At 36.9% G+C, this 53220-nt stretch overlaps 3 protein-coding genes across 6 annotated transcripts; 2 read left to right on the top strand and 1 right to left on the bottom strand.

Annotated features, from left to right (window-relative positions):
* Positions 1–242: 242 nt before the first annotated feature.
* LOC109029718 (uncharacterized) lies at positions 243–23283 on the top strand. 3 transcript variants are annotated; one of them, XM_019040306.2, is made up of 5 exons: positions 243–481; positions 8500–8577; positions 14120–14299; positions 19579–19693; positions 21903–23283. In XM_019040306.2, the coding sequence occupies exons 2-5, from the start codon at positions 8508–8510 to the stop codon at positions 22063–22065; spliced, it is 528 nt and encodes a 175-aa protein (XP_018895851.1). In that variant the 5' UTR covers positions 243–481; positions 8500–8507; the 3' UTR covers positions 22066–23283. The 3 variants fall into 3 exon arrangements, with proteins under 3 accessions (XP_018895851.1, XP_072153503.1, XP_018895852.1); XM_072297402.1 differs by lacking the exon at positions 243–481 and adding an exon at positions 1282–1384; XM_019040307.2 differs by lacking the exon at positions 243–481 and adding an exon at positions 2067–2220.
* A 690-nt stretch (positions 23284–23973) lies between these two features.
* LOC109029685 (uncharacterized) lies at positions 23974–34417 on the bottom strand. The gene is made up of 8 exons (XM_019040265.2): positions 34212–34417; positions 32864–32917; positions 31955–32162; positions 31252–31316; positions 30558–30799; positions 29545–29657; positions 28089–28273; positions 23974–27438 (listed from the first exon to the last, which is right to left on the bottom strand). Exons 1-8 carry the CDS (start codon positions 34296–34298, stop codon positions 27370–27372), a joined length of 1023 nt encoding a protein of 340 aa, XP_018895810.2. The 5' UTR covers positions 34299–34417; the 3' UTR covers positions 23974–27369.
* A 346-nt stretch (positions 34418–34763) lies between these two features.
* Positions 34764–52789, top strand: LOC109029650 (uncharacterized). Of its 2 annotated transcripts, none has more exons than XM_019040203.2 (12): positions 34764–34954; positions 35992–36154; positions 37341–37503; positions 38957–39074; positions 40343–40404; positions 41388–41512; positions 42193–42406; positions 43627–43758; positions 44948–45079; positions 45795–46132; positions 46835–46970; positions 48005–52789. In XM_019040203.2, the coding sequence occupies exons 2-12, from the start codon at positions 36003–36005 to the stop codon at positions 48056–48058; spliced, it is 1626 nt and encodes a 541-aa protein (XP_018895748.1). In that variant the 5' UTR covers positions 34764–34954; positions 35992–36002; the 3' UTR covers positions 48059–52789. The 2 variants fall into 2 exon arrangements, with proteins under 2 accessions (XP_018895748.1, XP_018895747.1); XM_019040202.2 differs by having other exon boundaries at positions 34779–35125.
* Positions 52790–53220: the final 431 nt, after the last annotated feature.

Below are 53220 nucleotides of genomic sequence, written 5' to 3'. Positions count from 1 at the left end.
CGAGAAAATGTGGAAAATTTTCATAACAGCTGGACGTTTTAATGTTCCTCACAAAAAATTAATATGATTGCAAAATTTTTAGACAGGGCAATGGAGATTGCTGGGTTTGGAACTAGAGGCCTCAAATATCTGAGAATTTCAAGGAATAATACACACAATTTTTCTCAAAAAAATATTTTGTTGGGGGACATGTGACAACAGCTAAATGACCATACGGCGTTTTTCCATAGAGCGGCGGTGTGGTGGCGGCGCGTGCGTGCCATCCGCAGCCGCGAGCTAAAAGTTTTCCGCGACTTGGTCTATTTTTGCTTTAGTCGCGGTATCCTTTCACTGGGCGCGCGGCGGTAACTCCTCACCCGCCTTAGAATCTCCACGCTTCATCATCGTAATCCAACTTTCAGTCCGTTCCTTTAGCTCCGAAGCCGCACTTTCATTCACACAACCCTCATTTCACCAGGATTTCTCATTTTTCCGTTTTGATGTAAGTGACAAATCCGCTCCCGTTTCATTTTCCTTTTCGCGCCATCTGTGTTTACGATGTTTGGGCCGAGTTTAACGAAGATGCACCGAGTCGCAACAAGTTTGGACAGAGAAAAAGAGGTTTGAAGTTTTATTCTCCATAAGAATCAATATTGAAGAAAAAGTTTAATAATTCATTCATAGTACTTAGCATTGACTGTCAAAAAAAAAAAAAAAAAACTCTTTACAAAAAAAATTGTCAAAATATCCGAGTTAGGAAACCTTTTTAATTTTGTTTACGTTAAAATGCCTCCCCGCCTTTATAACTTTCTTTTATCAATTTATTTAAGTCAATTTTTACAAGAATTCTCCATAAACTCTACATAAAATGTTGATTTATCTCTGGCATGTTTTCCGGTTCATCTTGTGTTTAATGTCAATATGAGTGCATTTTAGAATTCAACAAAATGTTGATGGCAATTATTTTTAATGAACTTTTTTCAGAAATTTCATAAAAAAATTGCGTACAAAAGAACAAAAAGGGTTTCCCAACTCGTACATTTGAATAATTGTTCACGTTTCTTTAAAGTCTAAATTTATGAGTCAATGATTTTAGGGATTTTAACGTTCGAAATAGTTTTTCTCGACTTAAAATGTTCGACCAAAGATAATTCACAATTAGTTGCATTCAAAACTACTCCCAACTTATTTTTTCCTTCAAAATGTGACTTGATGCATCCCTGTTGAACGCTGCCCGTTATCAAGGCTCATTTTCATGTTTCAACTTACTTTTTACCTTCTCCATCAATTAAACTTCTTCAGGACGGATTGACGGGCACCCTTTAATTTGTTTAGTGGCATGGCGACCATGTTAGCAAGGGAAGCACTGCTCCATCTATCTTCTTTCAATGAATATAATATAAAGGTAATTATTATCCTGGTGCTAAAATTTAAAAGATACACTGAAGAAAGAGTTGAGTCAATTAAACGCCTGGATGCAACTATTTGAGCTCCATGGACGTCCATGTTGCATACGCACCGAATTGAGGGCGTTTAGGTTCTCCAGGCATCCACCCCACACCACTTTGCTACTATCACGCTAACCTTTGTCACGGCAGCAGCGGGTTGTCGTGTGAAAATCCAAAATGACAGAGGCCTTCAATCCTTCGTTAATACTACATAGACATCCTTTACGCACGAACAGTTACAGAAACTCTGATTTAGACGACAGTATTTCCTTTATTTTTGGTCACGCCACGCCACTGAGTTTCTTGTGGGTAAAGGTGCGTTGCGGCTATGATATCATCAGATACTCGATAATTAATAATGGAAAAAACTAACAACGACTTCGTATAATAAATCGTATAGGTCATGATTATTTCACGCGTTAATCCCACTCAGTATTTAGAGCAAAAACGATGTATTTTCTGAGGATTTTTTTTAGGAAAAAAAAAAATTAATTGCAAGTATATGAAAATTACATCACAGAAACGGAAAGTCGCACACAGGATATGTACTGATTCCTGTAATTTAAAAGTTAAATCAGTGAAGTTCCGATTACTGTAAACAATCTGTATCTCATTCCACAAGACATTGACGTTCTTTAAACCAAAACCCATCAATATTTTTAAGCTGTGAACATAAAATGCCCATTTTCGAGTAAATATCAGTACCCTCAAGGCAGGAACAGAGTGCAAAAATGTATTTCGCGGTTTTCCTAGAAGTTGAAGCTTCGTGAAAGCTATTCCCGTTGGACAAGAGGTAAGTGATGAATAAATAACCATTTTGATCTTCGGTTCCATTGACTTTTTAGACAACGCGCATCAGCAGCAGGGCCGGCTTTACCATATCAACTGTAAATAAAAACGCCCATATCGATTGCTGTGTTTCAGAATTTACGCTCTTATTTTATTTTTTCAAAGAGAGCTGAGACAAATCCATGGCCTGAATTTTCACACAGAGAAGTAAAATCACTGGAGCTATCAAGAATTGACGTAGAGAAATCTACTTAGAAAACGAAGTAAAGAACTGTGAAGCGTTCAGGACTCGAAGTCACCAGGCAATCATGAAACTTTTTTGGAAAAAAAAATTATGTAAAATTGAACTTTCCAGCAGCGTTGACTCTCTTTCGGCTACCATAATAATTGGACGTAATAAAATTAATAAAATAAAATATCTTATATTAAGGAAGACGCCAGACGAGCGAGCGCCGCGACGCGGTACGAGCCGTCAGACGTTGCCAAGTTTCCTTCGATAAAAACCGACTTTACTGGGAAAATTGTGAATATTTTTTTCTAAAATTTTCAGACGATTTTGTACGCAATGCAATCTAAAACAAATGAAAATTTTAAGGAAAAATATGCATGAATGTCCTCGTAAATACGTGTTCTATCAAGGGAAATTTGGCAACTCTCGAATGTTCATGCGACGTTCTTCTTCAGCAAGGCGGAATGCCGTGCATTAGCCTTGTCATGCATGTGCTCTTTAGGGTTTCAGGGCTCAGGTCACAATGGAGATAGATCCTTTTAATTCAGGCATTTCCAATGAGACCAACAGCTATGCGCCCATAGTTAAAAATTAAACGCCACAGAACACGATTCCTCTTCAAAATTTAACGTGGGGCAGTGTAAACGAATTAAAAATTGACCATGTCAATCCACGAGAGAAAACTGTTATTTTCTCTTTTGGGCGTCGAGTTTAGAGGCTTTCAATATCGTCGCTTCTCTGATCAAAGGGCGTATCTGGGTTCCCGCATGAGACCCGGGGAGCATGGATTCATATGTCAAACAGGGCTCGTGTGGATGTTGCGATACGCCCTTACGTCAAAGGGGCGACAGGTGAAAATGTCTTCAACGTGTTCTACCTAAGTGAAAAATCTACGGTATTCTACCGTAAATGAGGAAATATTATTGGACTGGACTAAGCAGAAAGGCCTTAAGCTATACATCAGCAATTGCTAAATTTACTCGGGCAATTGAATAAATTTACATAAAATTTTCTAAATTTACATAAAAACAGGCGTGCGAATTTGTTTGCAAATTTCAGTGAATTTTCTGCATAGTACGTAGCAAATTCCTTGAAATTTTCAAAAAATCCTTACAAACGATGTTATAACGGTGTTCCCTCTCTCATTCCGTTTGTTCCTTACTGTACCCCTAATTCCTCGGTCCATTCCAGTTTTTAATATTTGCAATTGGTGACTACCCCAAATGTAATCTTTATTCCCGTTTGTGACACTAGGGAGGCATAAAATAAGGGAAACAATCAGGAATGGATTCGTATTGTCTTTACTCTCAGTATAAAGGGACTCTAACTGGACCCACCCTCAGCCAAGAAGTGACATTCATATTTGGTGTAGCTGAGTCGGATCCGAGCTGAATGCTTCCGAACCCGTAAAAATTGCATGAAAACGCAGGAGCCACGATATTTGCAAGCTGCAATTTCTGCATCATTTAATTCTCAAGAGATGGTTGAATCTCCCGCGCTGCCTCCTGCGGGCTTAGCAATGTGGAGGGACACGCGAAATCACCTGCCATCGCAATTTTAGGCACTAAATTTTTAAGCGTGCGTGATACCTTCCCGCCACCTTGGAGCTATCCACGTCAGCAGCCTTGCCAAGTGCGTCGTATTATTTGGGTATTCCGTGCTTATAGTTATAGGAAAACTCCATGATTTGCCGCTAATATAGCGACTCGATTCAAAGGACATAAGCTTCCGGTGTTCTTGAGTGCCTCTCGCGAAATATTTTAGTTTTCGTGTCTCGGCTGAGAATTTTCAGAGATTCCTTGCTCCATGACCAATGAGTGGACTTCATTTTGCCATGTAGAATTGATATTTTTAACTTATCCATAAAAGCACCCATTTGCATGAGGAGAGTGATAACACATACGTTATTCCTACATCCATCCGATAATAGTTATTCCTCATCGCAAAATGAAATGCACTCCAGAATACTGAGGAGAAAATGAAACAACCCCAGTGGCATTGACTGTTGAAATACTCGAAAGTTTCAAAAAGAAAAATCTTGGAAAACTGCTCGAATTAGGGAGCCATTTTTGTTCTTTATCACGTAAAAATGCCACCGTACACTTTTACAAGACATTTCACCCGGTTGGAAGTTTGTGTGCGGCGGCAGTTTCAGTTTTGAAAACGATCCAATCCTCAGAAAATTGTTCGATTTCTCAAACAATAAAATTAAGAAGAAAATCCTAATAAATTTTTAAAAAATGCAAATATTGGCCTTGCAATAAATGAAGATAAAAAAAAAAGAAAGAAAAAATTCCGAGCGATAAATATTCTGGTTAATCTTCCTACATGAGAGACTTGAGAGATCGTCACAAAGAAAATTGGCGAGGTCGTAAACCAATTATTCGCGGTTGTTTTACCTCTTTTTTTTCTTCCGAGCTCTGCATCGTAGACTTGTGAAACTAATCCGCAAATGACTTTTTTTGCAATTTGACGCGTACAATTCATTCATATTACCAAAGAAGGGTGCACCACTGGCCTTGAGAATAAATTCCTTGTATCCGAAACAATCTACATTAATGTTCTGTCATAAATAAGAACTAAGAAACTTTGTCAACATAAGAATATTCTTGCTGTCAAAAGGACAGCAATAAAATGAGAACTAAGAATTCCCGAGTTGTTTTCTAAAATTGCTTGAAATCATTTATATTTGCTAAAAATGTATTTCTTGAAAATTAAAATAAAAAGTTTTTAAAATAAACCTGTTTTTTGGTTTGGTACGAGGAACGGACAGCTAGGAGAGATCTGAATTTTCATTTATGAATATATTTACTAACAAGGTCAGGTTGGAGTTTTTATCTCATTTCTACAATGAAATTCCCAGTGGAGCTCGGAAGAAAGCCATTCGTCTTTTCAAGTGAGTGACAAAGCTCGATCAGGTTTCGCGTGATGCGGGTCGCCTGTTGACCATATCTGTTGAAATGCATTATGCACGAAAGTACGATTGCCAATCCTGCCAGAAATAAATAAGTGCAATACGTCGCAGGTTCTGCGGATTTATCACGTGATAAAAAATCTACCTGACAACGTGGACAGTGTTCGCAGTGCTTTGTTGATCAATAATTTTACCTCTGTGCACCCCATACCAGAGACACAATTATTTTTGAATAAGCTAGAATGGCGTGTTACAACGAGGCTATAAGCAAATACAAATTGCTGCATTTTACATGCATGTCCTACTATCGCAGATGCGGAAGATAACTTTTAGGTATTTCTCGCTCTGTGACAATGCGAATTTCCCATCATATTCAATCGGATACCAATTCATAATATCCATTAGTATGTTTTAATGACGTCTCAAGATTCTTACTCTGATTACATTAGCATGGCTCTTTACTTATTTATTAGTTTTTTCGTAAAAGAAGGGGAAATAAGAAAAGGAGTTGACTGTGAAGAATGGAACATTCTTAATTAGAACTTTGTCATCATTTTTTCTACATTGTATTTGTATTTTTCATTATTTATTTTCTTACTGGACATGATTTAAGCAGTGTGGTGTTTATTTTTTTTTTATTGTAAATTGTGCATCGTAAGTATTTTGGCACCTTAGCTGTCACCCCAGGGTTAATTTTGCTATTTTACCCCTAAAAAACCATTAAAATGCAATTATTTTTTGAGGAGCTCTGCTGATCTACTTTGCAATTTGCCGAAGACCTTTCGGGGGGGGGGGGGGGGAGGTATCCTACTACTCCAACGTGAATTTCTTATGTACATTCAAACTTCAAAGTGAGTCACTTCAGGTGCACTGTTCGCGGTTAATGGATTTGCCTTCAACGTAATTTGCTCGCTGGATGTGCTTACAACGAAATCTAAAGAGAGGCGACAAACCTGGCCCCGAAACCTGGAAATAATTTAATAGCTTCGTGAACTTAATAAAAATCTTGCGCTACCTTTCTCGTGTGGGGGCGATAAAAAAAAGTAATGATGTTGCGTGTTGTATTTCTCAAGACAGGCACGCAAAATATGAAGCAACGCGCCTTTGCGGCGTACCAAAGGTGAAAACGTAGTTTCTCAATGCGCGCTCTTTTTCTGATCTCTATCTCTGTTAATCATTTGTAATCATTCCGTTCATTTTTCCCCCAATTTTTTTTTATTTTTTAGAGTTTTCTAGATCATCGTTGAATGTATCTATAACATGTTTATTAATTGTCAATTCTGAGTCCTCGAAACAATTAGATTCCTCCTGCGAAATTACTTCGTCCGAAAATAGTAAAATTGTCACTTGGGCTCCCGCAATCTTAGGTGAATTTTTTTCGTTTTTCCGACAAGTTTTCGTCCCCTAGATACTATCCCCACGTACTATACTTCCTGTCAATTTACCAATTGAACTTCGACAACAGAATTGTAATATCTGCTGCCAGTGCATGGTGAAATGGACAGAAAAAAGTGTTTTTAATGGAAAGACGGCATGAATTAAATTTCCGCACCGATCATACAATGTGCAGTGAGTTAACATGTTTTCCAATGTAACATGTCTCCATGACTCAACATTTTTCTTATAACTTCAAATATAACATTTATGGTTCGTTATCCTCAGTGGCTATGAGAAAAAAATCAGTAAAAATGACAATGTATTTTTTCCTGCTTCAAAGCGTTGTGTTTATAAAAAATGTGAAGTCGGAATCTCAGGATTTACAGTAAGGAGCCACAGCCATATTTGATTCTAAAATACAAGTATTTGAAAGTTGTTTAGCCCAAATTTTGAGCCTTTGCTTTTGCTTTGAAAAATGCTATGTTGCAAATACGATTAGAACAGCGGGGAACTTACGCATCGGATCGGATCGTTCATTGTAAAAATTTCCCCATCGAAAGACTAAAAAACTATTATAATCATTTAGCATGATGTAACATAATTTTTCATTTTATGTGATTAAAAAAGTTATAAGATGTGCAGAAATTTTGACTGAAAGTATGTCAAACTCACTTAAACCAAGCATTTTGTGTTCCACGTCCCAAGACCAGTGAACCTTGAGCGAAGGAGGCGGATATAAAGCATGCACCCGTCTTCCATACTAAAATATTTAGATCTCCCGTGGAAATCACGGAAGATGAATGGAAGCGACTCAATAGGAGCGTGCGTTTTTAATAATCCAGGAATGTCGTAAACCAGCCGCGAAAATAAATTTTGCGATCTCCGGACCAGACATCTCGATTTTCTTCGATCGACTGAGCTGAAAATACCGGAAAGGAAGGAAGCCTTCAAGCTACCTGTTCTGCGATACATGCAATATACAGTATGGCTTAAATTTATCGTTGGATGTTGGAGTCACATTAAAAATTCTGCCAGCGTTTGTCAATATCCGCCGTTTTTCTCACTACGTAATTATGTTTTCTCTCCCCATCACTCGCCGACTTGCAACGACCTCTGACACTTTATCAAGTTTCGGAGAGTTATGATATTATTTCTCAAAAGCTCACTTTATTGTGAGCAATGAATTTTAGAGAGTTTTCACCTATCAATACGTTTTACCTCTTTTTTTAAAACGCTAATTGAGAGGAAGACATTTTCACCTAATTTCCGGTGGCAATTAAGGAATTAGCCATATTTTAACACCAGTCACATTTTATGTTGCAAGATATAATGCTTTTTCTAACAAAGTTGCATTCAGGGTAAGCCTTTAATACAAAAAGAGATTCAAAGTATATTTATTTCAAAAATCCTATTTATTTAAATTACACATTTCCCGTGTATGTAATGAAGGTCAAATTTCGCTTTACATGAACATTTTAATTAAAAAAGTCTACGTATGCATGCGTTGTCGAAGAAATGTAGTTTTTGTTCTTCTTTTCTTAGAATGTTCTGTTAGCAGGGAACTTGCAAACTCTGAACGTGGAACGAGCAACTATTCGAACACGTATGTATTGCGGGGCATCGAGCTATTTTGAAGGCGCCATGAGACAGAGGCCTCAATCCGCCGATATTGTGGTTAGAGCGCCTGCGCATGTCAAGCACATTATTTTTCAAAACCTAGACATGCCTTTAAATGCACTCACATTATTTTTTCTTGATTGCAGATGATGCGATGTTACTTTTGAGTGAAACGGTGGAGCTCTTAACTGCATTTGTGGCGTTTTTATCAGCTATCCATACGGGTATGCACGAAAAATACTTTATTTATATATTATTAATGGCTTAGTTCGGAAAAGATGTACCTCAGATTGATCCGCTCAAGCTGTACTTATGTAAAGAAAAACTGAACACCAGATTACGCCATTTGTTGTGAATTTTTCTAACTCATTCTAAAAAACACACACCCACAAAATTGCAAGGAAGAATTTGATTAGTTTTTCTAGAGAAATATCAAAAATAAAAGGAGAGTTTTAAACGTTGTAATTAAGATATTTATTTTCCGCATTTAGTTATTGTAATTTATCTCATTATCGAATCGAAATCAGTGTTTATCCTATTTTACAATAAACTGGGAAATTAGTTGCTGATCTTAATAGTAGCAGTTTAAGGCACTTTCCGCGTTGGTGAAAATAATTTCTGATCTTCCGTCCACCACTGCTGATGCTATCTTTCAATCATAACAATTTTAAAAGGGGGAAATTCTGGTGCAGAAATAATTATCAAAATTTTACAGGGTCGTTATTTAGTTCTGGTTCTGTTCGTGGCACAGCAAAGTTCCTCGCTTCTAAAAAGCGTGTCCATGGTTAGTTCTTTAACTGAATATTTTGACGAGACGAAGAGAAAGGCGCATGAGCGCCCTAGAGACGGCCCGAGGACTTTTTCCATGCTCTGTTTAATACCGTAATACTGTTGTGCCAAGGAAATACGCCGTATGAGCCTTCAGACGTTGCCATATTTCCTTCAATAAAAACCGAATTTACTGAAAAAATTGTGGATATTTTCCTTTATATTTTTCAGGCAATTTTGTTCCCATTTTACCCTAAAGTATCTAGAAATTTCATAGGAAAAAATGCATACCTTTCCTCTTAAATGCGTGTTTTATCCGCAGAAATTAGGCAACTTTCGAAATTCATGCGGCGTTTTTCCTTAGCAGGGCAGAATAATTGTTGCGTGTCCTGAGCTGTGGCTGAGAGCAGGGGTAACATCCTCGCAAGTCAATTGCTTCGTTGTTCACGTTGAGAGGGGTCTGTCACTGCACTACTGTTGCCGCTTTTGACCGACTCCAAAGCTGTGTGTATTGCCTATCGCGCACGGAGAAACAGACCTAGATAATTTAATAATGTTGAGTGCTATAACGAGTGCACTGATGCGGTGCATGGCGTCACCCACGATTCACATGAGTTTCGAACAAGTCAAAATTTCCCGTCTTCACACTTTCAACGTCAACGTGTTTTCGCCAAATCATTCTCATCGGACCAGAGAAACATCCATGAAAACGTTGGGTAGGAATCGAACTTTCAAATCACCGTTTCCGCTTAAGATATAATTACTACAGATTGGCTGATACTATTCTTCAATGGTAAACGGTAAATTTCGTATCCCACTAGAAGCAAATGTTATTTTAGGATGGTGGATTAGATCAGCCCCTGCCAGCTCCTAGTGGCTAGCCAGGGCGGAGATTGGAGCCACCCATACAACCAACGTACACGGGATAATAGACATGCTCGTTGTTCAGCGGGTCGATTGTTGAAATCAATAGACAAAGCTGAAGATAAAGCAGACAAAAAGGATATGGAGGGCTCCTACTGGTGGAAGCGGATGGTTGAAATGGGCTAAGGAGGTAGGTAATAGACTGACTAATGGCAACCCACGAGAAACCCTTTAGTTAGTCCATAATTTTCTCCTTTAGTCTACAGGAGCCGCAAATTTCAACCAATAGGATTGCTTCATACTCCCTATGTCTTCTTTTGTCTATGACTTTGTCTATGAATTTCAACAATCAGCCTGTAGCAGCGCACAAATAGGGTCTGCCCCGACGAGTGATCTCTGCAGCCCCTCTCCCCACTCTCCAGCCACAAGGACTGATGGTTCTCCTTGGGAGATCCCCCGGCGACGGAGGCCAACCGGACCGTTTCTCTCGCGGTCATGTAGAAGCGTCAATGAACAACCCACCCTAAAACTCCTGGCCGCCAGGAAAAAAGTGAAGGTGCTGGTAACAACACCGTGTTTCGTCTGAAAAGGTTGACGGCCTTTTTAAGCCCGTGAGGCTTCCTGGAAAGAATCCGTCCATATTCTCAAAATCTCGATACTCTATGTCTGGCTTGGCGGTGAAGGTGTTGATAGGTTCTGCTAATCTAATAGCAAGAGCCATCAAATTACTATGAGCTATTGAAATTGATAGACAAAGTGATAGACAAAGAAGACAAAGGGAAAATGAAGTGATCCCACTGGTGGAAGCGGGCGGTTGCAATGGACAAAGGAGGTAAGTAATAGACTATCTATCGGCAACCCACGAGAGACCCATCATTATTAGTCAATTGCTCCCGTTAGTCCATCGCCCCCGTTAGTCCATCATTATCTCCCTTAGTTTTAAAAAACCACCCGCTTCAACCAACAGGATCACTCCATTTCCCGGGAAAAAGGTATGGATAAATTCCCTAAAATAGTGGTACTACGCCATTCTAAATGTCGCCTAATTTATTGGGGCACCAGCACAATGTTTAATTCCCCATCCTAGTTGGGTCCTAACCCGTACCAGCGTACCTCTTTTTTCCGCGTTTTCCGTCATCTTTTGTATCTACGGCTTCGTCTACCGAAATCAATAATCAACCGAAGGTACCAGCTGAATACAAGGTACAGGCACCGGGACCTGCGGGCCGATTATTGAAATTGATAGACAAAGCTTTGGACATAGAAGACAAGGGGTACGGAAGGATCCTATCGGTAGAAGCGGTTAATGAACACAGGAGGTAGGTAATAGACTAACTGACGGCAACCCGCGAGAGACCCTGCGGTAAAGCTATCATTTCCTCCCTAGTCTATGAGAGCCACCCATTTCAACCAATAGGATCGCTCCATACTCCCGATGCCCTCTTTGTCTACCGCTCTGTCTATACATTTCAATAATCAGCACACTGAGGATGAATCTCGGACGAGGCGGTTCCCGGCTGCTCCATTTCTCATCGGTGTGGAGGTAAAAGAAGATAGCCGGGTGTCAATCTCTTGCATACGCTGACGAGGACGACCTCGGGCTCAAAGGTTGAGAAGCACGAAAGGTTGAGGAGGCCTCTAGGATCGCAATAGTCGCCATACTTCCTATGTCTCCTTGTCTATCCCTCTGTCTATAAATTTCAATAATCAGGACGCTGAGGATGAATCTCGGATGAGGCGGTTTCCCGGCAGCTCGATTTCTCAGCGGCGCGAAGATAAAAGAAGATATCCGGGTGTCAATCGCCTGCATAGGCTGACAACCCCGGGCTCAAAGGTTGAGAAGCACGAAAGGTTAAGAAGCACGAAAGGTCGAGGCGGCCTCTTGACTATGTCTTCTTTGTCTATCGCTATGTCTATAAATTTCAATAATCAGATTGACACCCGGATATCTTCTTTTATCTTCGAGCCGGTAAGAAATTGAGCTGCCGGGAACCCGCCTCGTCCGAGATTCATCCTCAGCGTGCTGATTATTGAAATTTATAGACATAGCGATAGACAAAGAAGACATAGTCAAGAGGCCGCCTCAACCTTTCGTGCTTCTCAACCTTTGAGCTGATGAATCTCGGACGAGGCGGTTTCCCGGCAGCTGGATTTCTCACCGGCGCGAGGATAAAAGAAGATATCCGGGTGTCAATCTCCTGCATAGGCTGACAACCCCGGGCTCAAAGGTTGAGATTCACGAAAGGTTGAGGAGGCCTCTAGAATCGTTCCAGACTCCCTATATCTTCTTTGTTTATCGCTCAGTCTATATATTTCAATAATCAGGACGCTGAGGATGAATCTCGGACGAGGCAGTTTCCCGGCAGCTGGATTTCTCACCGGCGCGAGGATAAAAGAAGATATCCGGGTGTCAATCTCCTGCATAGGCTGACAACCCCGGGCTCAAAGGTTGAGAAGCACGAAAGGTTGAGGCGGCCTCTCGACTCTACTCTCACGAGGCATCTTATCCTGAGCCGAGCTCCGACCCTGGCTTCGGCATCACGTCCTCGCGGCGCGGTCGAGGGCGCCGCTGCCACACTCACCCCCATCATCCCTTCGCGCCCCCTCCCGGTTCCACCCCATGTGACAAGCCTGTGAATCCGGATGATTCTCAACTCGCAAGAGGATACAGCAGACAGTCATTCAGTCCGAGCCGGAGCCCAACTTAACAAGATTCCCAGGCAAGAGACTTAGTCGCCACAAAGCTCTCTTCCCTCAGGTTCCCCACCGTGTCAGAACCGTGGCCGTATCCAGCTCGCTTTTATTATTTAAATCCGACGCGTGTTGTCGGACAGAGCACGCAATTCCAACCTCGAAAGAAAATTGCCTTCTTCGTCTCGGAAAAATTATTTTTGTCGGGAAATAGAATTTTTTCTTTGAGTGAGAAGGTAAGACTTCGACGATGCAAGTCGGCAATCACATAACTCGTTTGCGGTGTCTGAAAATCTCCGCCTCTATAATATTTTTTTGAAGGAGAACAAATGGACATCATTCCTTGAAGTTTCTGCAGAATTTTCTTCTTACAGAGAAGAAAAATTACGACAGTTTTAAAGAATTGTCGTTGAGTAGTTTTCCGTTCAAAAAAATAAAGTATGATAGGAAGTCTGCGACGTCACAAACCGAGTTACCTATGTGATTGCCGATTTACACCGTCGACTTGTTCTGCCACATGCCCCCTTCCTTTCGCAAAATCCAGTGGCTCAAACTCCGCCCCCCTCCCTCTCAAGTATTTTATGCCTTACTTGAACGACTTCTTTTTTCTTACGTTAGTATCTCACTTTAAGAATAAAATTTATTTTCCGACAGAAATAATTTTTTGGGGGTTTTCTCTGAAAGAGAGGGAGGGGCTCTAAAAATGCAGTGGAAAGCATGAAAAGTAAGCTTTTTTTTAAAAAAACATACAGACATCCCACTGTATGCTTTGTCTGACCAACGAAGATGCCTGTGCACGGAGGAAAAAACCTCGTGCATGGGACCCGAAGTTTAGGTCATATGGATCTCTGAAGTTTTCGGATTGAGCATCTGAACACTTTAGGTCTAGCAGTCGAGGTTCGAAACACACATCTGAAACTCCAGTTCTTACATCTGAAGTACTTCAGATGTGAGAACCGAAGTTTTTCGGATGTGAGAACCGAATTTGTTCGGATGTGGAAACCGAAGTACTTCAGATGTAAGAACTGAAGTTCCAGATGTGAGATCCAAACCTCAGCAGCTGGCCCTAAAGTGTTCAGATGCTCAATCCGAAAACTTCAGAGATCCATATGACCTAAACTTCGGGTCCCACGCACGAAGTTTTTTTCTCCGTGTGGGTAAATATTTTCCGTTGAAAGGTCGCCTTTAATTTCAGTGCATTGGCGACAAAATCTTCCCGTGAGCATAAATAAAGCAAATGAAACCTCTTATTTAAGTAGCTTTATAAGATTGATATAGATTCAATAGAGAGCCCATAAACCTGTGCGCCAGTTATCGTTCACTTAAGATTCCCCTTCAATTTCATCACATAGGCAACAAACATACCGCGGAGCTCGAATGGTTATCTGTCGCATGTTTATTTTATAAGATCGCCAAGAATCTGCGGAACATTTCATGTTGCAGGGGCGGCAAACATAGATTGTTTCAAGTGCGTCTCCGTTAACTGGGACAACCCGGCTTGCGACGATCCGTTTCACAACAACTACACTCTTGACATCTTGGAGTCGCCCTGCATGGGCGGAAGGAAAGGGCGCAATGGCGTATTCCCGGCCACGGCTTGTATTAAGATGACCGGATACTACGGTACGTTTTGTGGTTCGTTTGGTTCCTTGGTTAAAATTCACGCAATCCTCAAAATATTTCTTTAAAATATTTCCGAGAGGGATAAAATGTTTCGCGCAGATGTTTCTTAGAAACCGAGAAAAATCTAAAATATTTAAAAAACGAGTCTGAAATGTCTAAGAAGATGAGACACATTGACATAAATGCGCTTTTAATTTGTGTTAAAGTATTTTTTTATCATTTTAAAAACATTTTAATTTTACCATCTCACTTTTTTTACCAATTATTGGTAATTTTACCAAGACAGACTGGTAAGCTTACCTAAAAGCCGGTATTTTTACTGTTTTTTTCAGGTAAGAATACCACTTTTATTGGTAATCAATTCCCGATAACTTTGCCATTTTATCTCGGTAATTCTACCACAGTCGATAAAAGATATTGGCGTTTTTACCAAGGTCAAGTAAAATTACCGAGAAAGTTCAATAATTTTACCGAGATTTCTCAGTAAAATTACCAATTCTATAAATGGTAATTTTACCAAGAAAAAACTGGGATCAAATAGAACCATGAATTCTTGGTAATTTTACCATTTTCTTAGTAAATACACGGAGGTTTTTTTCAGGGTAGCAGAAGTTCTGAAGACTGAAAAGCCCTTACGTGTAATTGCTACGGCTTCGGTCATTTTATTTTAACTCTATTTTTCAAAAGTTGTACGCGAGGGTTACTCGATGTTGGAGCTCACGGACATTATTCATAGTCTGTAGAATATCCATTCGCGAGTCAGAGACAGTCGCACCGTCGGACACCCTCTAATGTTCCCCCGAAAAGCACGCCCTCTTCGGAAGGATATAAACGCTTACGCTTCGAGAAAATGACTTATGATGAGGCTAACAGTGATAATTTACCGCAGATAAGAGCTCAAGCCAAAGCTAAAAGCTTTCACCGAGGACGTCAGCGGAACGATTTGCTTTGAAGCTTTTTCAGAAAAGCAACGGGCCTAAAACGGTTCATCGTTCACATAAAAAATAATAAACGTCAGGGGATCCTAAAGTTTAATAAGAAAACCGCCAGATAAATAAATAAAAAAAAAAAGTTTCCAGCAAAGAGGAGTGTCAGGGCTGTGAAATTTTAATACGCTGTTTTACGAGTCTCGTCACCTCTGCATTACGGTTTAAAAACAAATTCCAGCCTTTTTTCGACCCTCCAACGTTCCTGTTTCTCTGTCAGTTAGTTAAATAAAGCAGATCCTCAAACAGTCATAAACCACGAATTTTCAATTATTTCTCAACTGAACCAATTTCTTCAATCGTAATAATCTTATTAGTATTTTTCCTTCAATTTTTCATGTAAATTTGATTGCAATTTCATCTACAGTTCCTGAAAATATCAAGGAGAAAAATTCGAATTTTTCCACAAAACTATACATTATATGGGAGGAAATTTGGCAACTCTCGAATATTCATACGGCGTTTTTCCTCGGCACGGCAGGATACCCCTCCTTTGTTCTTTCCATTGGCGGATTCAGCAATTTGGCGACACCGGATTTCCTCCATTTAAACCTATGGAAATGTATCGATTCTTGGAGGGGCCAGGTGCTCCGACAAGAATCGATTATTTAGCATAGGTTTAAATGGAGGAATCCGGTGTTGCCAAATTGCTGAATCCGCCTCTGGTTCTTTCATTTTTTTTTCGAGTTTGTTGATGTATGAAAATTATTTTTATCATTTAATTACATGTTTGTATACAGTAGCGCCAGAAAAATTCACCTACTGTGTACACGAAACCACATCATTATTGCTGTAGGAGTTATTGAAAATATTCCCTTGTTAACAATGATTCTCCGAGACTTATAGTTTTTATAAATGATATTTGCTATGTAGAATAGGCCTGCTGAGCATATTCCATGACCAATTATAATGTATATACTTCCTATTATACTCTTTACTTTGTTTAAAGTAATTGATGCAAATACTAATGTTATATGAACTACTGAAGAATAAGCAATTATTGTCTTTAAATCAGTTTGAATAAAGCAAATTATTCTTATTGTAAACGCTGTCCACATGCTGTAAGATATAATAACTCATTCTAAGTTTTTATTAAATTCTGAATTGATGGTTGTTGTCCGAATTAATCCGTATGATCCCAATTTTAGTAAAATTGACGCTAGAATTATTGATCCCTGAACTAGTGATTCTACATGTACTTTGGGGAGCCACATATGTAAAAATATCGTGGGCATTTTTATTATTAAACTAGCATTAATCTCACGTATTCTCATTTATTTACTTTTACTCTGAAGAGATATTTTAAATTCTGGCTTCTCACTCTGATGCGTTCACGAAAAAACTCCCGAGAGTTACTGATGGATCAGTTGAGGTTGAAGACTAAGGCCCGATGGCAACAGATCCATCAAGGAAGATGGCACTTGGCAAAATGTAGACACGCTGAGATGCCGTTTCCAATTTAAGTCACCCCGTGTCCCCCCCTCTTCTCTTATTAAATCTTTCGGGGGAGAAAGAAATGAAAAAATAATGAAGGGAAAAATGGAGCATAGAGGCGTCCTCCCGGCGCCTGATCATTTCATCACACATACTTGGTGTGCTCTGCCATGCTAAGGAAAAACGCCGTAAGAACATTCGTAGATTGCCAGATTTTTCGGGATAAAATACTTATTTTTGAAAAAATTTACGAACGTCTTCCCGAGTTGCACAGATTGCAATAAGTAGCAAATCGTCGTTTCCCGCACGAAGGAACGTAACTGCATTTCAATGTTGCCAAATTTCCTTGCGCAGATTGCATTTTTACCAAGAGAATTTTGGGAATTTCTGACTGAAAAATTCACTGATTTTTCCTCTGGTTTCATGCGAAAATCAGACCAATCTTCGACAAAAATTGCACGGGTCTACTCTTGTTAAATATTGAATTGTTTGAGTCAATTTAGCAACCTTGGAATGGAGTTACGTTCTTTCGTCCGGGAGACGACGAATTATATAGTAAAAAAAATATTGCAATTCCACTGAGTGTTGTGTAAGTTGCCTAGCACCTGTTCGAAGGGGCCCCATTTATTGAAACTTATTGCAATAAAATTGAAATAAGTTGCAATGTTCCATTGCACTATATATTGCCTATCTTTCTGATACGTGGTTATCATTTCGTTGAGTGTTTAAAATCGACCAAATGATATAAAAATATTGCAATTTAATGGTAAAAAAAAATAAATTTTTATTGACATCTAATTGCAAGTCAATTGCAATATTTTCGTTGCACTGTGCTACCTTGGCTTCCGTGAAATTTTCAGATACATTAGATTAAATTGCGACTAAAATCCTTTAAACAATGGGAAGAAAAATATTCACAAGTTTCGCTGAAATTTCGTATGTTCGGGAGAAATTAGGCAACGACTGGAGGCTCATACGGCGTTCTTTCTTAACACGGCCGTGGTGCTGTTCAACGGAGGTTTCATTTAAACTTACAGCACTCAGTTTGGGTGTTTAGAGTTACGAAAAAGCTATTTCAAGTTTAAGACATGGGCGAGCATTACACCCTCTTGAAGAGAGATAAGGGAGCACTCACATTGTCTCGCAACTTTACATTAATAATGAAACAGTGACATTCGTTGAGGAGTGATGAGTATCATGCACTTTTGCCGTTTGTTGCGAGAAATTTAGTGTCCCTCTACTAGCATATAACGTAAAATATACGATACAAAACACTGTAATAAAGACCTAAAAAAATAATTACTAGAAAATTAATTAGTAGTTAATTGGTAAAATAGACCAAAATGTATGTGCCTATGTAGTATTTTTTACAAAAAAACGTAACAATTATACGCCTCACCTCTTCTTACCTATTTGGTGACAAAATTTTGTACGTAAAATTCTTGATCCCGGACTATTGACGACCTCTTCATAAGTTTTTTTTAAATACAACTTGGCAAACTTGTAATTGCAGAAAAAGTACGTAAGAATTATTTATCACCTCTTCTCACCTATTTGGTGACCAAATTTGTTGTTGACGGAAAATTCTTGAACTCGGAGTATTTACGACTCCTTTACAAGTTTTATTTACGTACAACTTGCCAAACAGGTAATCAATAGCAGTTTTATCTTTTTCAGTTTTTTTTTTTTTTTTTTTTTTTTTTTTTTTTTTTTTTACATGTAACAACATGACGACTTGCTGTGAATTCCCTCCAAATTATCCAAAATGTACTTATTCACAAAATCTCAAGTTAGAATTCCTCCTAAAAGTATAGACATTGACAGGAAATCAGGCAGCATGTGATGTAGTTAGGCTGGTTCTGCAGAATCCAACCATATTTTACATAGGGTAGGTACTTTGAATAAAGTGGATTTAAAATGGATTTTCACCGGTCTCAACCATTCGTGTACTCCATCTCCATATCCAACTTCCAAAAGCCCGCGACAAGACTCTCAATGATGCCTGTGCATTACGTGATCATGGAGAAGTCACGTATTCAGTCGAATAATCTATGAAGAGGTGGGACTGAAAAAGAGGAGACTTACTTGAAGATGCTACGACTCCGAGCTAAAAATTACCCTTTTGACGTACTTGAAAAGTGGAAATTCAAAACCTAGTTTTGGATGTCTTTGAGGGTCTGCGGCCGTTTCTCTCATTGAACGAAAATCTAGTGGCCTAAAGTTGAACTTCCTTCACATGAAAATAAGACCAACTTTTAAAAAAAATCCAATAAAAAGGCAACGAATGGCAACGAATAAGGCTCTTTCGCAGTGAGACCGAAACATAATGTCAATCTTAGCAACACCTACCTGATACTATCCTACCCTACCCTACCCACCGGATTTGATCGGAAGCTTAAGGTGATTCGTCAAGCTCAATTGACGTGGTCGAACTGGCATGCGATGTATCGCATCGATCAGGTCAAAAATCTCGGCAGATTTAAAAATTGTAGCCAAAAAAAGGACGATAGCCCCTGCGCATGAGCATGAAGAATCATTCTAAACCCAAAAATTTGCAAAATTCAGAGAAATGAAAGCAGAATAGTGTTTAGGATAAAATCTCGCATTCGATTCAGCTATCGATTTCTGTATCGAATGCGAGGTTTTTTTCCAAACACTAATCTGCTTCAATTTCTCTGAACTTTGCCGATTTTTGGGCTTCAAATGATTCTTTAGGCTCTTGCACAGGGGCTATCGTCTCTTGCTTGGCTAAAAATTCAAAATCTGCCGAATCCCATCAACTGGCGCCTTTTTAGTATTGACGCTTGGCAGCAATTTAAAATTGATAAATCGATGTAATATTTGAATTTCTCATTCTAGATGACACCGGAGATCACATCACGGTCAGACACTGCGCCCTGGACAGTGGCACTTTAACTACAGACACGGAGCTCATTAGGATGTCACATTGTGGAGGTTTTTACTTCGATGACAGGTAAAAATTCTTGGCTGAAAGCAGGGCTGGGTTAAGGGGATGGCCACATGGGCCGCGGCCCGTGGCGGCAAAATTAGGGGACGGCAAATTTTGCAATTTTTCTAAATGCAGGTACAAAAAAATCGGATTCAGAAAAAAATTACAAACAAGAAAATGTGACAAAATCTCTCATTTTCTGAGAGTTCATTAATTTCTAATTTTGTCGTATTTCGGTGATACAAAAGACTGCGCACCTTTAATTAGTTGAGTTAAGAGAGAAACCAAACACGTAATTTGGCCTGGAGCGGCGCGGGGCAAAGAGAAATGATGACGAGGACTTGAGATGAAAAGGAGAAGCCCTCGACGCGGCGGTCGGCATGTAACACATATTAGCGCCTACGAGACTGCATGAATACTTCACGCATTGCGTCAAACACAGTACGGTCAACAGCGGTCGGCGCGGCGCGCGCGGCGTGAAACGCACAGTGCCTACGAGACTACATGAATACTTCACGCATTGCGCCAAACACAATGTGGTCAGCGCGGCACGGCGGCGGCGGAAGTTAAAATTATTAAATCCTATTTATGTTTGTTCTTTCATAATTTTTCGGTTCATTTCTTATAAATGGAGTACCTTGTCCACACAGAGATTACGACGATATGTTACGGAACTTAACTTTCGCGACGAAGTTCCGTGAAATTTTGCGAGCTTTTCGCAAAAATGTGTCCAACACTAGCAGTGAACGCGTCTTATGCACCCCTCTCCCTCCGGCACGTTCACTTGATGGTTTTTATTGATGTTTCAAAATGAATGAGAAGAGGGCGGCAAAATACAGGCGGCCCATGGGCGGCAAGTAGGTAAATCCGGCCACGGCTGAAAGAACTAAAGTGAAAAGTCTGATCTATTTTGTGATGAAAATTTTTCAGAGAGAGCTCACGGTGACTGATAGAAAAGTGGGACACATTTTTCGGTTTCACCTATCAAAATAATCACCCAATCACCTATTCTGTTTCAAATTTTGATATTAGAGTGATCCAATCCGAATTCCGGCCACCGTGTGCTGGTTGCGTCGAAGCATATAGCTTTGCCTCTTTTCCTCACCCCATAAACACGCCCAATGTCCGAGATCAATGTCTGCGCGTCTTTCAACGGCTTTGATTAATCTGTTTCTAATGGTTTTGTAAACAAGCAATTCTATGTAACGTCCGCATTTTCCCCGACGGCGCCTAAGTATCGACATGTGTTTGGATTGATCCCTTGTTGCCAGCGGAATAGTCAACGCCTTAATATTCAAAACATGAAATTAACCGATCCAGAAATTTATTCTTTCTTCAAACTTTGATTGCAATCTTGCCGAAGACTTGCTCCAGTCTCTCAAAATTTGTGTTACAATAAGTTTAAGGCCTAAGTTAACGCAGGTTGCAAAAAATTGCTATTACATGGTAAAATAATGTTTATTCTATTCATGTGTTGTGTGTGTTTTCCAGTCACTAATTGAAAGGATCCGCGTATGAAAATTTATCGCAATAAAATTGATATAAGATGCATTCTTCAATTTGCATTGCAATTTTCCAACCTTTTTCACAAATGGACCGCGTAAAGCAGAAAGGAACCAAGCCGCATCAGCTACCGCCAAATTTACCTAAGAAACTTAATTTTTCACATGAAAACGGTTGTGCACCTTGTGCGGATTTTTGTGCAAATTTCAGCGAATTTTTAGTAGTTAGGTATAGCACGAAGCAAATTCCATAAAATTTTTAAAAGAATCCAGTTAAATGTGGCAATAGCTGATGTGACTAGGTTTCTTTCTGCTAAACGCGGTCCAAATGAAACTTACTTTATCAATCGTTTAAAATGAGAAATTCTTTACCGAATGACGAAAAATTCTGCAATTTCATGGTAGGTATAAAAAAAAAATGCGATTTTATTTCATTGCACTCCAAAATTCTTTCAAGTATTTTCGTTCTGCTATGCTACTTAAGAAATTTGGATTGCAATCTCACCGCAAACATGCCCTAGTCTTTCATGAATGGTGGAACAATGAGTTTGCAGCAGGCTTGCTGCAAGATTGCATGCAGTCTTTCGCCGAGTCAAGATCAATTTTTGCAGCAAGCTTGCGTGCTCTTTGTACCCCCTTTACTTCTCATAAAATAAAATAATCATACAACAACCACTCCTTTTTCCCGCAAAATATCTTTACTACTTGACACAAAATTGATTTTTCTTTAGATACGTGCGGGGATGCCTGCAGAGCTGCATGGACACGGACGCGTGCAATTCTGGACCGGTTGACTTTGATGTTCCCACCGATTTACTTTTGATGGGATTAACAACTGCCACTCTTTATACTTCACTATTGCCTCATCGATCTTTTGTTAACTGCTGTTCATAGTTGGTCACCTCGTCCAACCCGCCAAAGGACCTGCCATCTCTGACGAATGAAACTGGAACAAGCTTTGAAAGGGACCATCTTAGTTTCATTACTATAGGAGCGGTAGCGACCCCGTCAAGCCTATAGAGATCTCCAACAACGAAAATGGGAGCCGCTACTGTATCTTACACGAACCCGTTCAACTTTTGCGTTATTTAGAAACTTACCATCATGCGTGAAGACCTACAACGGATCTACATTTTGCAATTAGGAATTACCAAGTACCTAGCAGGGATTTCAATAAATTGCAGCTACATGGTAAAATTATTGCAACCGCATTGGATTTTTGTGTGTGTTGCCTATCTACTGATTGAAGGCGTATTTATTTTTGAACTGTTGCATTGTAAACTGTCGATCTTCCGGACACATGAAACTCATCTCGTTGATGGTTTTAAAGTCGGCAATTATTGACCAAAATATTATGCAAGAATATTGCAATTTCGTCATTAAAAAATGGCATTTATTAATCGCAATTTTAATTCAATATTTTCATTGCACTATGGTACTTGGGCGTTGTCACATTATCCACTGTGCGGCCCTCCCCAGTTCCACCCATGACTTTCGAGCTCGTGTGTACTTTAGTTTTAAGTAACTTTCTCCGCGGTTCCCCAAGCGTATAAATCCATGTAGTAAACTGTGTGTTATTAAATTTCCAGCAATATTTACTGACAAAATGGCCTTTTTTTCATGTCTTTTGAAGGCCCGTAAATTCCTTTGATTTGTCATCTGATTTAACTTGGTGGTGCTTTATGGTTGCACGAAAAAAAATACATGCAAAACGAAACTAGAGGAGGCACATTCACCATTCATATCATTCCGGTCAGCGGACCTGACGGACGGCCAAAGTCGACGGCAACTCCTGCACAGTGATGCAATTTTTCGAGCTTATTGGCTGTCCGTATTGCATACATGCGTGAGAATGAAGGCGCATTGCTCTTGTGCCCTTATAACACATTACTTATACACCCCGCTGCAAATAACTTTTCCTTGACATGTTTACACAGCTCCCACCATATGAACAAATGGATGAGAATAATAAAATTTTCTGAATCTCAGCACGGGGGTATTAATATTGAACGTATTATCGTTTATAATCGTCATTTATTGATCAAATCATGTAAAACTATTGCGTTCTGAATAAATTCAAATTAATAAAAATATTGCAATTTTAAAATATTGCGATGTAAAAAAAAAATTAAACTTCCACAACAATAAAAATATTGCAATGTAAAAAAAATTGAAATTTTAATGTATCAAATCGCAACTAAGTGCTTGTTTCTGTGTTACTTGCGTGGACTGCAAGATTTTCACCCTTGCTTTGATTGAAATCTGACTGGTAAATTTTGGAAATATGCCTACACTGGCGAGAAAGATAGAAGAAGGTAATGTTGTTGAGTTAACTTCTGAGTTAACCAATCTTGCTTGGTTAACTCGGATTAACTCGATTTAAGATTGAGTCCAAAAAGTTGTTTTTGGACTCAATCTTCTTCCTGAGTATTTCTTCCTTTCTTTGCTCGATAATCACCACCACTGGTCCAAAAATCTTTTTCAACTGATTCATCGATTTTAATTTTCAAAAATTTGATAATTATTCAGGATAGGTAAGCTATTTTTTTATGAAGTATTTAATCTGAAGCTGCCAAAGCAAAAAAAAAAAAAACCCACATGGAGTATGTGCTTTGATCTTTGAGGCCCACCTTTGACTTCTCTGCCTTATACTAGCTCTGTATTTTATAATTTCATAACACTAAAAAAGCTCATTGCTTTTTCGGTAGATTTGAAATGCAAAATTGAATTCATGAACTGATTATCGGGATGGAGGGTCTATCATGTATGTAAGAGAATAGACCACATTGAAAACGCTAGTAATTACATTTTTGTCAAATGTTTATTAAGTACAAATATACTTTATTTGACTCACAGTTCATTGTTTTTATTGCCTGACATACAAAAATTGTAATGTATAACGAAAAAATTGGTATCAGAACGATTTGCTTTTCTCTTTTTTGTATACCTAGCTACAAAAACAGACAAATTCCATACAATTCATGTCATTTCGCAGTTTTTTATATGCATACTTTCACCACTTTAAATTTTATCAATTTTTTCTGTGACTCTTTACTTGCAAATTAGGTCTGGTTTTGTCACATCTTGCAGTACCTCCATTTTTTAGATTAATCTCAAGTTAGAGATCATTATTTAAAAACATTACAAAAATAATAATTATAATTGAATTATTTGGAAACAAACAGAAGGCAGTACAAATTATGCATGACGATTAGAAGGAGAACAATACAATGTAACTCATTTTGATAAATGAGAAGAAAAGTGATTGGAGTTAACTGTAGCTTGCACTTCTCTAATTTGATGTGACACATATCTACCTAACGGTGCAAACACTCTCAACTCCGGAAGTTCACCTTTTTTCAAGAGTCTGGAATGAAAGGTCAAAAAAACGTTGCTTGCAATTCCATTGTAAGTTACATATAAGAACCTTCCAGACCAAACAGCAAATGCCTGTGTCAATGTTGCCAAGATTAAGTAACTATCTCTTTTTTTGTACAAGCATCAAAAAGCTATCATACACTGCATTTCTTTGCTTAAATATTGGGAATAATAGAGATATGAGAATATTTACAAAACAGAGCATACAGTTCTTTACCAGCTATACAATTAAAGGTATGCTCAATCTTGGCGAAGTTGACATGGGTATATGCTGTTAGGTTGGAAACATCCTCATATATACGGTAGAAAAAAGTACAAAATCCAAAGAGAATGAAATTAAAAATAAAATTAAATAAAAAATATAGAATAGAATAGAATAGAATGATTGAATGGATAAAAAGAAATTGATTCGTGAGAGTATATCACAAAGACATGTACTGTGACAAAAATACAACAAATTAAACTGATTGAAAATAATACACACAAAATGTGCTACAATGAAAATGAAAATAAGACACATATAAATTGTATTCAAAATTTATTGTGAAGTACATACCTAGTACATCTAATCAAAAACGAGTGGGCTAAAAATGACTAGGTAAAAAATGTAATTAATACTACAGGGATGCATCAAAAAAGAAAAGAAAATTGATTCTTATTGTGGCCAAGAAATAAGTTTATATTACCCCACCACTTTATTTTTCCTGAAACAAGTCAAAATTGAGCAAAGTGAAAAGCTCTTCAGGCATTATTGATATGGAGCAAATACATGAGGAGGGTTGCTACCCTTTTTGGGGATTCCAAAAGTAAAAGAAGTGGTGATTTTCTAGCCTGCAACCATGGTAACCCTGCTGATGTATTGCAAACAATGTCAACTCAGCTCCCCCATATTGAGTAAAATATGGAGTTCTCCGTGCTTCAATTGGACTGCATTTGGAAATTTGGAACTATAAATTCTGGCTCTTCTGGAAAAATACTTATGTGCATTGGGAAACTAATGGCACATACGTTGTTTTTAAACCAAGCTAGAATTTATAGTTCCAAATTGCAAAATGTAGTCCAATTATGTTCCACATGAAATTTTGAGAGGGCATCATGAATTATTGCGATGATCAGTTTTTTGCCCTGTCTGGCTACTTTTGTGAAAGTTTAAGATGATCGGTACTCTTCAAAAGTGTGGAGAAAACAGATCCATACTCATACCGACAGACTGATTTATAATATAAATTGGACAGCTTAAAACAGAAAGAAACGATGTAACATCAGCCATTGTCAGATTTCATCCGCTGATTTATTTTTTTACCGGAAAATGGCAGCACAGATCCTCTTAAAAATTTCAGGGGGGATTTCTTCAGTGACATGAAGCATATTCTCTAAAATTTTCAAAAAAATTCGCACTGCCGTTCTCCAGTAGAAAAATTAACTGTGTGATGAAATTTGGCGATGGCTAATGTGACTTGGTTCGTTTCTGCCTAACGCAATCCAATTATCTGAGAAAAAAATTGTAAGTACAATAACAGGTAAGAAAAGAAACTTATTTCGAAAATAAATGTGACAAGTCCCACAAAATAACATCAAAGAGCTTTAAAATACATTTGTAAGTCATCAAGGAGTGTCAATAGTGGTCATTTACAGTAAAGCCTGAGGTCTGATGATTTACATTGGTTGATAATTGACAATTCAATAAAAGTTCCATATTACCATAAGGATACAAGAGGTCTTAAAAACACAATTACTCGCCCACAGAAAGCTTTTTCAGAAAAATCAAGATACAGACGAGTAGTAGTTTTGGTTCTTTTGTCTACTTAAGAATTCCCGATGAGTACTTTAATTGCAGGTGAGAGAAAAAGAACGATTTGAAAGGTTACATAAAATACTAAGCTTACTCACTGAACTTACTAACTTCCTAGCAATTGGCAAAATAATAGATAATGACTTGACTTATTGTATTTGAGTGTGCTTTCCTAAATTTTTCATCCTAAAGACTAAAATTTTTCATCATAACATTTTATTGATTTCGCATTAATAAGTGCACAGTACAGCGTTTAGAGTCAGCTCATTGTTTTAATACAACATTCAGAAAATAATTTTAAATGCAGAATTAGAGATGAGATGTGCGAAACCTCATACAGCAACAACATTTTAGAATTTATTGAGAGGATTTCATCATGTTTGTTCAACAATGACTATACATGTTCAGACTCTGGATTCATCAATGAGACCACTTGAAACAATACTGCTGCAACGCTGAGGTATGCAAATTTCAATTCAGTCGCAATTGAAAACATGCAATCTCATCCGTTGACAGGGTATTAAATGCTTTGTTCGTTGTCTTTTTATAAAAAAAAAATATATTTAAATGCATGAGAAGTCGAGAAAAATACATGTTGAATAATTAATTATCTGCCTGAAAATTTAATTTCAGGGAGTATAGACATAATATAGGCAATAGGTACTATTAATTTTTTAAAAAAAGTTAGGTACCATGATAAGGCATCTTGACCTTGGCCCAAGAAAGATTTCATATCGATCAAGTCAACATAAAAACTGTGAGAAACAGGTGGGCACAGGAAAAATTCAGATTAAAATAAATTCTACAAATTATGTACCATGAAAATGAGGATCATTCAGTCATGCAGAAGAACTGAGCAATTACATGTAAAAATTTAGAGGCTTAAATTAACTAAACATTTAACTTGAGCTACGTCTACTTGATCTTTCTTGGGTCCTAGCCACTGACAGAGTAGAGGTAGGTAATTACATACAAATATGAGGCCGCTGTAAGATGTCTGACAGCAGGAGGTGGCCAACTTTCAGAAACTATAGGGAGAATTTATTTTCAACTTTTTTCCCTGGCGACGCAGCATCACTCAGAATGTCTTCATCACCCTGTAATGGAATAAAAAACACAAACTTAGGATTTATTCTATAAAAAGAATCAAAAGAGTGTCATTTCAAAAAGTAAGGTTTGAGACAAGGAGCAGAGAGGAAGTGATCAAGAGCAAATCAAGAGCAGAAAGGATATTTGGATCGCATTCAACAGAGAGGAACCGAAGCGATTTAAAAAGTTTCCCAATTCTACTTTGCCCTTAAAAATACTAAATTTATGTACAGCAACACAATTTATCGATCTTTTTCTACAAAAATAAACTTTTTGGCATTTTTTTAATTGAAGATGCACGATTTTTACAACACCGTAAATGTGATAGTTCCCTTTTTGTAAGTTGTAATCTTCTTCCTTCCAGATTTGGGTTCATTAATTAATGATGCACACATTTGCACAGGTTGCTCAACTTATGACAAGCATGAAATCAAGATGATAGAAACAATAGTATGTACATCCGTAGTGGATGATGTCATGTGCAAAGTTTTTTTTAAAAGCGATATCTTCGTTAATATTAGAAGTCGAATGGAAACTAAGTATCTAAACGCAACTCATTAATTTTTGCTAATCTGTAAGTTTGAACCATCAAAACACGCTTCTATGACTAACACAACTGAGTAATCAAAGAAGCCAGAACAGCTGGACTATTACATACCAAGGATAAACTGTCATTAAACTGATCTCCTGAAGATATTTCTTCTTCAATCTCACTTCCACTGAATGTATGGGACTGCAGACTCGGAAGGTAATTATCATTGCTTTTATCTCTATTCAGCATGGATTCAGACTTTAAACTAGAGTTTGTTTTCAGTAAATCGCCTATATGTTCATCTTGAAAATCTGGAAGAAGACATCAAAATCTTAAAAACATAAGTAAAGAAAGAGAATCTCGTTTCGGAGCCTAAAAGAGCTAGAATCATCTTATATGTTTGAGAGAAAGAACCTTAAAGATGAAAGGATAAGAATGACATTTCTCACAGGCCTGAAGCTTATGATGTCGTATGAAAGGATGGCCCCTGGTTTCAACCACTATGAATCCTATGTGGCTGCTGTGCGATTCACATAACAAAAAAAAAATTATGTATACGGAAAAAAATTTCTATGGGTCTGTTGCACATACGAGATACAACCAACTGAATAGACTTCCCACAGGTAAATTCACTCGAAAATCACGTTGGGAACATAAAAAAAGTCTGAAATCCACTCCTTAGAGCGCAATCTGCATCGTTTGTAACTCGATTTTTCAAATTTACTGCGTATGTGCGCAGTTTTTCTTGGTGATTGGTAGGTAGCGAGGTTTGCCCGGAGAGAACCCTGACCTAGATAACCAAACAATCTCGTGAATTGTTATAAACTCTCTTTGCACAAGATTTCAATTGATTCAAAGCTTCTGTTTCTGCAAAATAAAGAAAGAAAAAGGAAACGAACGCTTGATAACAATTGAAATCATACAATAGAAAACATTGGCAAAATCGCTTGTTCACAAGTTAATTTTTTTACACATCTGCCTGTGCAAACCTGGTCCACAGTAACTGGGAAAAACTGCCTGCAGATGTGGGAAACTTGAAAAAGCGAGTTATAAACTACGCAGATTGCAGGCTAGGGAATGGATTTTAGACTTTTTTAACTTTCCCAAGAGGATTTTTGTGCAATTTTACCTGTTTAGAGTATATTTATTTGGCTGTATCTCTTGCATGCAACACACCCATTAAATTACGATTATACATGTGAATTAAATATGTGACTTCTACATGTGAAAATGAAAATTTTCTTGCAATAACATTGTGATATGTTTGTATTCCGTATAACTTGGGATAACGTCACTGATTGACTTTCTGATAGGGAAAAGTAAATTACCATCCAATTTTTTATTTGGTAATTTTTGATCTAAGATTACCTCCTATTTTTTAATTGCCTGCCATTGGAAAGGAAATCTTTTTTCTCAACAGAGAGAAGTCTGAGAAAAAAGGGAAAAGTCTCTTAGGTAGATTCTTAATTCAGATGAACTGAGTTTTCCTTCCAGAGACTACTTAAACACACATAAACATAAACATTTCACCCGGACAAGAACATTATACTGAGATGAAAGAAGGTAGTAACAATCAACGTACTATTGTCAATGTTGATAGTGAGCGATTTCATATTCTGAGTTATCACATTCTGATTCGAGTTGGTATTTTCCAAGGGCGGTAATGAAGATTGATTGGCTGAGTTGTAATTAGATCTGAAAGCAAAATAGTGGAACAAATTATGCATCTTATCAAATTGAATACATATAAATAGATTCTAACATACTACTTTCTACATTAACCCACTCTGCAAAGGTGCAGAAAGCTCTTTCCCTACGCATTTTTGAGGCAGCCTTCACACTTCTGTCCGCTTAAGACTGCGCGTTTCTTTCTCTTTTTCTGCAAAGAAGAGAGCGTTACTCAGTTTTCTTCTCAAAAAGTAATGTGCTTAATAGTTGCATTCTTAAAAAATAAATGCGTTTAATGGTTTTCTTGACTAAAAATAGCGCATGCATGCATGCAAAAGATCAATACTCGATAACTGAATGATAGCTTAAAAAAGAAATATCTCAAATGCCTTCTGCCTTCATATCATCCTTCCTTTTCTGGTGCCTTCATATTTCTCCTGCATTCTGCGAACAGCTGATTGAACACTTTCCGCACCCTCACTATTCTGTTTCTACTCTTGATTGGGCTGAAGTAAGATACATTTGACCGTGAATCATTGGCATTAATTTTTCTGTTAAAGTTATTTTCTGGAGATATAGGTTAAAAATAATTTTGCAAAACTATTGTGACCTTCAGTACATGGAAAAAAATTAGATCAAAAAGTCCAAAAGAGAGCAAAAAGAGTTCTCTATGCTGTGTATTTTGAAACGTTTTTGTAAATTTTATTACATTAAACATAAAAATTTTATTACAATTTTTTTATTGCCAAATTTATAAGTCAATGCTGTTACAGTCAGATTAGCACAGAAAATACCCTCCTTATATTCTATTTTCAGTGAAGTATCTTGCAAAGTAAGATTTAAAAAAACAGGGCAGTTTCGACACATGCCATGCATTCGTGACTTGATTTAAAGTTCATACTTACACTAAAACGACTATGTACCTACCTTACAGTCGAATAGTCAGTCAAGTGTCTGCCCAGAGAAAATGTCTCATCATCATTGTTGCTACCGTTTTTAAAATCATTCAGATTTGCAATATCACCATTTCTCAGGATCATACGATTCCCCTCATTTTCTGAGGGATGCACATTTACTTCAGAGCCATTGTATTTTGGAGAAGATTGAAATTTCTCGATATATTCATTTTTGGTGTCTCCAGCAGAGGCATTATTGTTGGGTAAGGCACTCTAAAAAAAGATCAATTCAAACGACTGCATGAAATTTCAACTCAAAAAAAGAATGTTGGAGTTTTTATCTCACTAAGACCTTCAAAGAAAAAAATATGGAATCGAATTTCTCTTCCTTACAGTTATGGCAAGCAAAATTTGAAGCGCCTGGGCCAAATATTTTTAAAATTTTGAGAGACTCTTGAAAGAATTTAAAATAGAATATTTTCCGTCCAAATTTTTGCTTTCTAAAATTAGTTGGTTCAAAGGCGACCCATCTCAGAATTTTACCATTGTTCATTAGTTTCAAATTAATTCATTTGGGGGGTAATGGAATCTTTAAAAATCATAGCAGCCTAGACAAAATAATTTCCTTTTTGAAGGAAAAAGACAGGAGCTGTCTTTGATAACCATAAACTGTTTCAAGCCTGAAAGAGAACGCCAAAAGTGTGTTTCTAGTGTGAATAACTTACCTCTCTGTCTTCAGATGGCTTTAAAAGTAATGCAAGGGCTTGCGATAATAAAGGTTTTGAATCATCTGAAATTCAATGAAAAAGGTAATATAGTAGAAATTAACTAGGTTCATCCAGAGGCGTGACAAAAGTCAAGGAGCTGCCCATGAAGTCTCTAACACTTAGGAAGGTGGACGGTGGAGCAGAACCTTGTGAGACAAATTTTTGGACTTTCGGCGGATAAATCGAGACACCACAACTTTTCTTGGTCTATTTTCTGTTTCTTAAATTTTGCAGGCTGACTTTAATGCCTTGTGCCAAAGAGAAAATGATATTCTAATGACACTGGAATGGAAAAATAGCACATAAAACTTACAGGTTTTTTTTACTGCCAAAAGTCACTAGCATTTCGATCACACTGTTTTTACAATCAAATATAATCAAGATATGTTTCCAAATCCATCACTAATTTGTTGATTATTCAATACTCTCTTGTCATACATAGGAAAGTTTTTTTTTATTTATTTATTTATTTTTGTTGTAGGTATTATAATTGAGTATTTTTTATGACAACATTTTCAGGGAAAGTTGAAGAATTCGCATCATCTTTCATCTCCTTTCATCCTTTTTACTGCAATTAGATAACTAGTAAAGAGATACAACTTTATGTTTATACAATTCCATCGATACCTAAACACTGAGATATGACCAGGCACATACTTACCACTATTTTTTCCAAGGCTTAGCTTACGTCTGATGTTTTCTTTATTTTCAAATCCATAGTCTTTGCCCAAGCCAACCTCTGGATCGAACACAGATAGTGTAAATTCAAGTCCAAAATAATCTAAAAAATCCCGAACTAGGGAAATGGCAAGGCATCCCTCGGCAGTGTTGGCATAATTTTTCAACTTTTCATTGGTGAATTTTTTACTCTGAAATTATGAGAAAAAAATAAATTTATTTCCATAATTACCTACCACATACCTCAAACTAAAAAAAATTAATTTTACACTTTTCTTTCGTCATGTGAAAATACCTTGAAAAAGGCCTACATTTGCACTGAAGTTACTCATTTTTATTCATAAATGACGTCAAATGGTCAAGAGAGAAACTTTCATACAATGACCATACTGAGTTCACAGGTAATTTTGCACTGGATGCAACCTCTAAAGGACTACGAAAGAAACTATCCAGTAATTTGGTGCTGGCTGCATTTTGACATTATCTGATGGGAGCCAAAACTATTGACGACTCAATTTTTATGAGACAATTTTTAAGTGCTGGTGATATGACTCCCGGTAGAGACAGTGGTTAGAGAACAGAATCTGTTTTTCTGGCATGTGATGGAAAGATCAAATTCACATGTACTTAGTACAGCGAAAATGAATCTGACATTATGGTAAATATTGTGGCTAAGTGCCAGTGACAGTTCCAGCAAATGGCAACACTGTTTTCCCTTCGTTTAAATCAAAGTAATTTCTATCTATTTAAATGGACGAAACTCAGTGTTTCCAACTTGGAAAAATTACTCCTGGTGGGTATCAGTATTATTCAGGATTGAATGGTTTTTAAAATTTAAACATAATTCATTGGGCATTTTAATGAGAGCTGTAGCAAGAAAAGAAGTACATACCTGAAATTTTTCATTTTCTTCCAATGTGAGAAAGACACTGGCTCTTAACTCGGCCTAAAAATAAAAAAAGAGCAAATGTTTAGTTGCATTTCATTGTCATAAACTTTGGACTGGATGACTAAATATTGAACAGATCATTACACTATGAAGAGAAAAGATGAGAGAGAGAGAGGAGAACGTCATGTTCTTCTGGTTTTCATCTCCCTGCAAAACAAAAGGATCCAGCACTATTATACCAACCCCTAAAGCCCGATACACACTATCAAACTTTTTATCCGACATAATTGAATGAAAAGTTGGATCGAAAATTTGAACGCAAAAAAATTCGATTCAATTACTCTCCGTTCAACTTTTCGTCATTCAAACCAATTGGTACTGCCAATTGGATGGAAAGTTGAACGAAAAGTTGAATGAGATGTCACATTCAAGTTAAGATCAATTTTTCATCAAATTGTTGTTTTCTAGCGTCAGTATCACACTATCCAACTTTACATTACAAGTTGCATTCAAGCGTTGAATGAAAAGTTTGATAGTGTGAATTGGGCTTTACTTATTATGTAGGGGCCAAATTTTGAATGCTTAGCTGGAATAACTGATCTCTGCCTAAGAGTCAACTTATCACATCAGATATTCACTTCGATACCTACTTTTTAACAATGGTGAGTGTGTATTCAATTTGTGGTTGAGTGAATGGATGAAAGGAAATTTCAGACATGTTAAAGGGTACAACATATTGTAAATTTTTCAGAATTGTCATCACTGGGTCATCTACATCTATCATCTATCATTCAGAAAGGTGTTCAGCTCTTGTTGAAACGCTTGTGAATGTAACCTGAGGTGCATTGTCGAGGTAAACTTTCAGTTTAAGATGGGTGCTCAACGCTAACAAATATCTTGTGACCATTGACTTACCCGTTGCGAAACACATTGTCGGTCGTTACTGATCACTAGCCAGACACTCTGACACTGCGTGCACAATTACATTTAGAGGTTATCTTCACACTCTCACCTACCTCCTGAGACCGATGACTTGTTGACTTCCGTTTGGTAAACAGTCCAGGACATCTGACGATCCAAACGGAGTCGAACAGCGCTGTGTATTTGGAATTCGGTAATTCTGTTGCCCAACGGTCCCAAACAGTTTACATACTTTGACATCGCAGCGCATTTAGACACTTGTACCTTTATACACCACAGTGTGCTTATAATCAATTAAAGCCAAGTTCTTATCGATTCGTAAGAGAGAATATGAAACTCCAAATAATGAGAAGTAAGTTATACTTGCCAGACTTGGCTGCTAGAGGGGAGAGAGTGATCGTTTGGAATAGATAAGAATAAGATTACTTACACGGAGTTTGGAAAGGAGACCATTATTTTCTAGAGCTTGTGCCACTAAATCTCTTAATTCACTGTCAGGAGTAGCTTCAACGGACATTTTTAAATTTGTAAAATTTTAAGATTGAACGCAAAAACTCGGGAAACCCATTTGTTTACAACCATACAACCCTCGTAAATACGTTTCCTTCATCTCTGTCGCGGGCCGAGACGTGATCCTTCAATCTCTGTGAAATTGACATCGCGTTTCACTTCTTCTGCTTCTTGCACTCACTAGAGTGCGCTCTCACATCCGTCTGAAAAATTCACTTGTACTTTTGTCACGATACAGGGTGTCTCGAAATTCTGTAGAAGTGACACTAATTACCCAAGCTAATTGACCACTTCTTGAGAACGGTATATTATTTGTAACAAGACAAACATTTTAAAGGTAAAAATCTTTGAATGAGAGGACAGCCGACAGCAACTTTCCGCTTAGTATTTCAACCCAGATGCTGATAAAGCTATCGGACATGGTCACAGACTTTTGAGATACCCCGTATGCTGTGAATTGCCTGCCTGTGTCTGCTGTGCTGTGTTGATGCTCCCGTAAATCTGTGTCTGTGGTGATGTGAAGTGATCATGAACAGTGGTGGTGGTCATCAATTCTGTCAAATTAGTTTGTAAATAATGTTATTAGAATTAATTTTGTGGTTTTCTTAGGTCTACCTCTTCAATCTGCCTTCAGTTTCTGCTTAACGTTTCGTCTAGCCTTCGGTACGTTCTGAGTTTCAAGTTCGAAACACCCTCTCCCAAGTGTTACATGAGAGCACCTACTTCCTAGCTATGCCTTTATTGTGAAATACGTGTCTAAATCTGCTGAAAAGCTGTTAGTTGTCAAACTAACAGACAAACTCCCTTCACTATCAATCTTACTACATAAATTCCGTAAGTTTATCTTTCCCCATATTATTGAAATGCTCTGAGGAAACACAATTCTGTAGGAGCTTGGTAGACAGCCAAGGTCATTTTTTTACTGTTTCTCATTTTCCATCTGCCTTTAAAAGAAATAATACCTTCTGATGCAGTCTCGACTGACTTTCATTAATCTCGACTAGCTTTAATGCCATCCTGGTGGATTCTTTGAGCTTTTACCTCATTTCCTGTACGTAGAACAGGGCGCATTACCTCCATTTTTTTTTGGTTAAGTTCTGTGGCAATGAGCTACATGAATCCCTAACCCTGAAAATTGCTCACTCAAGCTTGCAAGCAGTAGGTTTATTTTCCTGCTTTGTCGAATTATTTCTAGGTAAATTTTCTTAGTATACTAGGTCAGTCAACCATCCATGTTTCCTAGGTGCAATAAGTATTTAGTCACTGTAACTCATCTCCTGCATCACGACACACTCTCATATCAATTGTTGACAGATCATATCATCATCTTTCTCAAATTTTAAGTAAACGCCTCTAGTTAATGGGTTTCTAGGACATTTAAGCTGCTTAAAAGTTAATGCATGCAGTTTTCTCAGTTTTCACTAAATATTCTACTTACCTAGGTATAATTTAGAGCAATAGTACTGGGCAATTTCTCTCTTAACCTACGATTTGGATCCTTTCTACAACTGCATTACATTTTGAAGTGATTGATGATGCCTATTCGTAGAACTGTTCGGTAATTACTTCTTGGTTTTAAATTTGAAGTAACTGCCTTGAGCAGAATTCTTTACAGGTTTTACCTAAGTGACATTTGCCTCCTTTTCAAGATGTATTACACCGTTCATGTTATCTGCAACTAATCTCATCCATCTGTTTAGATTAGCTCAAGATGAACCATCAACAAAATCGTGGCCGGAACCCACCGCCATACAATTGTCACATGCCTTTTAATCAGCATCGTGGCCGACCAAACCGTCCTCAACCTCGTTACCATGCTCACGCCCCATATTCTAAAAACTTTCGTCAGCGATACAACTCTGGGTAAGTTGGCTGAATGGCCAATCCACATTTTTCCCCTCAAGAAAGCTCACTCCTAAATATTAATTGTTACTTGCTAAACGTACGTTCCCACCTTTGGACAAAAGAATACTCACTATCCCACTCAATTGTTCGTAGCCCTTGTATGTAGCTGCACTTCCTTTGTATTGACATTGTTTTCTAATGTTGTGGCAAACAGGCAAAGTGGGTCAATATATCCATACTGATCTCAATTTGGATATCTCGACCCACACAGAAGAAACAAAATTGCTGATTTTACAATTTTGTAGTTAAAAAAAGTGACTGCAATGTTTCAATGTAGATTTCACAATAAAAAACTGCTAATTTTACCACTCCTGTGATTAAATTAGCTTTCCGTTTTTGTAAAATGTACGTTTGAAACTTTGCAGTTACTTTTTCTAACAACTGAAATGTTATATCAGCAATCCATTTTTCCCATGCATGATTTAGGGATCTAATAAATATCAATCTTATTAGAATAACCTCTTTCTGAAATTTTAAGCAGTGTTTCCGAATCATACTTTCAGGGTTCCCAGCGACCGGGAAAACAGGAATAAATAGATAGACAAGATCAGTCAAGAAGAGAAAACGCAAAACCGGGAAATTTGATAACTTCTGTGCACCATTGTAATTTTTTGGTTAACTTCATGGCTCTTTGATACTGATTCTTGCATCGCTCTCTCCTGGTCTGTGGTGACTTTTTCCCCTCGGAAATTCGAGACCCTAGTGATACTTTGTGCTGAGCTATTTTTATTTTCGTGTCTCTTTTGATTTCGAATAAAAGATTGAAAGGAATCAGGACAAGACTGGGAGAAGGAAAATTCAAAGGTCATATAAAACCTGGGAAATTAGGGAGAAGGGTTGGAAGATTTCGCCAGGAACCTTGTAGTTTGTATTCCTCTTGCAAGAAGCAGTGATAGTTCTGTGTTTACCTTCCTTCCCCCTCATTTTGATCACCTACCTGAAAATGTAGATGAAGGTAGGTATACCTAGGAAAGAATGGAAGGGATCCACACAAACTGTAACTGGCCTTTAATCTTTGGTAATTATTGGAGACTTTGAACTTGATTAATTTCACTTTTTGATGTAATTTAAGGTTGCTGACTTCATTCTTTTCTCTCTTGGTTTCCATGTATTAATGCTCTTATTATTATTTCTTGTTCAATAGGGATAAAGATCCATTCCAAAATGTAGCATTTCCTAAACATGATAATAATTCACCACCGGGTATATTTCTCACTGACTCCTTGGCAGCCATGGATCGCATTTCCCCTCCAATGTTTGACATGACTCCTCCTCTTTATGAGGTGGCATCCCCTTTGTATGAAGTGGTAAGAGCTTTGTTCATTTTTCTGTGTTAGAATGAAAGTTTCATATTACTTATTTACAGAGGTTCTTAGTGACCAGAAAATTTTTTAAAAAAACAGTGATTCTAATTTTGCAGGAAAACTTCTCATGAATTTTTCAAGAAAACATCTCACATCAAGGGGAAAACCCAGCTCTCTTTCGTACTAATCAATTCTGAATGCAAATTTTGGCAGTTTAAATTTTTCTTATGTTGAATGTTGTATTTTATCTGAATGTGAACTCATTTGATTGTCAAATCAATTTATTGAGAATGTGTTTCCAAAATTAGATTCATTAACATCTTAAAAATTGAGAGAGATTGAATGGTTACTGTATTTTGATGGCCGCAGCGCGAAACCACATGTTTTCATGTGTGACGCAACAGACTTCCTATCATAATTTATATTTTCTTTGAAAAACTAACCAATGTAATCCCTTGAAAACTTACTTGATTTTTACTGAAATAGTAAGTTTTCTCAATTTCATACAGTACACTTTAGTTGTTGGTTGATTCCCTTTTTCTTTCTTCGCCTTTCCGAAGAGAAAAAGCATATTTTTCATTTATTTTCAACTTCTTACTTAACTAGACGGTGAACCCTTTAGTATCAGCACAGTATGAATGCAGCCACTTTCCAAACTGCAAGGTAATGAATCAAAAATAATGGGCCTGTTGCAAACTTTCGCTAGAATGAAAATAAGAGTTTTTCCTTATAGATAATGTCTCTAAAATCACGATGAGCGCATCAGCAAACTCTAAAATGCACTCCTAACTTTACAATCTGTGTAAGAAATTCGCGTATTTTTAAGCCTCCTGTTTCAGAAAGGATACTATAGCACGGCTGAAAATTTTGTCAGAAGAGTCGTTCCATTCAATCCCTGCTCAACATGGCCGACACTTTCGTGCGCAAGTTGAGGAGAGCACAAGGTCAACCTAGGCGGATATCTATCAACACAAGAAAAATGTGAATGTAAACACGCCCATTGTAATTAGGTGATTAGAATCATCGTCCCGCAACATAAGTTTTGGCGGATTGGTGTCGGCTATGTTGAATATTGCGTAGGTAGTATCCTTGTGAGCAGGGGTTGGATGGAATGACTCCTCTAACGAAATGTTCACCTATGCCGTAGTATCGTTCTTTTAGTGGGAAGCTCAAAAAACGCAAATTTCTTATGAAAATTGTGAAGTAAAGAGTGCACCTCAGACTTCACTGATGCGCTCATTGTGATTTTTGAGACATTTTCTATGAGAAACAACTCTTATTTTTGCTCTAGCCAAAGTTTGCCACAGGCCCACCGTAAAAAATCTGAGAGGGTTGGAGAAATATTTTCAAAATACTTTGTTGAAGCCTAACAATTGATGCTCTATCCAATTTAATTTTTTTATTCAAAAAATAGGAAAGAAATTATAATAACTTAACTTTCTTTCTTTGTTTTCAGCTGGCCGATGAACCTCTACTTAGGCGTCAGGAGTTAGTAAACTTCAATTACAGTAACCTGTTGGGACCAAATGCTCATGATGCTAGTCAGAGGCCTAATTTGCGTAGAACTCATTCAGGTACAGAATTTTAATATTTTTGTATAGGGGTCCTTTCTCACCAAAATTTGAAAGTTTCATGGAAACAATGAAGAAAGCATTAAGTGTCATGCTTTCAAGCACTCATCCTTCACCTGGTGTTCTGCCTTATTTTACAATTCTAAGAAAGCATACCTATTTCCTAGTTATATTAAGTAATTATTGCATCGAGGATGATGCATGAGACAGAAATATATGTATGGGGGAAGGAATCAAGTCATCATCTTTATTCATCATTTAAAGGCTGAAGTGTGGTTGTTGGCTTCAGTGTTTTTCCCTAGAAATTCTTTAAGCCTGGATTTTTTAACCCTATGCCAGTGCTTCAACCTTTGAACAACTCACAGCTTCTCAACTATTCTCACCCACTATCTGCCCCTTTTAATGGTGTAAAAAATACTTTGAAAACCATTTGGGTTGAGCCATGTAGTTTTTTCCACTTTTATTTCGAATATTAGGACTACATTTTGCAAATTGGAACCAGGTACAATTTCTGGCTCACTTTAGAAACAATGTGTGTACCATTAGTTTCCCTATGTACATACGTGTTTTCACGGATGAGCCGGATATTGTAGTTCCTAATTGCAAAATGAAGTCCAATTAAGATTTTTTCCTTACTCATGCTTCCACCTCTTAATGAATGCTCTTTTGACAAAACAGAAGTGCAAAAAATTTTGGCTTGAGTTTTTAAAAGATCTGGAGAAACAGCTTTCTTTTTTCCTGATCCGAAAGTCACAGATGTCATGAAGCATAAAAAGTTGAATGTCTTTCTTTTAGAACAACCGACAATTTTAGCTGACCCAATCTTATCATTCTAAATGGATGGGTTTAACCAGAAATAATCTAATTGCACTTCTTGTTGCCTAATTTTCTCAAAAGTTTAGTTTTTTTAAAAGAGAACCAAACAATACAATGCCTTGAAACTTTCAATTAAGCTTGTTCCAGTTGAATCCGTCCAAATAAAACTCTAACTAGACTAAATTTTGCAATTAGGAACTAAAATTTCTGACTCATCTGTGAAAACTCTCATGCCCACAGGAGAACTAATGGCACATATGTTGTTTCTAATCAAAGCTAGAAATTGTAGTTCTGAATCGCAAATCGGTTCAATTTTGAAAGAAAAGGCTGACATTTTGTTGTACTATGTGCCATTTATATGCAACTCTGTAATTTTTGCACTCCTGTGGTATGATCAACTCCAAATTCAAAAATATTTGTAGTTTTCACCATGACTTTTCTTTCTTTTGGTGCAGATGTTCGTTTAAGTCCACAACTGTCACACTCTCCACCTTATTTCTGTGCTGGCGTTCAAGAGGTAAGATCATTTTTTCTATTAAGTGTTCTTAAAACTTTGCTGAGGAAACTGTAGTGCATCTCAACGTAGTGTAACTTAAAGGGTCCTGTAGGGCTGTTTTTTAATGTTTTGGAGTTGTGAAGTTTGAATACTGACTAGTTCCCTCATCGCTTAACTACTTCACAGTTATAATGCCAGATATTAATTCATTAACTAATGATTGAATTTGACCCTGTGGCACCTAGAATGAGTATTGAAATATGCCAAAATCAGTGACTTTGAAAACTGAAACAAGAAATCTGGAGGCTGAAAATTAGAACATCTAGCATTTGTAAGCGTTGTTGTTAAGTGAGCTGCTTTCTCGGTAGTTGTGGGAGAGCGAAATCAGATGAGAGATGATAAAGTTTTGTAGATCTTTACGTATATTGTTTGAACACAAAATCAATCAGCCGCGAAGCAGAATTCAGAAAAAAAAAAGTAAAGATAGAGAGGAAGGAAGAAGGTTGCAATGCGCGTCGCGCAACCTCAGGAAATCGAATCAATTGCAAATGGCCGGGCCTCCTCTCTCCAAATCAGATGGTCGACGGTAGGGCTGCGCGCGGAGAGATTTGGAAGTTGTTAAATTTTGATAAAGAAGCAATTTTGAAGCAATTAGGGGTGCTAACAATTGTTATGAGGAAACAGGGAGTGAATTTAGTTACAATCATTTCATATCGTTGGTTTACTATTGTCAAAATCACAATACATGAAAAATCAAGAAAATTGGATGATTTCACACGCTCAACTTTACAGAAATACGAAAAAGCAAAAAATTATTATGCGAAATAAGTTTCAGGTCGGTCACACTCTCCAATAAACATTAAGAGTATAAGGTCTATTGTATAGTCATTGATGAATAGTAAACTTTAATAACAAGGCAACCAACGGCTTTGAGCCATATCAAGTTCATAGGTTCAACTGATCCTGTTTTTCATACCCGAATTTCATCTCAAATTTTCCTGCAGGGTGAAAGTCCTGATCGGAAACGTTTGAGAATGTCTCATCAACAAATCAACACCACTCCACCTCCATCTTATCAGCCTCATCCAAGAAGCTGGGATTGGGAACAGCGCTGTCGAAGGAGAAGGAGGTATCTATGATGATTTTTACCCTTGGTTTTATCAAGGTTGTCAGGTTGTATGAAAAAATCTGGATGTTTTACAATACATTTAGTTACATGTGAGATCATGCTGAAAATTCAGTCAAAAAACAAATTTAGAAAATGCTTACCATGAAACTACTTGACCCATTCTTGGGTCGTGTGCCTCTTCTGAATATTTAATGTTTCCATTCTTTCTTGATTTCTTCCTAGCCACTCTACCGTAAAAGGAGATGAAGGAGAGGTTGAAAACAAAAATACATTTTCTTGCAATTTCTACAATCAATGTTTGTAGTGATTAGATATGGTATCGTTCTATCCTGCAGTCTGAAGGCTTATACAGAATTGTACAATTTTCTCATAATTGGACTAAGTGGATTCTGCAAATTGTTACACAAGCTGAGTTTTGTAAACCCAGCAAAACTTACCGAGCTTAAATCCATTTTTAATGGTTAAGCCGTATCTAAATGTCTTAATGATGTCTCTTATCCCTGCAAGTCAAGAGCTTAGATAGTTTCTGATTCTGACCTGTAATATTGCTTGTCTCATTCCAGTTAAGTATAACTTCAATTTCATAAATTAGAAAACCCAAACCTCTAAATTCTTAACAGCATTTCTCTAATGTTTCTATTATTATACATAATCATCCTCCTTTCTCTGTTTTTCTTCAGTCCACTGAGGAGACCGGTTCGATATAGAGACTTGGGCTGGAGTCAGCAAGGGGACAGTATCCACTCAGGAAATTTCTCACCACCACACCCACATCCATCCCACCAGCATCAACATCCGCATGCACATGCTCACCCTCATGTGCATCCACACCCACATCCTCATCCTCATCAGCACCAACATTCTCACTCAGCAATGGTTGTTGATGTCACTCCGGTAAGTTTTCCTCTACAATTTTTCCCCATGTGCAATCTCAATTGAAATAAAGAGGAAATTGGGGTGATTTCAATCAATAATTAGATGAATCTATATAATTTACGATTATGATTTCTAGGACAGGGAAAAAACAGGGTTTATCAGGGAATTAAAAATTTCCGGGGGTGGGGAGAGGATCAGGGATTCTGCCCCAGAAACCGGTAATCTTTTCCTCTACCACTTAGATCCATTTCGTTTTCGAATTTTGCGGAAATTTTAAGTACCCATCGTTATTAAGGTTTATGTTAATGCGCCTGAGCCGCCATTATTGACGTCCTGAATCACACATTTTTTAATCTTCAAACCATTATAATAATAAAGAAGCTTTAATTGATCGGACATTATAAACATCAGGAATTCTTTTGGAATTAAAAACTTAAATGTGTGCCAAAGAATCGGCTGAAAGATAAAAAAAAAATCTATTTTCATATCTGCAGGGTTGCCAGCGACCGGGAAAACCGGGAAAAGTCAGGGAAAAAAATCAACCGGGAATATCAGGGAATATCGGTGTTGGTCAGGGATTTTTCTGATTTTTCATGGAATTAGGCACGGGCGGTCTCGGGCTCGCGTTGCGGGATCAACTGACTCATTTTCACTTAACAGACTGCGTCAGATCCATACTTAAAAGTCAGGGAAAAATATTGGAAAGTCAGGGAATGGAAAAAAATAATTTGGCTGGCAACCCTGGAGAGAAAACTTTGGTTTCTTTTCAGGGAATGAGCATGGTTAAGAAATCTAGACACCATGATTAAGGGCTACTGCTATCCCCCTACTTAGGTCTATTATTTAGGTCTAGGTATGTGTGTATCTGATACTGTACAGCATATTTTACAGAAAATACTCTTGATGATTACAATGGAGCTCTAATGTAGTTCAAGGAGTCTCGTAGCTTATTGACATCTAAAAATTTGACAAATTCCGATTTTTAACAAAAGAAATGTTAATAGTGGGCTCTATCAATACTTTTCGCTGAGGCATGTTTATTTTTGTGTTTTTTTTTTTATTTGGAAAAAAAAAAGGATGAAAAGAATCAGGAAAAGTCAGGGAGATGGAAATTCTAAGAGTCATGGGAAACCTGGAATATTAAGGAGAGGGGAAAGAAAATTTTGCTGAAAACCCTTTTGCCATCCTAATTCAAGTTCAATGCATTTCTTTCAATCTCAATTTTTATGCATTTTCAGGTGCCTGTTACTTTGCCTATACCAATGTTTACAAATCCCCATCTAAATTTACGTCCCCCAACCACTGTTCCTACACCACAAGTCCACGTTTCTCAGACTTTCGCCACTGCTCCATTTCAACCCAATTATCAAGTGAGTATTGCTTTCATTCCAAAAATGTATCTACATTTTATTAGTTCATATCCGAGGGATGACTGTGAAGGAATTCAGAAAAACTAAAGCTCATTATTAAGTATTTCATAATTATTATTATTATTGTTGCAATATTTCATTATTAAGTTAATGATAAATTATTTATCATTGTATGAAGCAAATTTTTACAGAGAATTATTTTTCTCATGATCAGAGAATTATTTCGTCTACATTTAGCGAAATAATTAGAATTTCAGCCTAAGTAAGAATAATTGCCAAGGCATTCAACAAACTGCCTGATTTGATCATTTGCCCGCGACAAATGTAATCGGGGAACAAATGCTTTAAGCTCTAACTGTTTGAAAATATGTGCTTACGCGTCGTTTTTTAACAAGACGAGATCCTCAACTCTTTCTTAGCAGAAGGAAGAAGAACAAAAAAAAAACGAAATGAAAAAACGAAAGAAAGAAATCAGTCCAAAGTAGAGAGAGAGAAAGAATTCTATCTCTGCTGGAGATGGAACAAAACACTCTTTCCTCAGTTCTGAACTCCTTCCCACTATCTCTTTCTTGTGTTAAAATAACTTTAGGACTGAGGAAATCAAGTTTGATTGCTTTTGTAAAAAGTTCTGTTCTAACATTATAATTTTTTTTCAGAAAAAGGAATCATCATTGTACTAGACGCTCTGTAAAAATATATTTTTCCTGTTTTTAATATAGTAGATGAGTGAGTTGAGTTTTTAAGTAGGCATAAATGGACTATATTTAGCAGAAAGGAGCCAAGCCACATCAGCAATTGCCAAATTTAACTTTGCAATTTAATTTTTACAAGCAAATATTTGTTCGGATTCCTGTGAAAATTTCAAGAAATTTGGTTTGCACTATACAGAAAATTCACTGAAATTTGCGCAAAAATCTGCACAACCGTTTGTAAAGTAATGTAAAAAGTTAAATTGCCTGATTAAATTTGGCAATAGCTATGTGGCTTGGTTCCTTTCTGCTTAACGCTGCCCAAATGAGGATGCATTCAAAGATGGTTACGAGCATGCTTGAACATATCAAGGCTCAAACTTCATATGCATATTTCTGCAAATTAAGGTTGCTATCAGTTCTTTTTTCCAAACTTTTAAGAAAATATGCCGTGTTACAATTCTCTTCCTGATTTTTATTTTTTGTTTCATTTATTACAGATGAGTTACGTGGCTCAGCCTCTAACTCCACCTCCTCTAGAACACCAGCAGGCAGCATTTCAGCATGTGAACCCTGTCTTCGTACCAAGCCCGCCTCCTCCTACCTCACTTCAGAGTCTCATCCTCGCAGAAGTAATTTTTTCTCTTCTTTCGCATTTACCTGTTCTTTTAAAATTTCATTGTTTCTGGATTTTTTTTGTTCACATCAAATCAAAAGTTTTTGGTAACATTTTGCTGCAGCAGGCTAGATTGTATATAGGCTGTACGTAATTGACTATGATATTAGTGTTGTTCATTAGCCACATACCTATTTCTGCATACTTCTGTAGGTATATGTACTTCAGGGTACATAAAAATAGAACTTTTTTTGGTTTTGTCAGGCATCAGTAGGAAAAATCAAGCATCAAATGTGATTTAGCTCACATATCTGAAATTTTAGCTCTTTTCATCACCCCAAACACCAAGTTGGGAAGGGATGAAAATCATCATATGCATTTTTTGTAGAGCTTACATAATAAAATGCAATCTTCGAGATGAAAATCTCAACTGTTTTTGACCTGCAAAGATAGGAATAAGTCAAATATGATTATTTCCAGCGTTCAAAACATCCCTGTCTGCCAACTAATGGAAAGAATTTTGAATATGTGCGAATTCCTGCATTATGACACTCCATCCCTCTTGAATTCAAAAAGTGGCGACCTCAAGGGTATTATACATACAAAATTTATTTTAAATAAATTAAATTTATACATACAAAAAGATTCTTACTCTTCATCTAAAGATTGCTCAATCTATACCATGTATTATGTCCAGTTTATATAAACAATCATATTTTCATCTGTTCCAGCCACGGACTAGTGTAGGATCAATAGAAGTAATGAATGGCGGTCGTTTGCGTCCACCTTCGTCAGCAACACAAGTCTGGAACCGAGATCGTCGTTGGCGCAGACACATTCTCTCACCATCTTCCAATCCATATCACAGCTGGTTACAAATCGTAGCTATGTTTGCAGGCGTTCAACCTCTCTCTGGGTTTAATCCAAATGAATTGAACTCACTTCGCCTGAGTCCTGATTCAGATGATAATGAAAACTACGAAGCATTGCTCAATTTAGCAGAACAACTAGGGGAAGCCAAACCGAAAGGTCTTAACCGTATGTTAATAGAACAGTTACCGTCTTTCCGGTAAGTTCATACTCCTGTTTCAGTGTATCTTAACATTCATAATTACTATAAACTTATCGAAAGTTGCGTAGCAGTAGTGAGCCTTCTTTCATTATTTGTTTCCATTTTCACTTTTAACTTTTATTCTCATGACTTGGAGACACCATCCGGATGGGAAATGAACATAGCAATAGGTACAGGTTTTATGCCAAGTAGTTAAGAAAGTATTTTGCCATATTAATTCTTTGCTCTACAAATCAGAATACATAGATATGTAAGAGCCGATTTTACAGTGCTCAAGTAAGAATAGTCTGAAATCATGTGTACAGCAACTTAGCCATTTTAAGATTAAGAAAGGCTGCAGTGCTGTGTCGGGTAGCCTTCGTTGCAGATAGGTGACTGGCTCCGTTTCTATCCTTTTTAACTGCCTGCACAGCATGCTCACATGTTAGCAATATGTCCCAAGAAGACTCTGCATTTGTCCAATTCTTGAAATTTGATGATGAAACCATCAATGTGGCAGATTTTTTAATTAGAGTCAGAAGATAGTCAGTGGAATAAAGTCAGTGGATAGGTCCTTGTATTCAAGGACCTATCCAAAAATCGATTAAATGGTTTTATGAGGAACTTGTCAGGACTGGAGAAAAAATCTGACTTATCAAGATTTTATTGTAATATTATGCCAGTGTCATTAATCATTTTCATTTTTGCTTTGCCCTCTAGTTTTGACTCGAAGTCTCATCAAAGTGACCAGACTTCTTGCGTTGTTTGCATGTGTGATTTTGAGCATCATCAGATGATCCGTGGTCTACCTTGCTCTCATGAATTCCATATTAACTGTATAGATAAGTGGCTAAAGGTAAGTTGAATCACTTTCTTTTGGCAAAATCTATTAGGATTACCTATCTACACTCACTTTTATGACATTACTGTCGATGGGCCATTCTGGAGGGCGCTTGTAACTATTTATCAGGTGAAAACAGGTCAATTGTGCTTTACTTGTGATCGATACGTCAAAACGGACGAAATTTCCGTCTTTGGACAACAACTTGACAAAATCTGTATGAAAACATCTGTTAGAACCTTTATTATAATATATTAAAAAAGTAGGCCTTTCAGGCGTATATGCAGTACTAAGGGGTCAATTTTATGCGGCGAAATTTTTGGTACTTCATATGGGGCCCATTTGACAACTTTTTTTTTATGATATGCGTTTCCCCTCTCAAAGTCAAAATTTTCGATCCACCCTATCATACACCTCGCGGCTCGGTTATTGAAACTATGCTGGCCCGACACGACAAGAAAAAGCCCTATCTTAACCGTGCAATACATCACAATTTGATGTCGTATGGGGCTGCTTTAAAGTTTCAATAATCGGCCCGCTGGCAGCTTGAGTTTTCAAATTCAGTTCATACAAAAGTGAATGATCCAATTTTGGTTTTCCTTGGTTGTTTCCTTCATTTGGTTGGAACAAAATAACCTTGGTTGAAATTATCACCGTATCACCTTTATTAGAAAATAAACTCAATTTATTCTAACATTGTACTCATGGCTCATTCAGAAAAGAAGGTCTCGTGAATCAGGAGTAAAGAAGTTAAAGCTTACAAACTATGCTATTTTCTCTTTATAACTATGCAAGTAGCTAAAAGTATGAGTGAGTTTCAGTTTTGTAAAAACATAAGATCAACGCAAACTCATCCTCTCTGAAGTCCTCTAAGTGCTGTATGTGAAAAATACCTACCTGAAGTTCTAACCAGAACCTTATCAATTTTTCATAGCCTCCAAATTGTTAGATCTCTTTGAAACTGACTGTAAAGAATTCATGAAGAAAATCAATCTTTGTTTAGTACATATTGAATTGTATGATTACCTCAGCTTTATTTTCCTTTTCAGACAAATCGCACCTGTCCAATCTGCCGAGGAGATGCCTCAGGATTTTCTGACTGAAATTTCTTCAAGGAAAAAAATTAATCGTAGATGCTAAAAATTCAAATTTTACTATTTTACTTGCGCAGCGTCCACACTCCATTATTTTTCCTTCCTTTAAATGCTGTGTTTGTATCAAAATCTCATTTTTCTGTTTTTTGTCTGTGTGAAAAGTGTCATTGCCCTTTCATCATGTAAGTTTTTTTCTTGTTAAGGCTTTATCCTGCTAATTTTTCCGTACAAACAACCTTACGTTTGTCAATTCTTAATTTTCTTGCGTTTCTCCATGTCTGCAGCTTTTCTCTTTTACCTGTAATTGTACTTTGTAATCATGGCCTTTTGCATTGGTCTTTCTCCTTCCTTTGAATTTATTTTTGTAAAGTTTCATTTTACTCTCATGTCTTATTATTAGTTCATTTTTTATCACATTAAGTTTAAGTCTTAATAGTTTCTTTAATTTTATTCGTGCAGGAAACAATATGGTGAATTTGTACAGTTACTTACAACATTAACCTTTTTCTATCTAACACTTCATTTCTTTCTCTGTCAGGTTTGTAGAAAATATTTTTTTCAAGAGCATTTTTTAGATGAAGTAAGCATCCATTCTTTATCAAAGATAGGCAAAGGAATCCAACATGGCTGACAGCAAGATTAGTTGATCTCTTATTAGTTTTTTGTTAGTTCCACTTTTGTCACTGTTCACATCATTTAAAGCAACGATGAAATTGTACATGAATATGTAGTTAACTTAAAATTCTTCCTTGGTTAGTTGTAAATTTATTAGCTAGGAAAGGAAATGTCTTTCCTCCTCCTCCCCCCTTCCCCCCAATCTCTGCAAGGGTATTATTTATTTGTTTTTGTCCCCCTCCCCTTTCATTAGTCATTTTACAGGGTGCATCCCTATTTATTTTTTCCATTTGATGTACTATTCTTTTCCAATTTACAAAATAATTTTAACCAATCTACAGGAGGATTCAAAAGTCCCACACCATCCCTGTGACTATTGAACAAATTGAGATCCTTCAATTCTCCAAAATATAGATAGCCCAGCAATCATTGTTGCCTGTTAAGCTCTCAGTTTCTTTACAATTATTCTGGACTAATTTTATAGCAAAGCACTAACTGTCCATAGCATTGCAGGAATATTTCGTGTTAGAAGACAAAAATGCCAGATCATTGAGCTCATAGAAGAAATGTTCAAAATTGTGAAAAACTCACTTTATTGCCGTTACAAACTAATAATTTTTCCTCTTTGTCCCTGCTTTTTACACTGTTTCTCATGTCTGAATATTTCGTGAGACTTTAGGTGAGCTACCATGCATATCATGCATCTGTGACCAATTTTCTAACAGGGTCTGTTAAGTATAAATGTCCCAGAATTTTACTTTGATGGTTGAAATTCATTTGTACATTTGTAAACATCACTACAAGGAACCAAGGGGTTAAATTCCGAAATTCACTTTTAACCGACGTCCTCCTTTTGAAAAATATTACAAAGTTGGCTGTTCTTGAATGCCCTGCTGGATAATGGAACAAATTGATAATTAATACTTTACAGTACTTACTTCTTTTTAAGTCTCCAAAGTATCCTTTCATTCCATGCCAACTGGCCCTCAGCTTCTTGCAGATCATAAAAACATCCTCTTCTTAATGTAGTCTCTGTGCTGGATCCTAGCTGTAGTTGTTTTTTGTGTATATTTTTATCATACCCTTCGGCAGTATAATTTTTCATTAGTATAGTTTAATTACCTCCATTTCTGGGCATCAAATTGATTATCAGGTATAAACTGGCAAGCAGATCATCTCAGAGGAAGGGTTTTGTGGACCAAATTACCTTTACTGAAAAATATAATTTTAAGGATACGAATCATGTATTCTGTTTTTTTTCCAGCCATGAAAATCAAATCCATAATTAATGTAATAACTGTGTTAAAATCATCTCAGGAAAAAATAAGTCCTGTTTCTCAAACTTTTGCAAAAAATGAGTATTCTGTCCTTCTTTTCTTTATTTATACCCTAATTGAATATCTGAAGCAATCTATAGATAATCGTAAATTGTGTGTAAGAATATGTTTGTAACTTTAGAAATGAGCCCTCTAATCAAACAAAATGATTTAATAGTGTTGGTTGTGTAGTAAGAAGCTTTAAAATGAAACTAAGAGGTGAGAGTTAGTTCAATTCGGTAGCGTCCTAAAATTTGAGTCTTCCATTTATATTAATCACTCACATTTCACTTATGTTTTCTTATTGTTTCAACTTGCTAAGTGTCTTCCATTTTACTTAATCCTGCTTTGCACCACACTATAAATACATGGTTTATGGAGCCTCAAAAAACACTTATAAAGGACTTACTTGATTTTAAAATTTTATCAAGGCCTTGACTTTTAGGGAGGTGCCTGAAAAGTGCTTGAATTTTTCTCTTTTACTAAATTGTGAATGGTGAACGCTCGTAACTACAAAGGAAAACAAAGCATTTCATGTAAAATCGATCGTTCAGAGAGGTACTCCTCTCACAAAAGAATTCTCAATCTACCTTCAAAATGGACCAAACATTTCTGACTAAGGCTCATTAGATCGAGAACTTTCAGGAAAAAATCGCAAAAGAAGTCGTTAAAATTGCTTCAAAATTTTAAAAAAAAACACTCGATTTTTCATGCTTGAGGCTGCATAAACCATGAAATCGAATAAGAAAAAGGGACAGATAAATTCAGACGTTGTTTCAAATCCTCTGGAGTCTTTGTTTTTTTACCAATTCTTACACATTTTCCGCTTTTAAACATTTTTTAATTGTGTCCAAGAAAAATTAATAGATTTTCAACTCCAAGTATTATTTCTAATTTTCATGGCTGGAACTTTGATTATTTGTGTGCAGCTTTCTTTGAAACAACTTATACACATAACAACTAACTACTACATATTCCTCTTGCCATTTGATTTTCATAGTACATATTTTACTTATCATTATCAGAAAGAAAGATTGAAAACTGGTTTTTATGGGTCACTTTAATGGTGTTAGCTCTTATTCTGTCTGTCCAACTTTTTAAATAAACTTGAACTAACTTATCTAAGAAAAGAAAACATTTAATTGGTTGTTTTTGGTAGGAGTTACGTTTTAAACTAGTATAAGTCTATCATTTAAGTTTCTTTATAATTTTTCCTCCTGTATCTTTCTAGAAATTCAAGATATAATCATTATCTCAGCCATAATAGATAGATCCATTTCTCTCTTGTGGCTGTTCGATGTATTTACTTATAAGCAGTTAATCTGCTACCGATTTTCTACGTAGGGAGACTTCCACAACCTTAATTATTAAATTCCTGCAGTCACATATTCTGTATTCCACAAAATCGATGAATTGTCTTGAATGAAAGCTAATTTTTTCCAATTATATTATCGATTATCATCATGATCGATTTTTATGTCTAGTGTAATACTCTGCTTGATTAGCTAGTCTGATGTAGGAGATGGTCTGTCAACTAAAAGAAAACTTCAAATCAGCGTGAAAGTTTCGGTTTGGTTTTTTTTTACAAGCTTCTGCTATCATCAGTATCTATCATCGTCAGTAACTGCAAGTATCTTCTATTGGAATTTGAAATATTGTTTTAAAGTTGATGTCAAAAAAATTTTCTCACTGTTCTCTGCACAATGGTCCAAGATTAATTCGTGTGTGGTTTTGCTATTTTTGAGCCAGTTTTCCACTAACATTTATCCTTTCCCTGCTTTAGTTTTCAGTAGATACACATGATGTTACTACAAACGCATCTCAATTATTATTTCAGTTCCTAGTTACCATTGTCAGTGTTTTCCTCTCTTAATGTATTGCACACTCAGATTTCCTTTCCCTCCATTCATGTAAGCATGGAAGCTTCCCGTACACTTCGTTTATGTTCAGGTTTCTTTCAGCACATTGCACCTAGAATGTTCTTTTTTAAAATTAAACGACATGTAAACAATACCTCAAACTGTAGAACTTCAGAAATGAGCACTACTTCTTGACCCTTTCAAGGTAACTACGAAGCCAAAGTGTAATTACCATGCAAAGAAAGAAGCAATTTTGATAGATTTTGCTGATTTAAGTGAGGCAAATTGATAGTCCATGTGCCATTTATACATTTTATTGAAATTTCCACCTTTTTGACTGTTCTTTTAAATAAATAGAGTTGAAAAATTTCATGGTTTTGTGAGCTTTTAATACAACATAGCAAAGAAATTAGAAGATAATTATTGAACATATTTTATTAAACATAAACAAAATTAATCTGATGCTTTAGGTATGGTTAAATTTTACTCTGTTCCAAAAGCTCTCCGTGCTGGAATGGAGGGAGAAAGAAAGGTCGCACTTGTTGAACTCAATCATCAATGCCTTTATTCCTTATGATTGTCATCTGACAGAGAAATGAAATAACATCCTGATTAATACTGGGTTGATAAGTTCTTTTTGTTTTCAATGTTGTTTCGTAACCGTCTGTTCGAGTGATGTTGTTAACTAATTTTATCCCTGAATAATTCAACTTCATATACTGAGCAGGTTTTTTAGTTAGTACCCATTCTTAGTTATTGAAATACTATGTTAACTTTTTCATTTTAAGTAGCCAATTTTTTTTTCAATTGTTTTCTTTTCTTATGTATCTTCCTTTTTTATGTTTTTACTTTTTTGTAAACGTATATAATGTGCAATGCTGTTAGTTTTCTAATATTAGGACTGCTTTTTTGCAACTCCATTTCAAATATACCTGAAATGTGCTGTATCAGTTTTTTTCGTTTTTCTTTTTTCCCCCTTTTCCTTGCTTTGATTGTAACATTTGCCCGGTCTCTTTTTTCTTTGCCTTAACAATTTTCGTATTTTTCTTGTATTTTATTTTCACAAAATTATGTCAAGTCGAGAAAAAAGAAGGCTTTTCTTGGGTGTGATCCACCGCATCCTATCAATATTGTAGCAACGTTGCCACACCATTTTTAAGGTGGCTGCAGTATTGCCTGATATAGTCATGGTAAGGTTGCTACATTGTTACTTCTGCATTGTTGTTCAATAGGCAGTATCTCAGCTACAGACCATTTCTTTTTGGCAAAATAATTTAAAATCATTCTCTTATCAATGTTGACTTATGAATGCTGAATTTTAACTGTGTATTTTTGTTTTTCATTCGATAACCTGATACTGCCTCCAATATTCCCAATCAGT

This window comes from Bemisia tabaci, chromosome 2 (genome assembly GCF_918797505.1).
Source record: "Bemisia tabaci chromosome 2, PGI_BMITA_v3".
Classification (NCBI taxonomy): domain Eukaryota; kingdom Metazoa; phylum Arthropoda; class Insecta; order Hemiptera; family Aleyrodidae; genus Bemisia; species Bemisia tabaci.
Note: the sequence above shows the minus strand (reverse complement) of the source record. Positions and strands in the feature narration are given on the sequence as shown.

What these genes read in the sequence shown, in the direction of transcription:
- LOC109029718 (XM_019040306.2), top strand. Translation starts at nt 8,508, where the DNA reads ATGTTACTTTTGAGTGAAACGGTGGAGCTCTTAACTGCATTTGTGGCG. An exon ending in TAAGATGACCGGATACTACG is followed by an intron (nt 14,300 to 19,578) that starts GTACGTTTTGTG and finishes TTCTCATTCTAG; the next exon opens with ATGACACCGGAGATCACATC. An exon ending in GGTTTTTACTTCGATGACAG is followed by an intron (nt 19,694 to 21,902) that starts GTAAAAATTCTT and finishes ATTTTTCTTTAG; the next exon opens with ATACGTGCGGGGATGCCTGC.
- LOC109029685 (XM_019040265.2), bottom strand. Translation starts at nt 34,298, where the DNA reads ATGTCCGTTGAAGCTACTCCTGACAGTGAATTAAGAGATTTAGTGGCA. An exon ending in GTCTCCTTTCCAAACTCCGT is followed by an intron (nt 32,918 to 34,211) that starts GTAAGTAATCTT and finishes TTTTATTTTTAG; the next exon opens with GCCGAGTTAAGAGCCAGTGT. An exon ending in AGCCATCTGAAGACAGAGAG is followed by an intron (nt 30,800 to 31,251) that starts GTAAGTTATTCA and finishes ATCTTTTTTTAG; the next exon opens with AGTGCCTTACCCAACAATAA.
- LOC109029650 (XM_019040203.2), top strand. Translation starts at nt 36,003, where the DNA reads ATGAACCATCAACAAAATCGTGGCCGGAACCCACCGCCATACAATTGT. An exon ending in TGGTTGTTGATGTCACTCCG is followed by an intron (nt 42,407 to 43,626) that starts GTAAGTTTTCCT and finishes ATGCATTTTCAG; the next exon opens with GTGCCTGTTACTTTGCCTAT. An exon ending in CATTTCAACCCAATTATCAA is followed by an intron (nt 43,759 to 44,947) that starts GTGAGTATTGCT and finishes CATTTATTACAG; the next exon opens with ATGAGTTACGTGGCTCAGCC.